General features: G+C 38.2%; 1 protein-coding gene and 1 pseudogene across 1 annotated transcript; one reads left to right on the forward strand and one right to left on the reverse strand.

Annotated features, from left to right (window-relative positions):
• Positions 1-3,409: 3,409 nt before the first annotated feature.
• Positions 3,410-52,776, reverse strand: MUC13 (mucin 13, cell surface associated). The gene is made up of 13 exons (XM_074211433.1): positions 52,640-52,776; positions 50,544-50,578; positions 27,131-28,939; positions 24,693-24,815; positions 22,859-22,965; positions 19,320-19,378; positions 18,144-18,298; positions 14,574-14,681; positions 12,289-12,406; positions 11,816-11,853; positions 9,746-9,830; positions 6,887-7,109; positions 3,410-3,622 (listed from the first exon to the last, which is right to left on the reverse strand). The coding sequence occupies exons 1-12, from the start codon at positions 52,774-52,776 to the stop codon at positions 6,887-6,889; spliced, it is 2,997 nt and encodes a 998-aa protein (XP_074067534.1). The 3' UTR covers positions 3,410-3,622.
• LOC141508005 (post-GPI attachment to proteins factor 4-like) lies at positions 35,078-38,740 on the forward strand (annotated as a pseudogene).
• Positions 52,777-62,113: the final 9,337 nt, after the last annotated feature.

Here is a 62,113-nt window from a genome sequence, read left to right on the forward strand (position 1 = left end):
GCATGGAAGGGGCTAAAGGACAACTGGAGCAGTTTAAGGTTGGAGCACTCCCTGGTGGCTATTTCAGAGATTGCATATTGAGTAACCCTCTGAGTCTCACCACACTCAATTTATGCCTCAACAAGTATGTATTAAGCATTTACTATATGCCTGGCAATGTGCTAGGGACTGGAAACACAAACACAAGCCAAAAAAAATAAACTTTTGACATCAAGGTTCTTAGGGTCCAATGGGAAAGACAACATATGATAGAGAGCTGAAAAGACATTGGGGGTAGGGTGGGACTATCCAGAGAATCAGAGTAGAGCTGAGGAGGAAGCAGATTAACCTGACACTTTTGAAGGCAGGGGTATGCAGGGGAGGAAGCATCTTCCATGGTAAGAAGGCTGCTGGATAATAGTGAAGGAGTTTAAAGAGTGCCCATTATAAAAGCACTAGTCAGAGACAATTCAGTGGTTCTGGCCTTTTCCTACCTGGCATGTTCAAATGAAAGTCAAAGACTGTGATGAGTACAGGGCTCTGCTGTTGTTTCTGTCAATGTTGGGTTTTAGTCTATATCATTGAGGAGATTGCAGATGGCTCTGATACTGTGAGCTTTGAAAAGTCAGTAAAGTGAGACACCAGAAATCTTGGCATCAGTCCAAGTTGAGATTTGCCAAAAGCAAAGCCTTGATTGACCTTTCCTGTTCAGTCCAGTAGCAGCAAAACTGAATCTGCAAAGATGCAGATTCAGCTTTGCTGTATTTGGAAGTGAACTTGGTGGGGCAAATGTTGTAGGAGCTGCATCAAGTCTGAGCCCCCAAGGGTTCAGGGCAGAGAGAGTATAGGAAAAAAACATGCTCTCAAGTATTAGGGGGTGGGAGGTAGGGAAAGTATTTGTATTTCTTATTTTTGTGTCTGCGTAAAGGCTAATTGTGGGTTAAATGGAACTAGGGCCTAATCACACTAGAACAGGGTGTGAGCCAATATCAGAGAAATATTTCCCCACTATTTTAGTAATACTCTTAGAACCTTGAGTAATAATCATGGTCACTCTGGAAGAGTGATCCCAGGGTATCACAGGGTAGTTTTGTGGCCATTTTGTATATTGTTTTCCTGGTTCTGCTTACTTTTGTATATTTTTATATAGGTCTTTTCCTGTTCATATTTTTTATACTCATTTCTTACAGTGTAGTAATAATGTTATATTCATGTACCACGATGTGTGTATCCATTGCCCAGCAATGAACAATTTATTTCCAGTTCTACCATCAAAAAAATTGCTATTTGATATATATGCAATCTTCCTTTCTTTTTCAATTGATATACTTTGAGTATATGCCTAGCAGAAATAACTCTGGGTTAAAGGGTATATATATTTAATCATGGCCTTAGTGTAACTCTTTCTAGAATGTTTGGATCAATTATTCACAGCTTCTTCACAGTGTATTCATTTGCCTGTCTTTCCATAACCCATCCATCATTGACTATTACCTTCTTTTCTCATCTTGGCTAATTTGTAGGGTGTGAGGTGACACTTATACCACTTAAAGTCTTATAGTCTGTAATAATGGAGTTTTCATCTTGGAGTTAGGAAATGCTTCCTTAGAGTCTTACATCTGACATTAGAACCATAGGCAACTAAGGTCAGTAGATGAAATTCTAGTTATCTAGTTAGCCAGGGCCTAGTGAATTCCCCTGCTCTCTTGTGATAGAACACAAGAAAACCAGAGAGAGCCCTTCCTCCATTCATTCAAGATGTTTTCATTCATTTAGAAACGGTTTTGTTCTATACCCTAGACAGGCTCTTCCCACTTTATCCAGAGGATTTACTTACCTGAAACATTGTTTGTTGATGTTGTTGTACTTATGCAAGACTAACCTGCTACTTAAAATTGTCAAATTTAAATTCCACTTGCCTCAAACATCAGTTTTGGCTGTACTAGGGGAAGCTTGATGGTTAAAGAAGGGTACAGTATCTCATGGGTACTTGATAAATATTTATGAAATTGAAATTACCCCATCCCCAAAACAGGGAATAATAGTGTAGTTTTCTGTAAATGTGTAACTTTTTCTGCTTAAAATGAGGCAACATGTGCAACACCAAAGTTCAGACATGAAACCTGTATTAGCATCCTGTATTAGAAACATTTTGATACACACATAATTGTTCCATTCATAGTTTAGAAAAAAGTTCTTTACTTCCAGAAGGAAGGTAATGAATAGACTTCAGAGAAGTAACTAGGGTAAGCAATCACAGCTTTTTCCCAGTATGTGCACTACTTCAGCAGCTAGAAACACTTCAAATGGCTCCAAGTAGCATGCATACTTAATTAAATAGTTAGCCTGTTTTCTTCCCAATATTTATACTCAGGAGAGGTGGTTTTCCTGATCCTTCTTAATTCTAGTCACTTCCTCTATTATTTCCAATTTATCATATGTATTGTTTGCATGTTCTGAGAAGGTAAGTGCTTCATAAATGTTTATTGACTAACCAGTCTTGCTCTGTCTCCTCCTCAGCAGCAGACTCAGATGTCTGAGGGTTGCAACTTATGGTACTCAGTGTCCTGGACTCCTTTTCTCCCAATCCTACTAACTCTCCCCATGGGGTCATGTCCCAGTTCCACATGTCAATTGAATTTGTTTCACTGTTCACCCTGAGTGGATGGATTTGGTGGTAGTTTATCCAGGCAAAAATGTAGTATAAAATGCCAAAGCAGTAGGAATCAATGTTCTGTAGCAAAGACATTTTATTAAGTTCCGGGGCACAGAAAACAGCCTAAAAAAGGAGTTGTCACCTTATTTTTCATCACCAGACTAATTGATTTTCAGGAAGACTTCCTGGATCTTCTTTTCAATATGAAAGGAAATAAAATCTAAAGCTTACCATGCATGTGTATATAAGAGAAATCTTCCCAGACTACCTATTCAATATGAAAGGAAATAAATTCTAGAATTTACCAATCAGATGTAGACAAATAGATCAAATTCTGTAAGATCATAATCAGTCACACTCCCTGTACTCTATTTGGCAAGTTTATCTTCCCTGGACCATGCGTCCACTAGTCTGGGAGCCCTTAATGTAGAAGTCTTGTCTACATAATATGCCTTGTCTGACATAATACGAAACAAAAGTCAGATACTAAATTTGTATCATCTGGCTTTTCAGCATGTTTTCTCCTCATGGCTTCCCATGCCCCTGAAATTCCCCTGTGATAGCCTAAAGATTTTGTCACTATCAAGTCAAAGACCCCCAAAAGCATCCCTCTCATGAAAGAGAATAGAGTCAAGTGTGACTAAGTGAGATAGGAATGATGGTATGCAAAGGACTCTTACTTCTAAAGTGCCCACATAAGGGGTACCTTAGTAGGCTCTGACTGTACCCCTACTTTGTATTGGTTTCAAAAATACAAATAATAGCCTTACAACATTTAATAGTTTTTGCATATTTAGTGAATAAACAATTGCCATTTCAACCAGCTGCAGCTTAAATAGTAGATGTTGTGGGGAAAGATAAGCTCTACATCCAGTTTTTTCTTGTACCATCTCTTCCTCTATTAGATGTTAATTGGATTATCCTGGAATTCAAAAATCTAGGTCACAGTTCGTTGATGAATGGTGTGAGCTTCTGTTTTTTATGAGCCTGAATAAAATGGAGAGGAGAAAAGCAAATATAATTCAATCTGACATTGATTAAGTAGCTATCTTGTGTAGAATTCTATACCAGAATATAGGGGAACTAACTAGCTTCCATAACACAGGGCCTTTGTCTTTTGCAGCCTGATATATTCTTTTTGTTTTTAGGTTTTGTAAGGCAAATAGGGTCAAGTGGCTTGCCCAAGGTCACGCAGCTAGGTAATTATTAAGTGTATGAGGCCGAATTTGAACTTGGGTCCTCCTGACTCCAGAGCTGGTGTTGTATCTGCTTTGCCACCTAGCTGCCCCATGAAATATTCTTGAAGAAGCATGATGGAAGCATATATTTGCTGATTGACTAAAAGAATAAATGTCTGTTGATTGATGATCTAAAGTCTACATACAAAAAGGCCAGTGATAGTAAGGATGCCTGTATTCTCAGCAATTAGAAGAGCCAAGGTATTCTTTTTTTTGTATTTTAGGTTTTTTTCACAAGGCAAATGGGGTTAAGTGGCTTGCCCAAGGCCACACAGCTATGTCATTATTAAGTGTCTGAGACCAGATTTGAACCCAGTTACTCCTGACTCCAAGGCGGGTGCTTTATCCACTGCGCCACCTAGCCACCCCCCAAGGTTTTCTTTAGTTAATTTCATTCACCCCTGGATAAGACACAACTGCCCATGTTTTGATTTTTTTTCTCAAATTTATGTTTACCAGAGATTGGCTTCTCTTAGCTCTTACATTTCTCCCTGACTCCAAAGAAGTCACATACCTTCTATTACTAGTTCCTTTTGACCCCCAGCCTCCTCCTGGGGTTTAGTCTTGTACAAGACTGCCCTAGAAGATCCACAAGGGTATTGACAATATTTCTCCACTCAGCTTCCCTTTTGGTGAATCCCTTTGTCTCAGCAGGCCCCAGGTCATTCTTTATGTGGGATAGGGGTTCTAGGTGCTACCCACATATCCCAGTTATTTATGAGGTCTGACTTGGTGGGGAAGAATACCCTGAAATCAGAAGTATAGAAGTACTGCTGATTCAGAATCTGTGATATCTGCCTATTCTAGTATAAAAGGACTCTGAATAATATCTACTTCTATGAATCCTTCTTTTAATATTCAATAAATAAGCATTTTCTAGTGCTTTCTATGGGCCAAGCTTTAGAGAGACAAATTCATTAGTCAGACAGTTTCTGTCCTCGAGGAGTTTACATTCTATTAGGATGATACAATTTCTTCATGGTCAGATCAATAAAGGATACACACATGTATGTCTGTATGAATATATATATATGCATGTATACATATCTAAATATGTGTATATATACACACGTATATTAATATATCTCATGACAATATCTGGAGAAGGCACTAACTGGAGAAATCAAGAGAGCCCTTGAAATTACCTAGCTGTTTGGGGCAGCTATGTGGCACAGTAGATAGAACACCAGCCCTGGAGTCAGGAGTACCTGAGTTCAAATCTGGCCTCAGACACTTAATAATTACCTAGCTGTGTGACCTTGGGCAAGCCAGTTAACCCCATTGTCTTGCAAAAAAAAAAAAAAAACTTAAAAAAAAGAAAAAGAGATAGAGCCCTTGAAGGAAGTGGCTTTTGAGTTAAGCCTTAAAGGAAACTAGTATTCTAAGTGAAAATGAGGAGAGAGTATGTTACAGGGAGAATGGCTTACCTATGCAGTCACAGTAAGAAGACAGAATGTTGAAGATAGATTTGGCTGGAGCAAAGAGTGTGTGAGGGGAAGAAAAGAAAGGAATTTGTATTTTACCCTAAGGTAAATTTGCGTTTTATGTTAAGATCAATATTGAGGATACACAAAGATCATTAGTTAAAGGGGTAACATTAGTTATTGGTCCCTGTGATGTAAGAATATCAGTTGTGTGAATGATGGAATGGAGAAGGGAAGAATGGATGCAGTGAACTTAGTTAAGAGTTACTGTGATTTTTCAAGCAAGAGGTGATGCCAGCCTGGATGAAGATGGTTGAAGTGTGAGCAGAGAGAGGAGGATGGATTAGAGAAATGTTGAGGAGATGGAAACTACAAGATTTGACACCTGGTTGAAAAATGGAAACAATGAACATGAACTTGCATTAGAAATTAGCAGAGAATAGAAGAGTCTGTTGTGGTATGACCTATGGGGAGTCCATGACTGAATGAACAACAATGACACAAAAGTGGGACACACAAATAGAGATATCAAGGAGGTGGTTGGAGACATGACACTAGAAATCAATAGAGAGAATAGGGTTAGATAAATGTATTTGGAAGTCATCTGCATAGAAATGATCATGAAGTCAATGAAAGTCACGAAATCACCAAGAGAGAGCCCTTGGGGTAAAACCTCATATAGAAAATGGCAACATGAAAGAAGTGACTGAAAAGGAGATCAAGAAGTATTGTCTTCATAGTATCCTCATAGGAAGGACAAGAACTATAATAAATCAGTGTCACAGAAAATACAGAGGGAAGGAGGAATGTGTTTAACACTACCAAATACTGCAATTGAGAAGAGAAAAAAGGCTACTAAATCTTAATAAGAAAGAGATCAGGTGACCTGGAAGAGAGCAACTTCAGTTCTGTGGTAAGGGTGGAGACTAGACTTCAAGAGAAGCAGGCAGAAAGTGAGAAGATGGGATCAATGAATTAAACAGGTCAGATTTATTTTATTTGGTTCTATCCCATTTGGATTTTGTCAAGGAAAGGGAGAGATTTAAGATGAGAGTTTGGGAGCATGGTGCAACCAATGTGAAGGATTGAAAAGATCTGGCCCTGTTTATTGGTCATGAATAAGAAAAAGTTGAAAGTTAAAGAGATAAAAGAGATGCTCAAATGCAGTAAACTACCCAAGCTAATAGGAGGGGATAGAATTAAGAGTGTAAATAGAGGGGCTGGTGTAGGTAAGGAGGATCTTCTTATCCTCTCAGACTGAAGCAAAGGAGGGAAGTCTGGATGGAGGCCATGTTTGATGCTGAGATATATCTATCTCTCTATCTATCTACATATCTATCTATCTATCTAGATATACTCTAGAGATAATTTCCCAAAACTTTTAACTAGAACCTGAGTATTAATTAGTTTGTGCAGTACACTAAAATACTCAGTAAAGAGCAGGCTGTAACAAGAGGAAGTCACCCAATTAAATACATTAACTGGGGTCCTATTTCTCTTATTCCCTATCTTATTCCCCACCCACCTTCTTCCCCATCCCTTCCACATAAATTACTCTGAAAAATCAAACAGGAATGCCAAATGCTTACCTAGTAATCTCGTACAGGCATGGACCTTTGAAGATATGGATCATCATAGAAATTGCTTTTCATATTGCTTCGGTTCCTGGGAAACTGAGTAGCTGTGACCTTTGGGAAGAGACTCCCAGTGGAGGAGGCTGGGTTAATGAACCCTGTTGTCTCCATTCTCAAATTAGAAAAGTCCTTATTAATCATACGCTCCTGTTCTCCATCCTTCTTCCCTTTTTTTGATCTGTAATGAGAAAGCTACCATTTGAGATCTTGGAAAGTATGGTGTAAAAATAGTATAAAGCAGGATAAAAAATAACTTTGAAAGACTACAGAGGTCTATGTAACTAAGGCATCAAAGTGAATAATATGTTGGATTTCAGATCAGGGAGACTTGAGTTGAAATCTTTCTTCAGATATTTAATATCTATGTTGGCCATGGGACAGGGAGGTGATGGAGTAGATGGAGTGCTGGGCATGGAGGCAGGAAAGTCAGGTTTCTTGTGTCCCAGACTAATGGTCTTTCCACTATTCTGTGGTGCTTTTTAAATGTTATTTTAATGGATTCAGTTTAAAAAAAAAAAGACTTCATTCCAGGCCATCAATTATTATTGGAACTCATGGAAATTGATTATTTGTCTGAGAATCTTGTTTTTCAGAACACCTGTGTGATCTTGGGTGGATTGCTTATCTCCACTGGGACTCAGTTTCTTTATCTTTCAAATGAGAGAATTAGATTAGATGATAAGGAAGGAAGGAAGGAGGGAAGGAAGAGGAGAAAGGGGAGGAAGGAAGGGAAGAAGGAAGAAGGGGAGGGAGAAAGGAAGGAAAGATTGAAGGAGGGAAGGAAGAGAGGTAGGAAAGGAGACAGAAAGGAAGAAAGGAAGGATGGAAAGAAGGAAGGAAGGAAGGAAGGAAGGAAGCAAGGAAGGAAGGAAGGAAGGAAGGAAGGAAGGAAGGAAGGAAGGAAGGAAGGAAGGAAGGAAGGAAGAAAGAGATAAAGGGAGGGAGGGAGGGAGGAAAGAAGAAGAAAAAAGGAAGGCAGGAAGGAATGATAGATGGAAGGGAGGAAAGAAGGAAGTCAATGGAAAAATATGATTTGAGATAACTTCCATTTTTTCAGAATGTATTAAAATGTGTTCAAGGTACACATAAAGATAGTATAAAGAAGTAGTTTCCTGGACTCCTGCCATCCTAGTATCATGGATCTTGAATTAGAAAGGACATGGGAAATTGTTTGGTTCACCTGTTCCCCTCCTTCATTTTATACACAAGGAAACCAAGTATCAGTACTTGCCTCCCCCTCCCCTTACCAAGGACAAGGACCCCAATCCTTGCCCTCTTCAGGGCAAATGCTATGGAGCACACTAGCAGGAGGCTCCTGGGAGGAGTAAGGAGGAACAGCAGCAGCTGGGGGAGGAAGTGCTCGCCCTATTCCACCATAATTATTTAGATTAATTATTATTGTAACTAGTCAGATAAAGCATTTGCTCCAGGCATTATGCCACTATTATTTTCTACTCTGATGTAGATGACTGGTACTGTCATGACTCTCTAAATTCAATAATCTGGCCCAAACCCCCAGTTGTCCTGCCTTCCTCCACTTTAGCAGCAGGCATTAGAAATGGGCAAGTTGTCTTTTCAAATTCGTGGATCAGGCCATGCCTGGTATGTTCTAATAATGCTGGGGTAAAGGAAGCAGCACCTACTTTGTTACCAGGAGACATTATGGATTAATAATCAAATGCAAGGCACAAATATGCATGGCTGACCTGCCTGTATACACAGGTTGGCCCTTAGCTGTGCCTTTTACAAAAAAAAAAAAAAAAAAAAAGGATAAACAATTGTGATTCTTAGTATTTAAGAAAACTGGGAGAACATCTAAGAATCATGCAACAGTGACTGGCCAGCTCAGGAGGAAAAATCTGACAATAAGAGGCATAAGAACTCAGTGATCAAGATTGTAAAGCCTTGACCTGGCCTCTTGAAGAGGAAACCCCCAAAATTTCTATTGTTCCCTTGGGATGAGAATAGAAGTAAGAATATTCTTCCTCACTCCAAAAGGAACAAAGGTCCCCACCAATACACATAATTTTCAAAACTACATTTAGACATTTATTAAATTAAGAATGAATGAATATTTTTCCATCTTCCCTAAAGTATGGGACATGTATGTTTAAAATCAGGGAAGTGAAAGTGTCAAAACCTTTATATTTAAAGATAATTCTGTAAGAAAATATGCTCTGCATGTTTCTGTTCCCTTAGAATACACACAGAAGGCTAAGAAAGTAAGAAAGGGACTTTATTTGGCCGAGACAAGATTGTTTGCCATGGGAAGGCAGAGTTCTTGAGTGAGGGGAAAGAAAAATGGAGTTAGAACTGCCACTAGGGGATATATAAACACATTCTCCTCTCTTTGAACCCAGGATAGACTTTCTTAGTGAATTAAATGGAAGTGCCAAGAAATATTGCAACATTTTAGTGTAGTGGGGAGGAATATAAGGCTTATCAAATCAAGATTTCCAACTCTGGCTCTGATATCTTGTGGTTCGCTTGAACCCATCTGAAAAAAAAGGATGATAGTAATTACACTACCTGCTTCACTCAGTAGGTATGAGGAAAGTTCTGGACCCAAAGGAAAGAGCAAAGTCTGAGGACTAGTGCTTGAATCACACTTTTTATGTTTATCATGTGACTGTGAGCAAATGACTTAACCTTTCTGCACCTGGGTATGGGGGTTAATGGTAAAACAAGGGACATAAGCTAAGTGACTTCTGAGGTCCCTTTCTGGCTTGATGATTTGAAAGCAAAACATCAACCCAAGGCATTATTTGTTACAGAGTTAGAAAGGAAAAGTTCTATAAAGGAATGGTTCTGTACCTGGCTAAGACAATCAATCCAATTATTGTGCCCAGGAGGATGGCCCCACCAATGACACACACCACAGTTAACACCAGCACAGAATCTGACAGAGAAAAAGGCAACAACATTAGTATATTATTTCTCTTCAACTTGCCCCTCTACTCCACATTGGAACATCTATCTACCTCTTCCACAGCCTAGGAAAGCCAAACAAATCTTTCTAACCATAGAGCAGTATCATTTCTAACACCTAATGTCACAGGATGAAATGATTCCCAAGTAATTTAGCAGAATCTGAATCTTGGGATGAGAGATTTTGAACAAGAAGAGCATGTAGAGATATTCTAATCCACCTCCCCTGTTTAACAGAGGACAATATTGAGACTTGGAAGTTTATGTGACTATCCTGGGTTACATAGTAGGGAAGGAGAAAGTCTAGTTCTCTTTCCAATACACCATACTGCTTCTCTTGGTTTAATCATTATTTATGTTTCTAATAGAGTCCTAGGAAATAATGATGAGAGGAGACTGCTCAGTGGGGAAGATTTCTTCTGTCCCCAAGGGAAAAGCCACCCTGACAATGAAATCTTGGTTCCACTATAAGATGCTCAGGACAATTTGTTCTGGAGACATTTTTAGTTGTAAACAACTCTTTGGGGATTGGGGGGGGGTTGATAAAAATACTGGAGTGGTTTGCCATTTCTTTCTCCAGCTTATTTTACAGATGAGAAAACTGAGGCAAAAATGGTTAAGTGACTTGCCCAGGGTCACACAACTACTCAGTGTCTGAGACCCAATTTGAACTCAGAAAGATAAGTCTCCCTGATTCTAATTCCACCACTTTAAACTCTATGTCACCACCTAGTTGTGAGATTCTGTCTTTTTCATGGAATTAGTCTTTCTCAAGTACTTCCTCAAGTACAGTATGATCACCTTTCTCCTCCCATTTAAAAATCTTTTTTTATCTCTTCATTTTCAAAATTAGCCCCAACCTGCTTTCTTGTTTTATCTTCCATGAGCCCCTTACATAAAAACTTCACTGAATAGACTCTGATTCTGGTAATTCTACTCATGTTGGCCTTAGAATGAAAGACCACCATGTCTACTTCCCCATCATGTCTACTCCACATTCCAATCATCTTCCTTTAATGAATCTAATTCCCCTAAATGGATAGGTATCTCCCTCTTCAGAACCCTCGCTTTCTGTTTATGCTTCTAATAATATTCTGCATTATCTTCATCATAACTATTTGTATTTGACTATAAGTTCCTTAGGGATAGTTAGTTGGCACAAGGATAGAGTTCTGGGTCTCAAGTCAGGAAGACTTGAATTCAAATCGACCTTAGACATGTACTAGCTGTTGAGACCATTTGTCTCAGTTTCCTTATGTGTAAAGTTTGATGGAGAAGGAAATGACAAACCACCCAAGTATCTTCACCAAGAAAACCCCAAATGGGGTCACCAAGAGTCAGACAAGACTGAAACGAATGAACAACAGCAACAAAATAAGCTCCTTGAAGGCAGGCAATGTATATTGTATATTATTCAATTAATCAATCAGCTACCATTATTAAGTCACTACTAGGTGATAGGCACTGTGCTAAGTGCTAGGGATACAAAGAATTTTTTTAAAGTCACTGCTTTCAGGCTAATAGGGGAGACAATATGCAAACAACTATGTACAACCAAAATAAATCCAGATTAAAATGGGGTAGTCATAAGTGGCTTTTCCAGAAGATGGGCAGTATGATTATTATTCCTTATATCCCCTGCTCTTCATTGTGCTCATTTTGCTGAATTGTGCTTAATTAATAAGCACTTGTGGAAGACTGTAGAGGCCAAGAGGGTACATTATTCATATTCACTTCTTTCTTTCTTTGTTTCTTTCCTTCTTTCTTTTTTTCAGACAATCAAGGTTAAGTGACTTGCCAGGGTCTCACAGCTACTAAGTGAAAAGTGTCTGAGGCTGGATTGGAACTCAGGTCCTCATGACTCCAGGGCTCAGGGACAGTATTCTATCCATAGGGTCACCTAGCTGCCCCTGTAATCAACATCATTTCTCACATGGTAAATACTAGAATACTCACTGTCATTGCAGTCTACTCCATTATATCCAAAGCCACACCTAAACAGGAATAAATAATAGGAAAACAAGTTGAAGGGCTTCTGGAGTTAGTGATGTCAAATTTCTCCTCCATCTCTCCCTCTTTCCCTCTAAGGTGCCTACCTGCCCTTTACACCCTCGACTAAAGAGCTAGTCACCCTGATGTCCTCCAAACTCCCATGGAAGGAATTCCTCAGCTTTAGAGCATAATTCCTAGAACCACATAATGCCAGAGCTTGCAGGGACCTTTTGCCATCAGAGGAAATGATTTGTGAACCACAGTCACACAATAGAATTGGGCCTGGAATCCAGTTCTCCTGAGTCTCAGACTCATGGCTTCACATGACCCTAGGTTAGCTTCACTCCATGATCTGTTGTGTCTATCAACCAGTGTCAACACCACTCATCCCTCTATTGTCCATTTCTGGCACAATAACCAAAGGTTATTCTACTTACTGGTGACAGTCTGTTCCCTTTTTGAAGTAGCCACTCATGCAGTCACACTTTGGAATCAGAGAGTCACTGTTCATGATGCATTGTTTTTTGTGTTTTTCATTACAGTTAGAAGAACAAACTGCAGAGAGTTTTGAAAAAAAAAAACCAAGATGTCAAAGATAACATTTGTCTTAAAAGTTCTTGTTCCTGGATGGTTTGGGTTGTTTGTTTATGGTTTTTGATGACTTCAGGCAACTTCCCCTATCAATGCAGAACTGGTGATCTAACTTCAAGGGTGCTCTTAGAATAAGTGTTCCAACCCAACGGTCTCTCATTGAGATACTCCAGAAACCCTGAATCCAATTCTAGTCAGGAATGTTACAAAAATTTTTGGTGTATCCTTGGCAAAGAAAAGTTCATTAATCTCTTTATTATAATTCTTATGTGCATATATATTTATTTTCTTTCATATTAAGGATGAAGAAAGAGAAAGTATACTAACAGTGTACTTATAACCAAAATAAGAAAAATTTGGGAACTCTTGTGTTAGAAAATTTCTTAATTTTTTTCCAATTAATAAACAATTTTTCTCTTCTTCCCTTTCTGTTGGGAGCCAGGGTCTGTAAGCTGCTTGACACAGTTGCAGCGAGAAGACTCAAGGCGGTCACATTGCCTGATGGAACAATATTTCCTTCTTCAACATATATATAGAGATTCCATGCATACCAATATTTATAGATCTATTATTGATTGCAATACTTACTCATCCTAATAGTGGAATGACTATAAAGGAAGGATTTCAGAGAAATTCCTTGAATAAAACAGATTGTGAACTCTGTCCAAATTTAACAGGATTGCCTCTCCCTGAGACATACAAAAGGCTTCAACATTATGAAATCTTTGGAAGATACAGCACTGGGAGTTCCAGGGAGATGTCAGAATATATACAGGGAAACCAGATACAAGATGGGTCAGACAGAACTCCAGGGAAATTAACAGTTTTGCCCCCCTTACCATACACAGGAATATATGAAAAAGATGGTGAGAAAATAGTACATGTGACTGATATGTGCACTCCAGCAGCCTTAGTTTCGTGGGAAAGAATAAAAAAGTCACAGTAACCATGGTTTCTACCAACAAGGCCTGAAAGGAAAATTGGTTATTGTAAGAGTTAACGGATGGGTGGACAAGCATAACAACCCTCACTATAGATTGTTAAGGGAGTGTATCGAAGAACATTAGTTATACAGAAAATATAAAAAACTTTCCATTAAATGAACTGCATAATTAATACCTTTAAATGAATTAATAATTTTACAATGCAGCAACAAACTAGGTAGTAGACAGGTTGAGGTCATCATGGCCTGAGCAGGAATAAAAATTAACTACATGATCAAATTTGTAACCATATGAACTATATGATTGATAATGAAAATTGTACACTTTTGTAACCAAGGAAATGATCTCAGCTTGCTTGCTTGATGCATACATGATTCTGAGACTATAAAAATAAATCCAAGCAGCTGACAGTCAACCTGCTCCTGCCTTTAACCCCTGTGTTGACTCAACTCATTTCACCGACTCTATCCCTCCTGTCAGGTTCCAAGGACCCCATGGAGGCTGGACCCCCTGCACCTTTCCCTCATAATAAAAACAAAGCAAAGATCTTCATAATGAATATGCATATTAATTTGTTGTTTGGTCTTTTTTCTTGTAGAGCTTCCTGGATCAGAGGACTTGCTTAAAGGTCACATAGTCAGTAGGTATAAAGAAGCAAACCTTGAACCCAGGTTTACCTGAGTCTGAGGCTAGTCTATACACTATGAGAAGTCAATTTTGTATGGTAAAGACAGCACTGAACTCAGAGTGAGAATGACCTGAGTTTAAATCTCCACTTCAGACTAGATGTGTTTTTTTTTCAACCTCAGTTTCCTCTTCTAGAAAATGGGGATAAAAGTTGTATACCTATATTACAGGGGAGCATATGAGATCAAAAGTACTTTGCAAACCTGAATTATATGCATTCATGAGAGATCAGACATGTAACATACTTTGCAATCCTTAATGCAATTCTGTGTTAACCATTATGATGCAGATGCTCAGCTTCCTCCTATTCCAAAAAGGCAACTCAGGCAAAGGGAGTTTGTATGTATCTGAGGCAGGATTTGAACTCAGGTCTCACTCTGTGTCCTATTCATTACTTCCTGATTTCAACATCTAAATCTAAAACTAAAATTAGACAGGACAGATAGCAGTGCAAACTTGAAAGGAGAAGATCAGAAATAGAAAAATAACCATTACTTTACCTGAGCAAAAAGATGAAGAAATGGGTCTTTCTAAGCCTTCTCTGCATTTACATTGAATTCCATCAGAACAATTCTCACTACAACCAGTCAATTTACATGGATCCTCTCCTGAATGAGAAAAGGTAACAAAGTAATACTTATTCAGGAAACTAATGCAATTCATCTCTTGGCATAGACCTCTCTTTCATGTCAAAAGAAACCCTTTGTGGGGCATAGGCAAATTGTGATAATAACACATAGCTGATTAGATCAATATATACCATGGAAACAATATAAAGACTAACAGACTGGGGAAGCTAGATGGATAGAGCACTGGCCCTGGAGTCAGGAGTAACCTGAATTCCAATCTGGCCTTAGACACTTAATAATTACCTAGCTGTGTGACCCTGGACAAGTCACTTAACCCCATTGTCTTAAATAAAAACAAAATAAAAAAAAAGACTAAGACTGCTTTCTGTGAGGGTGGGGGGAGGGAAGGGAGATTAGGGGGGAAATTGTAAAATCCAAAATAAGTAAATAAATTTAATTTAAAAAAATACATGGTTGTACTTTTTATAGTAGGAATGAAGTGGAAAGTGAAAAATGAGTCCATCCATTGAAGAATGGATAAACAAGTGAATGCATGTGAATGTATACACTATTACCCTGTGGTAAGAAATTGAATAAATTGAGTCTGGGTAGCTAATAATAAATTTATTTATTTATAGGCTAGCAAATAATCAATAAGTTTATGGTTCTCTCTCCATAACAAAGACAAAACCCTGCGGGTCCCAGAGTGCTTAAATGCCTTTGGAAAAGGAGACTTCCTGACAGGCACAGATCAACTCTGAGTAATGAACAACAAATGAGGGGGATGGAGGAGGTGGGCTAAAGCCTTCAGTTCCACCTGTTGTAGGATTGATCGTGAGACTCACTTGCCTCCAGATCTCTAGGCAAAGACATGCATCTCTAGCCAGATTGCTCTAGTTGAACAATATTGGGGAAGAGAGGTTTCAAGGGCATGAATTTAGTGTTTTTAGGATTGTAATTTACTAGATTTGATTCTGTTTGCACTTTAATCAGAAATAAACTCTCCTAGTTGGGTGGGGTTCTACCCAAGATTGCCAACATGCCCAGGGGATTAGACCAGTCTCATCATCAGCTCTGTCCTTCAGAAACTGATTGACCAGGACTGGTCTCTGATTGAGAAAATAGGGAAAAAAACCCACCTCGATCCAAATTTAATAATTATCAATAGAAAAATAACAATTTCTCTCAAAATGATTAATATGATGTTAAAAAAGAGAAGCATGGGAAGACTAGAGGAATTTGTTACAGAAGGAAGAAAGCTGAATCAAGAAAACAATACATATAATCATGATAGGAATGTTCTTGATCACCATTCTCTTCTCTTGGATTTTTGTGACATTGCTCTCTCCTGGTTCTCCTCACTCATTATCCAAGTCACTTTAACCCTGATTGCCTCACATCCAGGGACATCTCCAGTTGTCCTGACCATGGAACCCAGATGGCTCTGGAGGAGAACATTAGACTGGGGACTCAGCACAGCATCACCATCCCCCCACTCAAATCCAACTCATGTGCTTATCATGGCATCACCTCCCTGATGATGAGAATGAAAAACAAACATCACTAAATGAGTGGTCCATACATCTCTGCATCTAACCTTCCAATTTTCTCTCTTGGTGATCTTAGCACTCTCATGGATGCACTTACCAACCTATGTCAATGCTTCCCACTCTCTTTCCTTGAAAACCACTTTCACACCATCAAAACTATTGAACATTTTGAACTGTATATCTTGTAGGCATCTCAAACTGGATTAAGTTCATTAATGTTGCTCTAAATCCCTGCTTTTGGTTAACTTGTCACTTGCTCCTGAGACACAATCATCTTTCCAGTTTTCCAGGTATGTAACCTTGATATTATTCTCAACTTCTCATTTTCATTTATCCTATATATCCCATTGGTTGCCAATTTTATTTGATCTCCCTGTCTCAGATCTCTACCTTCTCCATTCCATTCTCACAACTGCCAAAGTGTTCTTTTCCTAAAACATTTATCTATCTGTGTTGCCCCAACTACCTACCCCCCATTTCAATAAAGTCCAGTGGTTTTTTCTTACCTCAGGATCAAAGAGAAATTCCTTTAGTTGACAATGAAATCCTTTCACAATGTTTTTTCCAAAACTTAGCTCAATCATTATCTGATTTTCTGAACTATAAATGTCCTCTCCTCCTTAAATGCATTATATTTGTTTTGTATATATAATTATATATATGTATATGTTGTCTTCCTCTATTAGAATATAAACTCCTTGAGTACAGAGATTGGTTCACTTTTCTCTTTGTGTCATCATGACTTAATACAACACATACTAATAGTTGGTGCCTAATAAATTAATTGATTGTTGGAAAAAACCAACCATAATATCAAAATAGAAAATGAATGCTAGGAAACTATAATGACCACAGTTGACCCTAGAGAAGAAATATGAGAAGGCATTTCATCTTTCATCATCTTCTATGGAGAACTGAGCTACTAAGAGTATGGACAACTCCATACTGCAATGTCAAATTTAGTCATTATATTGGCTAGTTTTGCTGAAATGGTTTCATTTTCTCCTTTTTTTGGTTCTTTGTAAGGGATGGCTTTCTGAGAGAAGAAGAAGAAAAGGTACACAAGAAAATTTGTGGGTTATGTACAAACAAAAGATAACATTAAAAATTCATTTAAAAATATACCTAAGGGATTCTTCCCTGTCCACCATTGCATTGAGAGTGACTTTTTGGAAACAGATTAGGCAGCACAGTGGAAAGAACTCTGGGCTAAAATCAGGAAGATGTCAGTTTAAATCTGACTTCAGACACTTCCTAGTTGTGTTTCCCTGGTCAAGTCACTTTACCTTGTTTGCCCCAGTTTCCTCATCCGTTAAAAAAAAAAATGAGCTGGAGAAGGAAATGGCAAATCAATCTAGTATCTTTGCCAAGAAAACCCCAAAATGGGGTCACAGAGTCTGACATAACTAAACAATAAAAATTAACATTATTATTATTGTTCAAAGTGGATCTTTAAAATTTCTATCAGTAAAAAAAAAATTTCTATCAGTGTTATTTTTCACAGGCTTTGTCAATGACAATAGAAATGTATTATAGTTGTGCTATGTGCCTAAGATCAGGATAGAAAGGAACCCAAGTAGGCAAAAATCTCAATATGCTTTTTTTGCTTCTTTAGAAAGCTATATATCTGTCTGGGAGTGACTATCTCATTTCTTCTTTTCCCTATCCCTTTGCCACTCTCATTCTCATTCTCTCAATGGGGACATGGATAATAAAAAGCAAAGAAGAAAATTCAGCTTGTCATTTTGATTCTTTCTGGGCAACTGGAAGAATTCAAAGAATAGAAGAAAAAGGGGTGACTGCCTAAAATAAAACATGAATATTCTTTGTGGATTCAATGTTTAGGGTTTTCTTTGAAAAGCTTATCTCTACATAAAAACATGGTTCTCCATTGAACTTGCAAATTGGCAATTGGTTTGGTGAATCTTATATGAAATTATGTCAATCTTACTGTTGTAAGAAAAAGTTTCATTTATCTTTTCTTGAATCCTAACAGCTTGGTTGACTTCATCCTCTGTTATGTCTGAGAATTTGTCAAATATGTTTGTGACCATTACTTCAACTGCACCCTTGCTGTGCATTACAGATCTGCCTATCACAATTGATCTGCAAAGAAATAAGAAGGATAAATCATGAGTTTATCATAGATCATGCTTGAGGACCTATGAAAAGTTTCTTACAGCTCCCAACCCCAAAATCCAATTCATTTTCTATTCAATCAAACCTAAACCCCATATTTTAACCAGTCATGGAATTACCTAACTCACATTGGAGGGGATTTGTCTGCTTTCCTAATGAAATCAGAGTTAGCCAATGATCACCTGGGTGGCAGTTTGGAATCACAGTGGATAAAGCACTGGATCTAGAATCAGGGAGACTTGAGTTCAAATCCAACCTCAGATATAATTAGCTGGGTGACCATTTGTCTTAGTTTCCTCATCTGTAAAATGAAGAAAATAATAGCACCTACTACCTCCCAGGATTGTTAAAAGGACAAATGAGAATATATTTGTAAAGTGCTATGCAAATCTCAAAGTACTATAAAAAATGATAAAAAAAAAAAAAAAGAAACAAGGAAAGATGACTTCTTTCTGGGCTTTCAGTACCAGCAAATGTGGGCCATCACCCCTAGGCCTGCAGTGTCCCAGAGGACAGAGGACCAGGACTGAAGTCAGGCTAGAAAAACTCAGCCCTCTGAGTTCAAACCTGGTTGCAGATACTATGTGACCCTGGGCAAGTCACTTAACCCTGTTTTCCTCAATTTCCTCATCTGCAAAATGAGCTGGAGAAGGAAATGCTAAACCACTCCAGTATTCCTGCTAAGAAAACCCCAAATAAGGTCACAAAGAGTTGAAAACAACTAAAACAACTGAATAAAAAGGCTTATTTTTTTAAAGAAAGAAGTAGGTAGGAGAAGCACTAATTTAAAATTCATTTTTGTTTGGTCAGGAAAACCTGCAGAAAATCTGTTCCATACAGTGTGCAAAACAAATCCTTGCTCCTTTAGATAAAGAATTTTGAAACCAAGCTGCTCTTCCCACTTCCAGGTAGGGATCAAGGGAAGACAGAGAAATGAGATAGCATAGATCTCTGGGGAAAATTAGGACAGAAGCAACCCCCAACTTACTGTAGTTTGAGAATTACTGTTTGTCCAAATGTAGTGATATTCATAAATGCAGCTTTAAACTACAAAAGAGAAGAATAATTTTGGTCATGACTATGGTCATATAAGTGAAATAAATTCAGATTATCAACACAATAGTATACATTTGTCAATTATATCTATGTGTAATAATTCTTTTTATTGGGTGACTTTTACTGAATTAATTCAGTAAATAAGTATTTATTGAGTGTCTTTTGTATTCACAGATTTGGAATAGGTGCTGTACAGGTTGGATAAAATGAATCAGAGGAAGATCCTGGCTCCAGAGAGGTTATAAGAAGGTAAGGTATTTGTAGCTGTAGACGGATCATTATAATTCCAGTTAGAATACTTTTAGTATTTTAGAAGAGAGGGAATCCTCCACTCCCTGAATTAAGCTATGTCTTCAGATAAAGCAAAGATCACTTCTAGTTGAAGGGAAGTGGGAAAAATTTCATAGGGGAGTTTGCATTTAAGTTGAGATTTAAAGGATGAATATGATTTGGATTGAAATGAGGGAAGTGTATACAAATTATATATGTGTGGATGTGTGTGTGAGATACTTGCAAATGTAGATTTGTGCACATGCACAGAGGGTGTATCCCAGGTAGAGGAAATAGTGTGAACAAAGATGTGGAAGAGGGAAAAACACAGGGTATGACTAAGAAATGGTCAATATTATTATCCATTTTGCTGGAGAGTACTTGGAAGGGAGATGTGAGAGAAAAGATGGGATTATAATATGTTTGGCTGCTCTGCCATGGCCCCTGACCATCAGGTCTGATTTATAATTTAAAGTTCCAATTTCTTTTATTTTCACAATAACCAAAATGAAACCCTGGTCTTTACTTCTGTGTTTTTAAGTCTTTGTGTTGTTCTTACCACTGAAAATATCCCCTTTCTACTCATCTGTTTTCCAAGTGTATTTCTTGAAGAAGTCTTCCTTTGACTAATTTCATGCTGCTTTTCTTATACTCAAATGTCCTGCATCAGTGTAAATGTCACACACACACACACACACACACACACACACACACACACACACACACACACACAAACTGACAAACTTACTAATGTGTTTCCTTATCCTTATAAATGTTTCTTGGATACATATTGGTTTCTTCATGAGTAGAAGTTTGTTTTCCATTTCTTCAATTGACAAGCATTCATTAAGTGCTATATAAAAATATTTTTTTTTGTTTTTGCAAGGCAATGGGTTTAAGTGACTTGCCCAAGCTAGGTAATTATTAAGAGTCTGAAACTAGATTTTGAACCCAGGTCTTCCAGACTTCAGGGCTGGTGGGCTATCCACTGTGTCAGCCAACTGACTCATTTTGAGGGATTTTTTAAAAAATGAAATGTTCTCTTTGTCTGTATGTCTGTGTGTGTCTCTCTCTGTATATATGTATATTTGCATGTATACACACATGTACATGCACACGTTGTCTCTGTTAACCTCCTTGAGAATAGGGACCATTTCCCTTTTGTGTATCTGAATGTATACACACACACAAACACACAAGACATACACAGACACACAGACACACACACATTATATATATATACAATGTAAACAAAATTAATTCATGATGATTTTTTGAGGGAGAAGATATTAACAGATATATGTATTTGGTCAGGGATTAGGAAAAATCTCAGATGCAAAAAACATGGAGGTGTTGTATTTCCTATGATGGATGGGAGATGGAGGAGCCTAAGGAAATTTTTCCTTGAAACTGGAACAGAATATAGATATTAGGTTGTTAGAGTTGGAAATAAATTTAGAGGCTATTGAATTCAGTCAGATGAGGCAGCTGTAAAAAGAGGCCAATTTGGTTGAATATTCTTTAGTATTTTAAGGGAAATGATGTGTACTAATGCTGGAAAAATAGGTTGCTAGATGCAGGGGGATTTTAAATGCCAAACAAAGGAGTTTCTATCTGATCCTAAAGGTAATAAAGAGTATCTGGAATTTATTAAATGGGGGAATGATTTGGTCTAAACTGCATTTTACCAAACCACTTTTACAGTTACGTGGTAGCTAGATTGGAATTGGGGTTGGGGGGTAGACAAGGCAGGGAGGGAGATCAATTAGGAGAGACTATAGTACAAATGAGAGGTGACAAAGTCCTGAAAGAGAGAAGTGAAAGAGCTGAATTAAAAGTCATATATAAAAGATATTGCAGAGGTGGAAATGATAAGATCTGGCAACCTATTAGCTGTGTGGTATAAAGAGAGAGAGATGTATTGGAGCCAACTCAAACAGATTCAAGAGTGCTGTTCGGTGTCTGTATTTATAGCTCAGAAATCAGTAAAAACTACAGATCAGGTCTTGATTTATTTTCTTGTTGATTTTTTCGACTTAAGGATAGAGAAAATGTGTCCCAGAGTCGAAATTAAACATTTTCCAACATCCTCCTGGGTAAGGGAGAATGAAAAATCAAGGATAGCATCCTCATTATGAACCTTGTTCCTAGAAAGATAATTCCCTCAACAGAAAAGTGAAACACACAGTTTTATCATAGCACACACCAGTTGGTACTCAACAGATGCTTATTAAATGAATTAATTAAACGTAATTGTTTAGTGGCCTTATTCGTAGTATTGTGGCATGTTTTAAGAAAACATAACCCTTTAAAATTCTAATTTAAGAGGATACTCTTGCAATTCAAAGTCACCATTTAGTAAATTTCTGAATTGGGGGACCCTAGATCCTTAATGAGAATTGTTAATGAAGAGCACAGAGGATAAAGCACCAGCCCCAGAGAGAAGAAGACCTTGCTAGTTGTGTGATCTTGGGAAAATCACCTTTAACCCCAATTGCTTCAACAACAACAAAAAGAATACATTGTATCAATTAGCAGTAAGGGATTACCTAGAAGGTCTTAATTCCAGGTCAAACATTCTTTCCACTACTAACAGTGCTTCTTCTCACCTTGGCTACTCATCATTATTAAAAAAACAAAACAAAACAAAACAAAACAAACAATTGGGGGGGGGATTACCCCTTGTAATTAAATTAGTAGAGATTAATTCAAATTCTATGTCTATTCAAGATGAAGACAAAAATGGAAAATGACAACTTTTAGAACTTAAAAAGTTGTGATATAATTTTTGTGGCTTTTTAAAATCTCTTTTGAAAATCAAGTTATTTAATTTTTAAAACATCTAATAGGTCCTCTATCCATTTTAAAATGATTTTCTCAACTGGATTTTGTTTCCCACAAGGCAGCAGAGTACAGTGATTCAAGTGTTGGACTTGAGTCAGAAGAATCCATAGTTCAATCAGAGCTATTTAATAGCTATGTGACTTTCAAAGACACAATCTCTGGACCTCAGGATCTGCACTTCAATAACAGCACCTACCCCAAAGGACTACTGTGAGGATTAAATGAGATCATGCATATTAGTTTGCTTTGGAATCCTTAAAAGATCAGATAAAATTATGAACTATTATTATTACCATTGTAAGAGCAAAATTCACATAATAACCTCTAAATATTTCTGAAGATTAGAAAAGAACTTACGAAACTTTCTATTTGAAAATGTAATTCCTGATAGTTTTCAGAGTTGCTGTCATTCAGGTATGATACATCATCCAATGATAATTTGATTGTCCCAGGGAACAGTTTTCCTTAAAATAAAACAATGTGGATGTCTTATTACACAGATAAAGCATTTTTACTCTTTTACAAAGGAGTGTCTAACTTAGAGAAGACTCTTCAAGTCTTTGAAAAGCCCTCAGGTAAAAGAGGAATAATTCTTTCAATAGCTCCCTAACTAGTTTTTTGGGGTCCAGTCTATACCCTCCAAACCATCCTGTATGCTACCACCTGAATCACTTTCCTAAAGCAATGGTCATACCAAAAAAGTACCCAGAAATTTTCAGAGGCACTTCCATTTCCTATGGAATAAAGTATGAACTCCATATTATGACATATGAAGATCTCCACAATCTAATTCCTGACTTTTTTTTCCTGACTCATTTCCTTTCACATACTCTGTTATAGGCACTTGTCCTTCCTACTAGCTTTCCCACCTACTATTCTCATTTTTTTGCTCCTCTGCCAGAAAGGACTTCTCAAAGCCTCTAACTTTTTTTAAGCTCCATTTTCAGGGTCACCTCTCATGAAGCTTTCTCTGATTTTTCACACTCCACTCCCTCCACCCTTCTATCAACCCCCTAAAAGGAAAGTGATTTCTCCTTCCTCAAAGTTCTCTTGGATTCTTTGAACTTGTCCCATTTTATCTTATAGGACAGCTAAGTGGTTGCCATGGTGCCCAAGAGTGCCTGAAGTCAAAAAGCCTCGGGCCCCCTATGGTCAACTCTAGCCTCAGATGATTACCAGCTGTGTGACCCTAGGCAAGTCACTTAACTGTTTGCTTTAGTTTCCTTATCTGTAAAATGAGTTGGAGAAGGAATCGACAAGCCCCTCAGGTGTCTTTGTCAAGAAAACCCAAAATGGGGTCATGAAGAGTCAGGCAAGGACAAGGACAATAGTGTAAAGCACACTGAAAGGAAATCCAAACTCTAGTTCAGCACAACATTGTTGACTCGGCCAAGGGAGAGTTGATTACGGTATATTTGAGAATCTCTTCATTTGAGTTCGAAACTAGCACTGTCTCTAATTAGCCATGCAGCCTTGGACAAGGCTTCTCTTCAGACTTCAGCTGCCTCATCTGACTGAATTCAATAGTCTCTAAATTTATTTCCAACTCTAACAACCTAATATCCATATTCTGTTCCAGTTTCAAGGGAAAATTTCCTTAGGTTCCCATTTTTAAAAGTAAGTTTAAAAAGAGAGAAAGAGAGAAGAAGAAGAAGCTTGTTAAGGCAAATTAATATGATATAAATTTTCAGCCATTTTAACTTAGTGGCAGATTTTATATACATAATCTCTAAAGTTAAAAAAAATCATTATTTTGTCCTGGTCCTTGATCTGGCTGTTTAGTCAGACATCCTTTTTACCCTTCTTTGATAACTTTGTTCTCAGAGGTGCTACTTATACTTTACTGTAATTGCTTTCATCAATTATTTTTTGCCACAATGGCTGAGGGACAAGGAAGCAACAGCATGGATATGGGAGAAAGTGAAACCCTCTCTTAAGAGGGGAAGACCGGGTTTAATCTTGCCTCCTACACACACTTGCTGTGTGACTATGGATAAAAGTCACAGAACTTCTCCAGGCCCTGGAAACTTTCTCAGAGCATATGTAAGCCATAGATGAATTGAAAAAATCTCTATCGATGGAGTTCATTACACTAGTTTAAATCTCTCTCTGTGGGGGAAGGGGGTGTGCTCGTATAAGCTTTTTAACAAGATTTGGTTTTTCAGTACTGTTAGGATGGGATACAACATACCTTCGTAACAATTGGAATTATTATAGTAGAACCCTTCTGCACATAGACAAAAGGCCTCAGAATTCAGGTTTACACACTTGGAAGAACCGCTGCATGTCTTCTGTGCACAAGGCAGTTTGGAAACTAGAAGAGAAAATGGAAGAGCTGAAGGATTCACTGTGAATTCACCCAATGAGGGCAAGATTCAGATATTGCAGTAACATTGCACCCCCACATCTCCATCAGTGTCTAGGCCCTATGTCCTGCCCCAGCATCTTAGCTCTCAGAAGGGAAGGCAACATTTGCAGGGCCAAGCTGACTTTCTGATCCACTCACTTTGCTTTTCCTCATTACCAGGTAAATTTCAGTAATGTTTAGACAGGACCTAGATGTAATGGAGAATAAAAAAATTTCTGCTTCTGGTCCCTGCCAAGAATGTTTGGATGGGAAGAATTTTCTTGCTTTTCCCTCTACTATTACACAAATTTCATTTAAACCATTGGGCAAAGCCTTATCCAATGCAGTTGTAGCTTGTTCTCTTTGAAAGAATAGAAATAGTTGTATCCTTTTCTCTCTGTCTGTCTCTTTCTCTTTGAATGTCTGGTTATATACAGAAAAATAACACTTATTATGAAAAGGCCAAAAGATAGGCTAACTGATAGGCATCCTGATTACCAAAGTCCAATGGGATTATCAGTGACTTTTCTTTTCTCTTGACACTGGCTAAATAAAGAAGTAGGGAGAGAGTGTGAACTACAAGGGCCAAGAAGTAGAATAAGGATGAGGTGGTATTCCAAGGTTCTGTAGAAAAAGGTCTAGATTTGAAACAGCAATATAGATGTGTGACCCAGGTCAAGTCACAACTCCTTAGCCCTCAGTTTCTTCAACTGTACAATAAGGAGATTGTATTAGAATCTAATCACTAGATGACTTTGAGATTCCTTCCAACTCTAAATCCATTGAGTCAGTAACTCTGTCCTCTGGACCCTGAAAAAAATACAAGTATAATCACTTCAGGGTATGGAGGCAGTCAGGTGGCCCAGTTGATATGCCTGGAAGTCAGAATGCTTCAGTTTGAATTACATCTCGGATACTTAGTGGCTGTGGGACCCTGGACAAGTCTTCAAGCTTCTTATAGATTCAGATTCCTTAACTGTAAAATGAGAGGTTTGGATTTAATGGCATCTAAATTCTTTCTGGTTCTAAATCTATTGGAGAGAGAGTAGATGGTACTCCTCCTCCAAAATAATCCCAAAACAATTCATCAGAATAAAGTGAAGGAGACCTGAGTTCTAGTCTCTAGTCAATGAGGTGAGGTCTTGGACAAGTTACTTGACTTCTCCAGGCTTCAGATTCTCTTCTGGAAAATAAATTGATTGAATGAGATGTCACTTTTAATTCCCTGCTTCTAATTATATCTCTTCTACCCTAGCTCTCCAAACAAGCCCCACCAGACCTTCAGATGGTTGGCTCAAAGACATTAGGTGACATGATCAAGGTCACACAGCAAATTAGCTACTGGGTCAGAATAAGAACTCTAACCTCTGAACTTCAGGGCAGTTAGGTATCTAGTGGATAGATAACTAAACCTGGAGGCAGAAAGACTTGAGTTCAAATCTACCCTCAGGCACTTCCTACTTGTATGACCCTAGACAAGTCTCTTTAATCCTGTTGACCTCAGTTTCATCATCTGTAAAATAAACTGGAAGAGGAAATGGCTAACCACTGCAGTATCTTTGCCAAGAAAATTACAATTAGGTTCAATAAGAATCAGACATGACTAAAAAAAAAGATAGAAAAACAACTAGAGTTGGAAAGGCACTTTAAATAGTATTGTCTCCAAAGCATCTGGGCTAGAAACAATGCTTCTGTCCCCTGGTATTCCTGGGGATTGAAGTTCTCCCCTCAAATAGAAATCACAAGACACAGTCTGTGACCTGCCAAGGATGAGCTGAAAGTGGCAGGCCGGGTGGGAGGCTTGGCAGGACTATGACCAGTTTACCTGCTGGGTCTGTTCAGGCCTTCTGCAAACTGACATAGTTGTCCAAAAGACTCCTTGTGGGAAGAAAAGCCTGGGAAAAAGAGGCAAGGGTAGAGAAGCATCTTCCTTTCCCCTCATTCTAACCTATTCAGTTTAATTTCTAATCCAGCCTCAGATACTCTTAGCTGTGGGACCCATAAAAGCAAGTTGGCAGAGCTAGAAGCAGAAGCAGAACTCCACAGGACGTGAGGGAACAAGAAAACTATAAAGAGGAATTCAGTGGATGGATAAATGGCAGTATCCTCTGGGGACTTTTCCATTTACTGTTTGTCTCTGCTATTTTAGTCTTTTAGAGAAAATTTATTAGTCAGGCACCCAGAGTTCTTTTGAATGCTCCCTCCAAACTCAGCAGGACTTTTGGTGGGAGCTCAGAGACTATTCTTTGATGTTAACAGGACGAGGAGGGTCATGTTCTTACCTGTCGTGGTAGAATTACTAGAAGGTGATGGTGAGGTTTCACTGGCATCTTGCGAGGGTTTTGATACTGTAGTGATGATTGTAGACTGGGAGGGCACAGTTGTGTAGTCCCCTGGCTGGACTCCACCCGAGGAAGTTGTAGATGTGGGGTTCCCCGTCTGGGTCCCACCCGAGGAAGTTGTAGATGTGGGGTTCCCCGTCTGGGTCCCACCCGAGGAAGTTGTAGATGTGGGGTTCCCCGTCTGGGCCCCACTCGAGGAAGTTGTAGTGGTGGGCTTCCCCGAATGGACCCCACTGTCGGTAGTAGTTGTGGTCCCCAGCTGGCTTGGTGTAGGTGTAGGTGGGGTACTTCCTGACATGTCCCCGCTCGGGCTCGTTGTCGTCGTGGGGTGCGGCGACAGGTCCCCGCCTGGGGGTGGTGCCGTCGTGGTGTCCCCACTCGGTATCGATTTCGTCGTGGAGCCCACGGATTGACTACCACCCGGTGTCGGTGTCGTCGTGGGGTGTGATGACAGGGCCCCACTCTGTGTCGGTGTCGTCGTGGGGTCCGACAAGTCCCCACTCTGTGTCGATGTCGTCGTGGGGTCCGACGACAAGTCCCCACTCTGTGTCGATGTCGTCGTGGTAGTCCCGGACAGGCCATTGTTCTGGGTGGGCTTCTCCCCAGGGTCAGTGGACTGACTAGGGCTCTGGGTGGACTTCGTCGAAGGGTCACTGGGCTGGCCATTGCTCTGGGTGGGCGTTGTAGTGGTGGGCACGGGCTGGACACCTCCCTGGGTGGACGTTGTCGTGGGGTCCCCGGGCTGGACACCTCCCTGGGTGGTGGGGTCGGGCTGGACACTTCCCTGGGTGGACGTTGTCGTGGGGTCCGCGGGCTGAGCACCTCCCTGGGTGGTGGGGTCGGGCTGGACACCTCCCTGCGTGGACGTTGTTGTGGGGTCCGCGGGCTGGACACCTCCCTGGGTGGTGGGGTCGGGCTGGACACCTCCCTGGGTGGACGTTGTCGTGGGGTCCGCGGGCTGGGCACCTCCCTGGGTGGACGTTGTCGTGGGGTCCGCGGGCTGGACACCTCCCTGGGTGGTGGGGTCGGGCTGGACACCTCCCTGCGTGGACGTTGTCGTGGGGTCCGCGGGCTGGGCACCGCCCTGGGTGGACGTTGTCGTGGGGTCCGCGGGCTGGGCACCTCCCTGGGTGGTGGGGTCGGGCTGGACACCTCCCTGCGTGGACGTTGTTGTGGGGTCCGCGGGCTGGACACCTCCCTGGGTGGTGGGGTCGGGCTGGACACCTCCCTGCGTGGACGTTGTCGTGGGGTCCGCGGGCTGGGCACCTCCCTGGGTGGACGTTGTCGTGGGGTCCCCGGGCTGGACACCTCCCTGGGTGGTGGGGTCGGGCTGGACACCTCCCTGCGTGGACGTTGTCGTGGGGTCCGCGGGCTGGACACCACCCTGGTTGGACGTTGTCGTGGGGTCCCCGGGCTGGGCACCTCCCTGGGTGGTTGTCGTGGGGTCCCCGGGCTGGACACCTCCCTGGGTGGTTGTCGTGGGGTCCGCGGGCTGGACACCGCCCTGGGTGGACGTTGTCGTGGGGTCCCCGGGCTGGGCACCGCCCTGGGTGGTTGTCGTGGGGTCCCCGGGCTGGGCACCTCCCTGGGTGGTTGTCGTGGGGTCCCCGGGCTGGGCACTGCCCTGGGTGGACGTTGTCGTGGGGTCCCCGGGCTGGGCCCCGCCCTGGTCTGATGTCCTCGCGGAGTCCGCGGGCTGGGCCCCGCCCTGGACCAGTATTTGCTGGTCATTCTTGGGCTGATCTGCCCCTGGTGGGAGGGAAATGGCAAATTTGAATTCAAAAGCTAGATATGGGAGGAGTAATTAATTGGGTGATATGCATTGTTCGACTCTACTGGAACTTAATTTATCTCTCAGGAAGCACAGTGTACGTGTGTGTGTATGTGTGTGTGTGTGTGTGTGTGTGTGTGTGTGTGTGTGTGTGTAGGTGGTGGGGTAGATTCCTACTTAGTTTGACTTGTATTTAGTTATATTACTGGCAAGAAGATAGCAGCGTCTGATTGGACAATCTCTTATCCTCTATTTCCTTTTGTAAAAATACATTTCACTGATAACTTTTGTCTTTACATCATAGTAATGTTTGTCCTTCATTTTTGAAAAAGACTGTGACATCAGGGAGGTGATACCATGACAGGCACATGAACTGGATTTGAGTGGGGGGTGGAGAGGGGAGGGCTGTGCTAAGTCACCAGCCACACATTGTCCTCCAGAGCCATCTGGATACAGTGGCCAGAACCCACCTGCAACCTGAACTTTCTCCCTTGAAAAAGAAAAAACAACAACTGGGCAAAACAATATGCAATGCAGTAATGATATCTGTCTCTCTTCTAATGCCCAAGTAGTCTCTTCTTTATCTGATATCATGGGAGTGTATAAAGCAGTTTTCATTATTTGCTCTCCAGTATGTTTATCAGGTGTTCAGTTACTCAGAATCTAACTTTCTTTTAGTGATCTCTTTTTTTACATTGATTTAATCATTATAGATATTTTCTTAGTTCTTCTTATTTGCCATGCATCAGTTCATTGCAATCTCCCTAGATTTCTTCACATTCCTCACATTCTTCATTGCTTACCACACAACAATATTCCATTATTTTTATTTACCGATCCCTCATTCAACGGATATCCACTTTGTTTCCAGTTCTTTGCTATCATAAAAAAAAAAATGAACGCAGGACCTTTGTTTCTATCTTTGATATTACTGAGTCAAAGGGGATGGATAATTTAGTTGCTTTTATTTTGCATAACTTCACTTCTTTTTCCTAGTTTAATCTCCTAAGGGACAGAACTAATAGTAGTAATCTCCTAACAGACCCATTTACCCCTTCCCAGTTACCACAGCCCTTAACCTCCTTTTAAGAAATAATGATATTTATTAGTTTCATTTCAGTAGCATCACACCCATTCTGAGGAGAGCCTCTGATGACTCTAATTTGCTCTTAATTCTCTTGCAACTTTTAATCATGCCACCTTCCATTCCCACTTCCAGATGCTCTCTTTTCTCCTGACTCTGTTCATATTTTCCTTTCCAATTGAGGAAATGCCCTTCAATTGGGAAATGACTGAACAAATTGTGATATTTGAATGAGATGGAGTAAGAAATAATGAGCAGGTGAACTTCAGAAAAACCTGAAAGATTTGCATGAACAGAGGTTGAGTGAAGTGAACAGAACCAGGTGTTCTAGATACCAACATAGTGTGATGAACAACTATGATAGACTAAGCTCTTCTCAGCAGCACAATGATCAATGACAATTCTAAAGGATTTGTGTTGCAAAATGCCATCCACATCCAGAGAAAGAACTATGGAGTCTGAATGCAGAATAAAGCCTGTTATTTTCCATTTTAAAAATTTGTTTTATGCTTCGTGTTTTTTCCTCTCAAAGTTTTTTCCCCCTTTTTTTCTGATTCTTCTTTTACAACATGACCAATATGGAAATATGTTTAACATAAGCATACATGTATATAACCTATATTAGATTTCTTACTTGGAATGAAAGGAGGGAAGGAGGAAAATGTGGAACTCAAAATATTACCAGAAATGTATGTTGAAAACTACATTTGTATGTAATTGGAAATTAAATAATTGTTTAAAAAGCCAACATATTTCCAAAAGGCCCTACTTATGGTTCCTCTTCAGGATTGTCTGGATTTGCTCAATTCAGAATTCGATTAAATGAATAGGGGGATGATATTGTGGATATTATGCAGAGAACACAACAAAGGTGGGTTTTACACAAACTAGGACTTGGGTGAGGTGTTGTTGAATATTTCAACCCATAGATTTGGAAAATGTGATCCCTCAAGTAAGTCATCCTTTCAGAATAATGACATTCAGCTTCTGCAAAGAATAAGAGGTGACACCATATAAGTCTAGAGTTGTGAAAATATAACATGGAACAAGAGGGCATCCAGTGATGACAGTATACTAAAAAGCTTCAAGATGGAAAGTAGAAAATTTTTTATCTTCATGAAATAAGATGTGACACTGCACCTCATTGAAAAAGGTTAGGATTTTTCTATGTTATTAACAAAAAGAAAAATTTTAAAAATACCCCTCACTTGTAAACTTTAGGTAGGAAACTCTCGGAGGAAAGGAATGGTTTTCTATTTCTTTTTATATTCCCAACAACTAGCACAGTGCCTCAAACAGGTAATTTAAAAAAAATCCATGGAATAGAACATACTTTTTCTAAAATATTTTGTCAATATTTATCCATTTTAAAATCCATTCAAAAAATTTAAAAAAACAGAATCTAAATGGATACTGTTTTTTTTTTAATTCTTTCATGTTTTTCCTTACTATCTCATGGTTTTCTTTCTTTTCCTTCAGTTCTAACTCTTCATACACAAAATAACTAATATGTAAATATGTTAAACACAAATGTACATGTACAACTTTTACCAGACTAACACTGAGGGGGGTGGGAAGGGAGGGTGATAGAAAAACATGTGTAACTTATAAATATGTAAGTGGGTGAATGTTGAAAAACTTTCATATCATGTAATTGGAAAAGTAAAATAAAATATCAATGAAAACAAATAAAATGAAATCTATTTAAATTTTTTAAAATAGAATAGAGTCATCCAATTAAATCTTTGCCAATAAGAATTAGGTCAAGCATTAATATTGAGTGAAATGGTCCCTACTCCAACCTATACTCCCTAGTTCTCTAGGGGAAGCTGGATTTGGAAAAATTCCATTTCAGGTATGGACTTGCCTAGATGGTGTCAGGTTTCCTTCTGATTGAAATGCTATAATCCTTCCTTTGTTAGATCGTCCACACCTTACTCATAAGTTCAAAGGTGACCACATGTTCCCGGATGTCCAGTTCAGCCAAGTTCAATCTTCAAGGCACTCTCAGACCACCAGCTCCTCTAAACTTTTAGAGATCCCCTTGCAGCTCTTTAGTTTTCAAGATTTTTCTATGTTCATTCCTTGCAGTCATGTATCCTGCTCTAATGTCTAGTTTCTCTAAAACAGGCACAAGTTTTTTTTCACATCTTCTCAAACATCTTGTTTCCTTAAAACAATTGTTATACCTTCCTGAATCAATCATAGGATTTAAGTCTGAATAGCAAAGCCAAAATTCAAACCCAGAGCCTCTTAGTCCAAATTTCACCCTCTTTCTGGGATACCAGCTGCCCCCTAGGGTCACACACACACAGACTTTCTACTTAAGTTAGCTTAATAAAACACTGCCATGTCTAATTTACATTACAATTATGTCTATCTCATTCAGCAAGAAGATAAGTAAGCGCGTACTCTTTATAATATGATATTTCTGCTTTGTCATTAATGTATTATCAAACTTTCCTGTAAATCTGCAAAATCTTAACTGTTACCGCTATCAGTACATTCCTCTCCTTTATCATATCATTCTTACGCAATGATATGGCTCTGATAACATCAATTAACCTAAAGCTCCCTTTTTTAAAAGTCATTAATAGATTGACTATACCTGACCTGTCAAATCCCGGCATAATTTAGGGAGGGGAGATTTTACCCATTATAATGAGGGATCACTCTGATTTTTATTAGGGCAGAAATTTCAGTTGTTCTCTGACATCCAGTACCTGGATATTAGATGGTTTGGCGGACAGAGAAGTGGATTTGAAGCCAGAAAAATCTGAATTCAAATCCTATCTCAGACACTTATAAACCATGTGATCATGGACAAATTGCTTAATTTTTATAAAATGGAAGATAATAACAGTGTCTTATCTCACTGTGTAGCTGTGCAGATCAAATGAGATAACATATAAAGTACTTTGAAGAAACTTAACAGGTTATATATATTAACTCTCATCATCATCATTATTTGGCCATGGGAGAGTCACAACCTCTCTGATTTTTGGTTTACTTATTTGTAAAATAGGAGAACAATCTTTATTTTATGTACTTCATAGGATTTTTGTAAGAAAAGCATTTTATAACCTTAAAATACTAGATTAACCTGAGCTCTTTGGTTATCATTCAAGGAACTGTCCTGGTATCTGGTATGGAAACATTAGTTAACAACCTGGAAGCATAGAAGGGTCAATTGTTTGTTTTGGACAGTCTCCGTGACAAATCTTAGTATGCTGAATTCCATAATTCTAGATTAAAAATAAACTAGTTCTGCCACCATCTAAAATTACTGTCTCAGTTACAGATCAAAATAGGCTCCAGGTTGGCAAACATTGTAGTTCTTCTCTAGATCTCAGTTTCTATCTGACTGCCGTGGTAGGCCACTCTCAGTTACTCTGGACACACCAATGCCAAACAAAGCTATTTAGTCCATTTCCAAAAGTGTATAAAAGTTCTTAAAAAATGAAGTTTCTTACCAGAAGCCATGAAAAGGAGCAGGCACGAGAGTAAAAAGAAGACTTTCATTTTGGATGCTTTGGATGCAGTGCTGGGAGGAAATGATGCTTCCCTCAAACTTTCTTTGCTTTTACATGACTATATAGGTCCAAAGTCTGATAGTTAACTGACGTCAAACTTGAAAAGGGCATTTTATGATTAGTGTTTAGCCACTGAGCACAGAATTGCCCTGGAATTGAAAGATAAAAGAGAAGTACTTGAGTTTACACCAGTCCTATTCAGAGTTCAAAGGACCAATTACATCAGCCTCAAGAAGTTGGAGTTGCAGATATCATTATGTTCTCCTTTTTTAAAATAAGAAATCATGATCAAGATAAATCAAGTGAATTTTATACATTCTATAACAAGAAGTACATATAAACTATATGCAATAAAAATATAGTTAATAAATACACATGCATAAATATATCTTTGTATTCATGTGTGCACTCTAAGTAGTGCAATAAAGTAGCAGTCAAATATTACTATTAACATTTTTATAAATGATTATCATTTTACTACGTTAGCAAGCATTTATTGAATACCTATTATGTGACAAGTGAAGTGGGGCTACCAAGAATAAAATAATAATATAATAACAGTAAGTAAAACAGTAACAGTAATAACAACAATCCCTCAAGACCCAACTCCTCAGTCATATAATGGGAATGGGGCCAGGTAATAGCAAAGTCAGACAGTGATTTACAGTAGGGACCATGTGCTCTGAGACTATTAAAGTTATTAAGAGTTTATTAAGTACCTGTTATATGTCAGGTATATAAAGTTCTATTCACAATGAACTTACATTCTATAATAAGAAGTTCAGATAAAAATAAATACATTATAAATATCAAGTTAATAAAGAGTCATATATCTTTATATAATCTTGGTATACAAGTATACAGACCAAGTAGTGACATACAAGATACTATGGGGGGGGACTACTGAATTGCCTGCCTCTTAAAGGAATGAGGTGGCGGTAAGGAGGGAGTCAATGTCACAAATGGGAGAAAGACCCTGCAAAAACACAAGGACAGGAGATGGAATATCACGAATCTGGAAAAGATCAATTTGGTTAGATCACAACATATAGACTGGTGACAAAAGGAAAGTAATGTTCAAAGAGACTATAAAGCTATTTTGTATATGTATTAAAATCTAAACAGAGCATTTTATAACTTGGGAAGCCACTGATTGAGGGGGGTAAGGTTTTTGTTTTTTAGGTTTTTGCAAGGCAAATGGGGTTAAGTGGCTTGCCCAAGGCCACACAGCCTTGTTAATTATTAAGTGTCTGAGACCAGATTTGAACCCAGGTACTCCTGACTCCAGGGCTGGTGCTTTATCCACCACACCACCTAGCTGCCCCCTGTTTTGTTTTGTTTTTTAAGGAAAATTACTTTGACAATAATGTGTAGGATAGACTGGGATGACTGGAGTCTTGAGGCAGGGAGACCATTTAGAAGGCTCTTGCAATAATCTAGCGAGAAGAAATGAGGATTTGAAGTGAAATGGTAGTTTTGTGAATGGGGAGAAGTTGGACATGAGGGATATTGTGAAGGTAGAAGTAGTAATATTGGACAGCTGGTTATATAGAGTGGGAGTGAAGAGTTCCGGGTGAGTGGAGCTAAGATAGTGGAGTAAAGGCAGGGACTTGTCTGTCTCCCAAATTTTCTTCCAAACAACTTTAAAATCATGCCTCAAAGTGAATTCTGGAGTGACAGAAACAAAAGATGAGATGAAACAATTGTTTAGCCCAAAAAAATACAGAAAATCATAAGGGGGCAAGAGTGGAACATAGTCCAGTGCAGAAAACTAACAGCCATTATTGGGGGGCAACTAAATGGGCAGCTTCCAGAGCCTTCAGTCCACAGAAGATAGTCAGACAATTGTTCAGAAGGAAATTATGGGGGATCCTTTGCTGGTTAGGAGTGCATGACTCTGTTGCTTTGCTCACACATAGTTTTATCTCACAGTCCCAGGACAAGGAGGATCATTAACAGGAGCAGAGTTCCTGGTCACAGTTCCATGGTAGAAAAGAGTGCTTATGTCATTCATTGGCCATAGTACAATCAAGGAAAGCAGTGACCACAGCTCTCCTTAGATCAGATCACCTTGTAAAAACTGAAAAGAGATTTCTAGAACTAACTCTGAAAATTGCAGCATGAAAATGTCTGAGGCTTGGAATAGTGGTCCCTCCATTCTAGGAGCAAAGCCCAACTTAGCCCTTTCCTGTTGACTGGCAGGCTGAGGAAGAAGATGAAAGCCAAAGTTAGAGAATCACTGGAGTCAGCCACATTTGTGACATGACCCCCTGAGTGGGACAGGATGGCCTCTGGAGTAGAATGAACATCTTCAGAGTGTCCCAGCTCTTGCTGTTCCTGCTGAGTAATTATATAAGTGATTATCTAGGGATCATCTGGGGCCACCTTCAGTTGTACTGATTCATATCTGGCCACTGGACCCACTTGGCTTTGGAGGCAAAAGTGAGGTTGGTGACTTAGTGCAGCATCCCCTCACTCAAATCCAATTCACCTTGGCATCACCTCCTTGATATCATGGTCTTCTTCAATAATGAAATATAAACATCATTACTGTCATAAATGGGAGAATGGCTGAATCATATGATAATTGGAAATGTTGGGGGTGGGAGGGGGGAAGCAACAAAAATACCTTGGTTCTCGTCCTTCATTATCAAAGAAGACCAAAATGATATCATTTGGTTTGAGACAAATTACAGTGTGTTTGATTGCAGTTGATCAGACCAATATGAGCTTGGAATGCTGTACCACAGTTTGGGCACAAATAGTCCCTGTGAATACCTGGGGTGGGTACTCTAGATTTATGGATGTCACATTTTCTTTGAGCTGCTTCAATTCTGCCTTCCTCATAGAGTGCAGCACCCTCACTGATGAGGGCACACCATGCCGGGCAGTCCTATGCCCGTGTCTCCCATGATATACAATCAATTCTAAAGTTCTTCAATGAGACCTTTAGGGTATCCCAGTAACACTTCTGACTCCCTTGTGAGCGCTTGCCCTGTGTAAGTTCTCTATAAAATAGCTTTTTGGGCAAGCATATGTCTAGCATTCTAACAATGTGTACAGCCCTTTGTAGTTGTGCTCTCTGTGGTAATGTTGGAGTACCTGGCAATTGAGAAAGGACCTCAGTGTCTGGTATCTTCTCTTGCCAGAATCTTCCTTCCTAAGACAATTTAAATGGAAGTGATTCAGTTTCCTGACATGGCACTGGTAGATTGTTCAGGTTTCACAGGTGTGTAACAAGGGCTCTGTAGACCTTCAGTTTGGTAATCAGTCTAATACCTCTTCTCTCCCATACTTTCTTTCAGTCTCCTAAATACCGAATTAAAGTATAGGAATAAAGGAAGAGAAAATAATACATTTCAGTCTGTGTTCCAAGTCTACCACTTCTCTTTATGGAGTTAGCGTTTTTCAATATGAGTCCTGTGGAACTGTCTTGATCACAATAAGTCTTTCACAGTTGATCATTGTTACCAGTGTTACGTTTACTGTGTACAATGCTCTCCTGGTTTGGCTCATCTGTCTTTGCATCAACAAATCTTCCCAGGTTTTTCTGAAACCACTACCCTTGCCATTTCTTATAGCACACCTGGTATTCCATCACCATTATATATCACTTGTTCAGCCATTCCCCAACTGATAGGCATCCCCTCAATTTCCAATTTTTTGGCTCTACAAAAGAGCTGGTATATATATTTTTGTACTCATGGGAAAAAAGAAAAAGAAATGTTATTTGGTATTCAAAACAGTTTATGGTAGAGTCTTCTGATATTGTTCATAACAAGATCTATTGAATAACATGGCAGAAATGGGATATACATTTTACAGAGGAAGAATAATTCTCATCTGAATTGATAAGGAACTTTAGCAAAGTCATAAGTCTAGTTATAAGTCATCAGTCTAGTAGAGACATAAGATTCATGTCATCAATATGCTGGGACCAAGAGATTTAATCAGATGAGAGACTTATTGATGATAACCTCTTTTGCATGTTCAGAATGCTTTTGGGACCAAAAGAAGCAGAAATATAACTAAACCAGAAGAGCCACTCCTTCCACCATGATGCTTTCCCATTAAACTGTGGTTGTTCTCCTGACCCAGCTCTGCTCTCCATTTCTTCTTCTTGATGATAGTAACATTTGACATTTTGGCTCCTCGGACATGCCACTACCTCCTCTCTTCTTACTTCTTTGCACACCACTGACATCTGAACCAGATGAACAGGGGGTTTTCTGGAGCAGAGCTTGAAGGAGACCAAGGCTGCACCCCACTACTTTGAGACACTCTAGACCCTCAATGGCATCTTGCCCAAAGGTGGCACCTTGGTTCCATTGCCTCCTTCAGCACTGTGCCTGAGTCACCAGGTCTTCTTATGTGATATAGATTGAAGTTCCAATGCCAATTTTATCCCTGTGACCAACCAATTGTAGAAACCAAGAAGGTGAAAATTAGCAGTGGTGTCTTCAGGAATACATTTGAGAAAAAAGAATCAGGACCATGCCTATTGCTTGGAGAAATCTCTAACAGAACCACAACCCATAATATAAAAGATAATGATGATGGAAGATAATACCATTCCTGAAGAACAGATCTTTAATTTCTCACAGTGTCTTATCTCCTGGAAACTAGATTCTCTGAAATGCCCTTTACCTGAAGTTTTATCCTCTCAAGGGGCTCCAGTATTACTTCAACCCAGAGCCCATGAGGATTCTGGAGTGGTTTGACATGGGGATGTTCATGGGGCCCTTGCTTAGTTGGACATATGAACTGAGCTACTTCATTGTTCTTTTCTTCTCTTTGTACAGCATGGGACTGACAGAATTTGGTGGACCAGCAATGCTGGAGCTTTGGCGACTGGTCCCTACCCTCTACAAAATGGTCTTCACTTCATCCTGCACTCCTGCCATGTGTTTCCCTCCGTCTTCAGCCAATGGTCAGTAATCTATCTAACTAAGATATCATGTCCTAATAGCTTTGCCAAAGATATGGCTCTCTCTCTCTCTCTCTCTCTCTCTCTCTCTCTCTCTCTCTCTCTCTCACACACACACACACACACACACACACACACACACACACACACACACATATTCACTCATTTGCAGAACAAAAATGAGAGAGTACCTAAGCTGGTTATGTACCTAGAAGTGCACAAGGCTCTTCTCTAGCCTCTGGTCTAGCTATAAACCCAAATTGAAATAAAATCCTGAGAAAAGCCTTACCGTATATTTTTCAGAGCAACTTCTTAGGGATGGATACAATTGGTCATGTATTTTAGTTTCACTTACTTCCCCTTTTGTTTGTTTAACAATTGAGTTTAAAAGTGTTCACTGGGAGAGGGAAGACTTAAAGGTGAACTACCTTAGAAATTCTTAACCTGCAGACTAGGGGCTGGCAAGTTACCATTAGAATAGCAAGATTCTTACATATTATCCACCAGAACCAGATACATGTTTTATTCATAAATTTCTTGTGAATTCTAGATATTTGGTTATTAGAACTTCTTGACAGATCAGATCTGGTAAATCTCTGTCTCTGTCTTTCTGTCTCTGTTTCTGTCTGTCTGTCTGTCTGTCTGTCTCTCACACACACAACACACACACACACACACACACACACACACACATTCACTCATTTAGCCACTTTCTACCCAAAAGAGGGAACACCTAAGATTAGAATAGGTGTACCTTTGGGAAATTTTTCAGTGAAGCCACAATAAGATCCTGATAAAACATAAAGAGAGAATGCATACAGAAAGGAAAAAAAAATAGGTTATACTTGTGGGAGTTTGGGGGACATTGGCCAAGAGTTTAAAATCTTTGATGTTTAAGATCCATTCCCCACCCTCCACAAACAAGTCTGAAGATATAATCCATCTAAATTCTCCAATTGTAAATGTCTTTCTCTTTTTTCTAGCCTAGAGTACCAGAATTGGGTGCTAATGTTTGCCTTGCTAACAGTGATGGAGGTTTCTAGTCTTGTTATGTACTGCTTATTTGCTTTCTCCTTTTGTTTGCCTAAATGTTTTCCACCTCCATGAGAGGTTATAGAATTGAAGACAACTATTTTATACATACATATATATATATATGTATATATACATATATATATATATATATATATATATATCATACACATTTGTTCATTCAATAGGCACTGATACCACTGTGTGCAATACACTGAGGGGAATGCAAAGAGAAGTCATAGATCACAAAATCTCAGCCTTAGAAGGAGCCTCAGATCCCATCTATTCTGATCCAATTCTTAACAACAATCTCTACTGTCATTTACCTGACAGCAGATCATCTTACCTTTATCTGAAAACTGCAATGGAAGAAAACCTACAAATTCCCAAGACAACTCAATCGACCTTTTGATGGTTTTGAATGTCAGGAAGTTTTTCCTTACAATTATCTTGAATTTGTCTCTCCGTAACTTCTGTGCACCATTTTTATTTCAACTTTTTAAACCAGAACTCCAAAAAGTCTGATCTCTTTTTTGTTGACAGCTCTTTAATATTTTTGTAGGCAGATATCATGCTGTTCTCTTTTTTTGGCAAGGCAATGGGGTTGAGTAACTTGCCCAAGGTCACACAGGTAATTATTGATCCTCCAAACATAGGTCTTCCTGACTCCAGGGCTGATGCTCTAACCACTGTGCAACCTAGCTGCCCCTCATTTTTGTTCTTTAAGATAAACATTTCTAATTCTTTCAAAGAATCCTCACATGACATGATCCTTTGTCCTTTGTCATCCTAGTTACTCTACTCTGAATGCTATCCAGCTTATGAATTGTGTGTCCTAAAATGTAGTACCCATACTGGTACAAAACATTCCAGTTGGGGTCCAAATGGAGCAAAGCACCACAGAGTTATCACATTCCTCAACATGGATAGTATTAAGTGAAGTCCAAGATCACATTAGCTTTCTGTCCTAAGGCCTTCATGGAGCCTAATGTTTTAGTAGAGAAGAGAAGACACATACAGTAGTGAAGACTATATAACCATGGAAAAATAAAAATCAATTCAGGCTGACTTAAATCTTTTGATTTTGGAGGTTTTTAAAATAACATTCAGTCATCTAATTGTTTAACTGGGATTAGGCAACACAAATTGTCATTAACTACATTGGATACACAGACACACAGACACACACACACACACACACACACACACACACACACACACACACTTTCAAACATCAGATCTGGCTGAGATCCATTTCAAGCTGAAGATTCCCTACCCTTTATATCTAATAACAAACAAATTTCATTCCAAATAAAAGAAGGAATTCTGCCACAAAAAATTCCAGTGTTCAACCTGCCACATGGCTCTGACCAGAAAATGGTAAGTGAACATAAAAAGGACATGAATATTTTCATTATGTGTCATAACTTTATCAGAACAAAAAATTGGAAACAGATCTTGCCAGTTATAGACAAGGGCTTAATATTACATTTTTTTTTCGGTTTCTAGCCTCATAACAATGCCTTATTGACCATACCTGCAACATTCTCCCTCCTCATTTCCACTTACTGGTTTCTCTGTTTTCTTTCAAGATCCAACTAAAATTCAATCTTCTACCAGAAACCTTTCTCAGCCCCTCTTAAATTTAGCATTTTTCCTCTATGAATTATTTTTGCTATTTTATTTTTAAAAATTATATATTATAATAATATATTTAATAATATATTAAAATATATACTAAATTATATATTTAAAATATATATAAATATATTTTATTTTAAAAACAGTAATTTTTTGATATTTTATTTTTCCAATTACATATTATAAAAGTTTTTCAACATTCATTTCCCTGCATATTTATAAGTTACACATTTTTCTACCACCCTGCCTTCCCACCTCCCTCCCATTGGTGGGGAATAGTCTGATAAGAGTTGTGCATGTAACATTTGTGTTTACATATAAGTCATTTTGTATATGAGAAGTTAGACCTAAGCAAAATGAAAAAAAAGCCATGAGATAGGAAGGGGAAACATAAGAGAAATTTTTAGAAAGTAAACATAGTATCCATTCAGATTCTGTAGTTTTTTGGTTTTTGTTTTTTTCCTCTAGATGTGGATGGTATTGTCCATAACAGGTTTCCTAGGTTTGTCCTAGATCTCTGAACTTCTGAGAGGAGCTGCATCCATCATAGCTGATCAATTCAAAATGTTGCTGTTAATGTATACAGTGTTCCCTTGGTTCTGCTTCCTTCACTCAGCCTCAGATCCCATAAGTCATTCTATGCTTCTCTAGTGTCCAACCATTCATGATTTCTTATAAAACAATAAGGATCTATATTCATTTATTCTTGTTCAGTCATTCCACATGATGGGCATCCCCTCAATTTCCAATTCTTTTCCACTATAAAAAAGCTGCTATAAATATTTTTGAACATGTGGTATTTTACCCATTTTTATGATTTATTTTATATATAAGCCTAGTATTGGTATTGTTGGACCAAAGGGTATGATCAGTTTTATTGTTCTTTGGGCATAGTTCCAAATTGCTCTCCAAAATGGTTAGATCAGTTCCCAACTCCACCAACAACACATTAATGTCCCAGTCTTCTCACAGCCTCTCCAATAGTGATCATTTTTCCTTTTAGTCATTTTAGCCAGTCTGACAGGTGTGAGATAGTACCTGTTTTTATTTGCATTTCTCTAATCAATACTAATTTGGATTTTTTTCATATTTTTCAATATTTTTCATATGTTTAAATATAACTTTAATTTCTTCATTTGAAAATTGCCTGTTCATATCCTTTGACTATATCCTTTGAATGATTTATAACTTTAAACATTTGATTCGATTCTCTATATATTTTAGAAATGAGACCTTTATCAGAACCCTAGCTGTGAAAATTATTTTCCACCTTTTTGCATTGGTTTTATTATTGTAAAAACTTTTAAATTTAATATAGTCAAAATCATTCATTTTGCAACTTATAATGTACTTTCTAGTTTCTCCCCTTTCCATAAATCTGACAGAGTATTTTTTTGTCCTCTTAATTGGTCTATAGTATTGCCCTTTCTGTATAAATGACCTTATTTTAATATAGGGTATGAGATGTGGGTCTATGTCTAGTTTGCCATACTATTTTCCAGTATTCCAGTAATTTTTGTCATATAGTAAGTTCTTATCCCAGAAGCCAATGTCTTTCGAACAATAGATTTCTATAGTCATTAACTGCGGCTTCTTTTGTCCCTATCCTAATCTACTGGTCCATTACTCTATTTCTTAACCAGTACCAGGCAGTTTTGATGACTTCCACTTTATAGTATAGCAAAATAATAATTTTAAAAGCTAGTATTTGCCATATCCATTTGCTCCGTGATGCTATTCACAAAACAATAATAGATAAGATTTTTTTAAAATATGTTTATTTATTTATTTTTTTTAGGTTTTTGCAAGGCAAATGGGGTTAAGTGGCTTGCCCAAGGCCACATGGCTAGGTAATTATTAAGTGTCTGAGACCAGATTTGAACCCAGGTACTCCTGACTCCAAGGCTGGTGCTTTATCCACTATGCCACCTAGCTGCCCCAAAATGTGTGTATTTTTGCTTCTGACACTAGATTTCCCTATCTTGCCCAGGTTGAAAGTGCAGTCCGTGCCCATTCCACTACTTAACAGTATGGAAGGTTTAACTTGCTACATTTTTCTGAATTGGGCTGGTTTCCACTTCCTTTGGCTTGGTAACTCTCTGATCCCAGAGAGATTCACATGTGGGTGTTAGGTTTAAAGCAGACACTTTAAGTGATCCACTAGCTTCTTCCTTCCCTAATAAAAGGAATTGCAAGTATATGTCACCACCCTTCGTTAGATAACAAGTTTTGATGTTTTTTTAATTTAAATATTTTATTCATTTATTTTTCCAATTACATGCAGTGGTAGTTTTCAACAATCACTTTTTGGCAAGATTTTGAGTTTTATATTTTTCTTACTCTCTCCCTTCCCTCCCTCCCTTCCCCTGACAGAAAGCAATCTTATATAGACTCTACTATATATAATCATCCTAAACATAGATCCACATTAATATTGTGAAAGAAGAATCAAATCCAAATAGAAAGAAAAAATTAGAGAGAAAAAATGACATAATACATAAGACAATTTTTAAAAACTCTGGTCTGCATTTAAATTCCACAGTTCTTCTCTGGATGTGGATGGTATTTTCCACTATGTCTTTAGAATTGTCTTTAATTATTGTAGTGCTAAATTGATCATCACCTAATGTTGTTGTTAGTGTATATAATGTTCTTCTGATTCTGCTCACTTCACTCAGCATCCATCAGTTCATGCAAGCCATTCAGGACTATTCTGAAGTCCCATCCCTGATATTTTCATAGAACAACAGTACTTCATTACATCCAAATGACATAACTTGTTCAGTCATTCCCCAACTAATGGGCATCCCTTCAATTTTCAACTCTTTGCCATTACAAAGAAAGCAGCTATGAATATTTTTGTATATGGGTTTTTTAAATTTTTTTATGATCTTTTCGGTATATAGACCTCATAGTGGTATTTCTGGATCAAAGAGTATGCACAGTTTGATTGCTCTTTGGACACAATTCCAATAAATACCATGTTTAAAAATTTCAGTACCTTCTCATGGCAGTGTATGAAGCAAAAGAAACTCCTAAAGGATAGGAGCCTGCTCTGAGAGAGGCAATGAAGGTCTCCATAAGGGAACTAGAATATTATATCAATATCTGGCTGAAAGAAAATAGAAAACCTGAACACCATATTGTCCAATTATTTATAGACAATAAAAATAAAGATGAGTTAAAGAATTTTAGGGGGAAAGCCACATCAAAAGACCAGACTCCCTTAATAAGCAATTTAAAGGAAAAATCAAAAAGTTAAGATCATATGAGGAGTCACAACAGCCCAAAGAACAAAGTAAGCAATTCAGCATCACTCAAAAGTTTTACTCCAGGGACTTGAAAAGTAAGAAAAGATAGAGACTGAAAGTTTTATGAATAAATCACATTGAACCAATGGATGAAGAAAAAGAAATGACTTGTCTTATATCTTTACCACATTAAGCATAAAGATATAAAAGAAAAGGCTTTTGCTGAATATGTTAAAAGACTTAATAACTAGTCAAAACAAGTCAAAGTTGGTTTTGAGTATATTAGAAGGTACAGCAAGTTGAAGTTGGGGGCTATTTTTGCCCCCTTTTTTGTATCCTCATCATTCAATATAGAATCTGACACATAGTTAATCCATGTTAATGTTTGTTAATGGAAATAAAAGTGAAAAAAAATTGCATGAATACAATTAACACAATTTGGATAAGAATGGAAGTGGTCCATTGAGAAGAAACACTGGGTCAAACATTTAAAATAAGTACCCCAAAATTAAGTTGTACAAGGTGACACAGTGGATAGAACACCAAGTCTCAATTCAGGAAGACTCATCTTCTAGTTATGTGACTTAACCTTGTTTGCCTCAGTTTCTTCATCTGTAAATGAGCTAGAGAAGAAAATGGTAGTCCACTCCAGTACCTTTGCCAAAAAAATTCCAACTGAGGTCATGAAGAGCTGGATACAACTAAAATGACTGAACAACATATAGACAAAAATAGGTAAGACCAAAAGTCATTCTTCACTAATGTGGTCAAAGGATATGAATGAAGACTTCTCAAAAGAAGATTTACAAACCATTTACAATCCCAATCACCACCAATAAGAGAAATATAAAGTAAAACAACCATTAGATTGTATCCTGACGGGAAAATCCAAGAAAGAGTCATATAGATTTATTTTTCCAGCCCTGGTTGGCAGAAGGAGACACTGTGGTCAATGAAGATGGAACCAGGATCATGGTGTATGGAACAATCAAACACAGAGAAAGACTGTGCACTAGAATACATGGAGATGCCAGGTCCATGCTGAGGTGCAAAGATGGGAGCATTTGCCAGCTGGCAGTTACCCACTATGCAATGTCAAGTCATAGATCTAAGGCAGACTGGGAGGGTACTTGTGCCTATGGGTAGTATCTGGGGATAAGGAGCATTAGTTAACCCTAGGCTTAGAAAGAAGCAAATTTGGAAGTACATGGCAATTTTAAGCTTCAATTCTCAACAGCAGAGCGGAGTCTCATTTCATTTTCCTCTCAGTCAGAAATCTGTAGAGGAATAATCAAGGTACAGATTCCTGACCAAAGGGGATCCTAAAATTCTATTGCTCTGAACCAATAGAGTTTCCCAGCAGATAAGATAGAAACTTATCCCAGCAGTAGTCTGCTGGTATTCAGACAAAAATTAGCAGAGCTCAAACTATGGGAAAGATGGTCAGACTTTGCCCAGGATTGGACTAATTTGGCAGCATTGAAAAGTTTGCAGATCCTCAGTCTGAGTTCTTCTTGAAAATCTGGCATAACACAATACTCAATACCCCAAGAGAACAGAACCATGCTCCCTTCCAAGGAGTCCAGTTTTAATTACAAGTCCAAAGTCAGGATACAGACTGGAAAAAAGAACAAACAGAAAACAAGCCCCACTAATAAAAGCTATTATGGTGGCAGAGATGCTCAAGAAATAAAACTAGACCAAGAGAAGCAAAGCCTCAAAGGAAAACACAGCTTGGGCACAAATTCAATTAAAATTCTTAAAGCAAGAGTTAAAAGAAAAGAGTTGATTTTTTTTAACAAATGAAATGAATCTTGAATATTTGAATATCTAAGAACAATATCCTTATCAAATCTATAGCACCTTTGCAAAGGTAAATGGCCAAGGTGAACCCCAGGTATAAATTTTGAAATCTTCAGACTTTGGGGAGTTTTAACTTCTGTGACTCCTGATCTTACAGGAGCAGCTTGGGTGGAACCTACAAAATATCTGTCTTTTAGACCTTTTATTTCCTCAAGATGAGAGCCTTCTGTCCCCACAGGGAAGAAAGGAAGGAAGGAAGGAAGGAAGGAAGGAAGGAAGGAAGGAAGGAAGGAAGGAAGGAAGGAAGGAAGGAAGGAAGGAAGGAAGGAGGGAAAGGAGAAGGAAAGAAGATGCATCTTTATTTTTAAATGTATATAAGAGAACAGAAGGAAGACCCAAAAGAATCACAGTCAATGATGGAAGCTTTGAAAATTACACACTGAATTTATTATATATTATATAATTTAAAAAGAAAAGCAACCTATGTGTGTGTACATAAATACATGTGTATGTATTTACCAATCTATCTTAATCTATCTATAATCCACAGGTTAATGCAGATTTTTTCAGTTCTGTTTCATATTAGATATAAAGATAGAGATATAGATGATATAGATGATATAGATATAGATATAGATATAGATATAGATATAGATATAGATGTAGATGTAGATGTAGATGTAGATGTAGATGTAGATGTAGATATAGATATGATATAGATATACACATATATATCCATTTTATTTGGTGTTTAAGTTCAAATAAAAATAAATACACTGAAAAATATGAAATAGGATCAAATATACAAGGAAGTGAAAAATGGCAGTTCTTGAGTGACTAGAGGTGGGTGTGGAGACTAACTAGTGAAGGATCTTGTTCCTTAACAACAGAGTAAGTTATGATTAGGTTACTAAATTTGGAATATATGGAAATCCACAGTTATATAAGAATTATAGAATATTAAAATAAGAAAGGATCACTGAGGTCATCTAATGTGACATAACGCTGAACTTTCCCTTTCATTTTATAGAGGAAGAAAGTGGCATCAAATGCATCATGTCCCCATCTCCACATCCTCTCTACCTTCAATCCAGTTTTAGAGATCAAGGTGGTCTCTTCTTGCCCCCTGTATACTTATGCCCTTGGTGATAGGATCCTCTTGCCTCTTCCTTTTTATCCCCAATTTGGTCAATTCTGTTTTTGTTTGTTTGTTTTAATTTATTTATTTTCATCCATATGCACATGTATATTTTTAAGTTATAAAATTTCCTTCCACTTTCCCTCAGTGGCAAACAGTCAGGTTAGCATTGTACATGCATATTTTGCTAAACATTTTTACAAATTAGTAATTTTCCACATGAGGAATTAGGATTAAGGGAAAGAGATACATAAAGAGCTAATTTTTATAAAGGGTTCATCAGATTCAGTGTTGTGTGTGTGTGTGTGTGTGTGTGTGTGTGTGTGTGTGTCCATTTTATTTTTTTTTCTTTCTCTGGATAGGGATAATATGATCCATAGCCAGTCTAATACAGCTGTCCTATCCTCTGGACTGCCTAGAGGAGCTGTTCCATCAAGGTTGTTCATCTCATAATGTTGTTGATATGTAAATTGTTCTCTTGGTTCTACTTCCCTTGCTCAGCATCAGATCCTGTAAGTCATTCCATGCTTCTCTAGAGTCTGAAATTTGTGGTTTCTTATAGCACAATAGTATTCCATAGTATTCATGTACCATAATTTGTTTAGACATTCCTCAATTGATGGGCATCTCCTTAATTTCCAATTTTTTACCACTACAAAAAGAGTTGCTATGAATATTTTGGAACATGTAGGACTTTTCCTTTATAATTTCTTCTGGATATAAACCTAGAAATTGGAATCACCAGGTTAAAGGGTATGAACAGATTTATTGCTCTTTGGGCATAGTTCCATATTGCCCTCCACAAAGACTGGATCTGTTCACAACTCCACCATCAAGGTACCAATCCTCCAACATTCTCTCTTACATTGATCTTCTTCCCTTTTTCTCATCTTGGCCAATCTAATAGGCGTGAGATGATATCTCATTGTTGTTTTAATTTGCATTTCTCTAATCAATAATGATTTGGAGCATTTTTTCATATGATTATATATAGCTTTAATTTCTTCATTTGAAAACTGTCTGTTCATATCCTTTGACCATTTATAAATTGAGGAATGACTTGTGACCCTACAAATTTGATGCAATTCTCTATATGTGTTAGAAATGAGACCTTCATCAGAACTCCTAGATGTGAACATTGTTTCCTAGCTTTCTGCTTTCCTTTGAATCTTGACTATTGGTTTTATTAGCGCAAAAACTTTTTAATATAATCAAAATCATTCATTTTACAGTTTATAATGTGCTCTAATTCTTGTTTGATCATAAATTTATCCCCTTTCAATAGATTTGATAAAGTATTTCTTAGTCTATTAATTTATCTTTGGTATCACTCTTTAGGTCTAAATCCTGTACCCATTTTGACCTTATTTTGGTATAGGGTGTGAGATGTGGATCTATGCGTAGGTTTTGCCATACTATTTTCCAGTTTTCCCAATAATTTTTGTCAAATAGTGAGTTCTAATTCCAGAAATTGATGTCTTTGAGTTTGTCAAATAGTAGATTGCTGTAGGCATTTACTGCAACTTCTTTTGAACCTATCGGAATCCACTAATCCATTACTCTGTTTCTTAACTAGTACCAGACAATTTTGATGACTGTTGCTTTATAGTATAGTTTTATATCTGGTAGAGCTAGGACACCTTCCTTTACATTTTTTTTTTCATGAGTTCCCTTGCTATTCTTGCCCTTTTGTTGTTCCAGATGAATTTTGTTACTATTTTTTCTAGCTCAATAAAGTAGTTATTTGGTAGTTTGATTGGTGTGTCACTGAATAAGTAATTTAATTTGGGTAGAATTCTCATTTTTATTATATTAGCTTGACCTAATCATGAGCATTTGGCATTTTTCCAATTATTTAGATTCTGACTTTATTTGGGTGAGAAGTGCTTTATAATTGTGTTCATATAGTTTCTGGGTTCATCTTGGGAGATAGATTCCCATGCATTTAATGTTATCTATAGTTATTTTAAATGGAATTTCTCTTTCTATCTCTTGTTCTTAGATTTGTTGTTCAAATATAGAAATGTTGATGATTTATGTGGGTGTATTTTATATCCTGCTACTTTGCTGAATTTATTATTTCAAGGAGTTGGGGTTTTTTTTGCTTTTTTTTTTTTTAGGTTTTTGCAAGGCAAATGGGGTTAAGTGGCTTGCCCAAGGCCACACAGCTAGGTAATTATTAAGTGTCTGAGACCAGATTTGAACCCAGGTACTCCTGACTCCAAGGCCAGTGCTTTATACACTATGCCACCTAGCTGCCCCTTTAAGGAGTTTTTAAGCTGATTTTCTCAGGTTCCTAGAGATGGTACATCTAGAATATACCATCATATCATCTGCAAAGAGTGAAAGTTTTGCTTCCTCATTATCAATTCTGGTTCCTTCAATTTCTTTTTCTTCTCTTATTGCTGCTGCTAGCATTTCTAGTACTATATTGAATAGTAATTGTGATAATGGGCATCCTTGTTTCACCCCTGATTTTAATGAAAATACTGCAAGTTTATTATCATTACATATAACATTTGTTGATGATTTTTAGATAGATACTATTTATTACTTTAAGGAAAACTCCATTTATTACTGTATTTTCTAGTGTTTTTTTAAGTATGAATGGATGTTGCATTTTGTCAAAGACTGTTTCAGCATCTATTGAGATAATCATATGATTTCTGTTGGTTTTGCTATTGATATATTTAATTATGTTGAATGTTTTCCTGATGTTGAACCATTCCTGCCTACCTGGTATAAATCCAACCTGATCATGGTGTATTATTCTAGTAATAACTTGCTGTAGTCTCATTGCTAAAATTTTATTTAAGATTTTTGCATCAATATTCATTAGGGAGATTGGTCTATAATTTTCTTTGTCTGCTTTGGTTCTTCCTGGTTTAGGTATTAGCACCATGTTGTTGTCATAAAAGGAGTTTGGCAGAACTCCTTCCTATACTATTTTTTTAATAGTTTGTGTAGAATAGGAATTAATTGTTCCTTAAATGTTTGGTAGAATTCACTTGCAAATCCATCCTGACCTGGAGACTTTTCCTTAGGGAATTTATTGATGGTTTCTTCAGTTTCTTTTTTTTCTGAAATGGTCTTATTTAAGTAATTTATTTCCTCTTCTATTAATCTAGGAAGTTTGTATTTTTATTAATATTCATCCATTTCTTTCAACTTACCCAATTTATTGGCATATCGTTCAGCAAAAGTAGCTCTGAATTAACTCTTTAATTTCCTCCTCATTGGCAGTTAGTTCACCCACTGGTAATCTGGTTATCTTCTTTCTTTTTTAAAAATCAGATTAAGCAAAGGTTTGTCTATTTTATTGGCTTTTTCATAAAACCAGCTCTTGGCTTTCTCGATTTTAATTTTATTAATTTCTCCATTTTCAGAGTTTCTAATTTAGTATTTTATTGGGGATCTTTAATTTGTTCTTTTTCTAGCTTTTTTATTTGCATACTCAATTCATTGATCTCCTCTTTATTTTATTCATAAAGATATTTAGAGATACAAAGTTTCCCCTCAAAACTGCCTTGGCTGCATCCCAATAATGATGTCTCATTGTCATTTTTTGGATAAAATTATTGATTATTTCTATTATTTGCTGTTTGATCCACCTATTATTTAAGATAAAGTTATTTAATTTCCAATTTGTTCTTGGTTTATCTTTCCATGACCCTTTATTACATGTAATTTTTATTGCATCATGGTCTGAGAAGTGTGTATTTATTATTCTTGCCTTTCTGCATTTGATTACAAGGTTTTTGTGCCCTAGTTCATGGTCAGTTTTGGTATAGATGCCATGTACTACCATCTCTCACCTCTTCCAAGACCTAGTTTCAACAAGGCATGGCTCTAGTTTTCAATATCTCCTTCTTTACTATTTCCTCTCCTGCCTCTAAAAATGTTTTGTCCTTACGTATAATAAAAATAAAAAATAAAAAATAACCAAACAAAACCCAAACAAATTCCATTATGAATTCAAAAGCTTAGGTCATCTTTTGCATTCCTTTTACTACTAAACTTTTAGAAAAGTAGCCTACCTTTGTTATCTCACTCTCCTCTCCACCATTCACTTCTTAGATACTTGTGGTCTTGCTTTAATGCCACAAATGACCTCATCCAATAGAATGACCTCTTCTCTGCAAAGCATTTTGTACTATTGACCACTCTCCCTTTCTCAGTATTCTCTCTTCCATACAAGCATGAATTTAGCATGAGAAGGAACCCTAGACACCATCTACTCTAATTCTCTCATTTTACAGAAGAGGAACTGAGATATGAAGAAGTTAAAGTGACTTAACCAAAATCACATAGCCAGTGTGTGTCAAAGACTGAACTCAAACTCGGGTCTTTCTGATCCTGAAGGCCCCTCCCCCGACCTCTCTGTCAACTGCCTCATGCCAGAATTCTATAAATCATGACAAACATTTACTAAGCATACATTATGAACCAGGCCCTATATAGGCACTGATAATACAAAGACAAAAAGGAAACAATCCCACCCTCAAGGAGCTTATGTCCCATTGGTGTAGACCAGTGGTGTCATCCTCAAATAGAAACAGAGGCCATGAATTCATATATAAGGATTTCTTCAGGCCATCTATGTTTTATTGGAGTTTTATTTATTTTATTAAACACTTCCTAATTACATTTTATTCAGATTCAGGTTGTATTAAGGAATGTTACAAACTACATGATTCATCTTTGGATCTTTGGTACAGACATGTACACATATTAACACTGACAAAATATTTGTGGAATACAAATAAAACAATTTTGAGAGAGATAATAGCTCCTTATGGGATGAAGGGAAGCTTCTCCGAGAAGGTGGAATTTGAATCGAGCTTTGAAAGAACCTAGAGCTTCCAAGATGGTGGATTAAGAAGGTAGGGTTTTCCAGAGAAGAGCTGTACAAACGGGCATGGAGTGGGGAGGCTTAATATCATGTGTGAGACTCTACAAAGGTCAGTTTAACTGGATCAAAGAGTATATAAAGGGGAATAATGTATAATAAATCTGAAAAGGTAGGTAGGGAGAGGTGAAAGGCTTTAAATATCACTTAGAAGATTTTATATTTGGTCCTAGAAGCAATAGTCAATGGAGTTTATTGAGCAGAAGAGGGACATGATCAAACTTCAGGAACATAACTATCAGCTGCATGGATGAGATGTGGGGTGCCCTACGACCAGAGCCTATACCTCAAGAATCTGAACCAGCAATAATTATATATTTATAATACTTCAGGCAACACAAAGTTGTACATCCTGTATACCCTGAGTCCTCAGAGCAGTAGCCACCATTGAGTTTTGAACTATGGACAAAAAGAGCGAGGGTCACTGTGTCATTGTTTGCCTTGGACTCACAGAGTCCCATGTCCAATAGTATGGTACCATGGAAAAGGTCCCGCATTTGAAGTGAGAAGATCCAGGTTCCAACCCTAACTATCACTGATTACCTTGAGGAAATAGCTTCATCTCTCTGGAAGATGGTTCTCTCATGTGTAAATTGAAGGGGTGTCAGTTGACTTTCTTTTCATTCTAAAGTTTTGTTTCTATGATGGAAACAAATCTAAGAAGAAAATGACATGAGGAAGCATGGAACAGTTAGCAAGATATGAGCAGTATCCTGGGAATTTATGTAACTGGATAAATTCTGCCCTTTGGTCTTGTCTTATTGTTGACCTATCATATCACAAATGAAACTTAATAGAAACTCAGCTTCTTGGTGTTACTCTTACTCCATCACTCCCAGGACCCTTGCCCCAGTTCAGACCCTCATAAACCCTTATCTAGCTTATTGCAATTGCCTCCTTTTTATCTCTCTGTCTTATACCTCACTCCATTTCAGTCAAAACCACAGGTTTGGGCATATTAGTCCCCTGCTCTATAAACTGTAATATCTCTCTATTACTCCTAGAATAAAATACTAATTCTTCTGTTTGGAATTTAAAGTTCTTCACAAGCTGGCTTCAAACTATTTCCAGGTTTATTATATATTTTCCTACCCTTTGTGCATTCTTCTGTCCATTCTAGCTGGCTTTCTTTGCTGTTCCTCACGCATGACCTTCCAGCACACACTTTTTCTTTTTTAATTTATTTTTTATTCTCATTTTGTACAAATGTTTTTTACATTAATAAAATATTCTTGTTTACAAGTAAACAAAATACCCCTTCTTCCCCCATGAATACAGATAGACTTGCTTGGGCGAAAAAAGTAAAGAGGAGAGAAAAAAAAATTAAAATAAAAAAATAATAGTAATAATTGTAGGTATGGCCAGGTGACACAATGGACGAAGCACCAGCCCTGGAGCCATGAGCACCCAAGCCCATATCCAGCCTCGTAAACCCAACAATCACCCAGCTATGTGACATGCAAGCTCCCCGATCCCCACTGCCCTGCAAAAACCAAAAAGAAGAAAAAAAAAGACCCAAAATAAAATAAAATAGTAATACTATTAGGGGTGGCTGGGTGGCAGACAGAGCATTGGCCCTTGAGCCAGGAGCACCTGGGTCCAAATCCAGCCCCAGACACCCAAAGATCACCCTGCTATGTGGCCCCAGGCAGGCCACCCAGCCCCACTTGCCCTGCACGGTCCCCCAAATAATAATAACAAAAAAATGTGCTTGAGTCTTTGTTCCAACACCAACAACTCTGTCATGGGTGGATCTCATTATTTATGATAAGTCCATCACAAAAGTTACTTCCATATTTTTCCAACGTTGCCATTGCTGATCGCAACTCCCTCCTTTTTTATTTCTCCACTACCATGTACTCTATTTTCTCTCTCCTTTCACTCTGACTCTGCTGTAGGGTCGTTGACTGGCTCAGCAGACAGATCCCTGGTCCTGGGGCCAAGAAGCCCTAAGGCCCCATACCACCCCTTAGGCCCAGAATCTACCTGGCCCCATGGTCCCAGACAGGCCATCCAATCCCAGCCACTTGCAAGAAGTAAAAAAGAAAATGTGTTATATCTGACTGCTCTCCCCCCATGGTCCATCCTTTCCTTCATCACTCACATCCCCACCCCTTCCCCCTGCTCCCCCCTCCTTCTTACTCCAGATGTCTATACCCCATTGAGTATATATGCTGTTTCCTCTCCTAGCCACCTCTGAAGAGAGCAAAGATTCCCTCATTCCCCCTTGCCTCTCCCCTTCCATATCATTGCAATAGCTCATTGTAATAAAAAAAATTTTATGTGAAATATCTTGGACTATTCCCCCTCTCCTTTTTCTTTCTCCCATTCCATTTCCCCTTTTTTCTATTGAATCCATTTTTACACCATATTTTATCTTCGAATTCAGCTTTCTCCTGTGCTTCAAATATAAAAGCTCTCTCTACCTGCTCTATTAACTGAGAAGGTTCATATGAGTATTATCAGTGTCATTTTTCTATGCAGGAATACATGCAGTTCATCATCATTAAGTCCCTCATATTTTCCCCTTCTCCTCCACTCTCTATGCTTCACCTGAGTCCTGTATCTGAAGATCAAACCTTCTGTTCAGCTCTGGCCATTCTAAAAGGAACTTCTGAAATTTCCCTGGCTCATTGAAAGTCCATCTTTTTTCCTGGAAGAGGACATTCAGCCTTGCTGGGTAGTTCATTCTTGGCTGCATTCTAAGCTCTTTTGCCTTCTGGTTTATTATATTCCAAGCCCTACGAGCTTCCAATGTAGTTGCTGCTAAGTCCTGTGTGATCCTGACTGCAGCTCCACGATATTTGAACTGTGTCCTTCTGGCTGCTTGTAATATTTTCTCTTTGACTTGGGAGTTCTGGAACTTGGCTATAATATTCCTAGGGATTGGTTTTTTGGGATCTCTTTCTCGGGGGGATCATTGGATTCTCTCCATTTCTATTTTGCCCTCTGCTTCTAGAATATCAGGGCAATTTTCCTGTAGTAATTCTTTGAAAATGATGTCAAGGCTCTTTTCCTGATCATGACTTTCAGGTATTCCAATTATTTTTAAATTATCTTTCCTAAGTCTGTTTTCCATATCAGTTGTTTTTTCAATGAGATAGTTCACATTTTCTTCTAATTTTTCATTATTTTGGTTTTGACGTATTGATTCCTGATTTCTGTTAAATTCATCAATCTCCCTGAATTCTATTCTTTGTCTGAAGGATTTGTTTTCCTCAGAGAGTTTTCTTATCTCTTTTTCCATCTGGCCAATTTTGCTTTTTAAGGCATTCTTCTCCTCAATCACTTTTTGAACTGTTTTATCCATTTGACCTAAGCTGGTTTTTAGCATGCTATTTTCTTCAGCATTTTTTTGGATTTCCTTGACTAAGCTGCTGACTTCATTTTCATGTTTTTCCTGCATCTCTCTCCTTTCTTTTCCCAGTTTTTCTTCCAGCTCCCTCATTTGATTTTCAAAGCCTTTTTTGAGCTCTATCATAGCCTGAGCCCAATTTCTGTTTTTCTTGGAGGTTTTAGATGCAGGAACTTGTGCTTCCTCATCTTCAGACTGAGTATTTTGATCCTTCTTGGGCTCATTTGCAAAATATTTCTCAATAGTCTTCCTTTTGTTTCTCTGCTTGCTCATTTTCCCAGCCTGGGCCTGGTTTGGGGTGCTTCCTGAGCTTTTGGGACACTCCCACAAGGGTCTCAGTGTGTGGGGCTCTGTCCTCCCTCCTGGTCTGTGAATGACCATAAGCACTTCCCTCTGCCACAGGGCTGAGGTGGGGGGGGGGTCCTGCTGTTCTATGGGGGGGCCTAGACTGGGATCAGGATCTGAATGTGGTCAGAGCCCCAGAGTCCTGTTCCTGGGGCTGAGGACAGAGCTGGGCAGTCTCTCTTCACTCCCCTCCCTCAGCTCAATGGGCTCATGCCCTGGGGGCTCCTGCTTACTGGCTCCGCCTGCTTCTGTTTCCAGGTCTGGGCAAAAGACCAAGCTTCTTGCTGTGTGCCCCGAGGGCTGGGCTCCATGTGCTCGCTCTGGCAGAGGTCCCCCACTGTTCCCCCACTTTGTGCCCGGTGCTCCTTGGGATGCAGCTCAGGACACTCCCCCACTGCTGTGAGCCACGGCTCCCAGCGCCCTGGGGCTGAAGTTCTTTCGCTCTGGCGGGCCACCCCTCTGGCGGGCCACCCCTCTGGCAGGCCGCCTCTCCAATCCCGGGGAGCAGAGCCTTTCTGCTACTGGGTCCCTTTGTGGGTTCTGTCTCTTGAAAGTTTAGTTAAGAGTCCTTAGCTGATGAGTTTTATCAGAGAGCTCCTAGACTGGATATCTTCTTGTGGCCATCTTGGCTCCGCCCCAGCACACACTTTTATGCCTTTGTTTAGTTATTCTCCATGTCTGGAATGCACTCTCCTCATTTTGAACTTTTAGAATTTCTGGTTGCCTTCAAAGCCCAGTCATTTGTTCTCATGTGGAGCCATGCTAGATTACCAGGTTAGAAAAAAATATTTTACCTGCAGATTTTTGAATTTCACTTTGGATAATACTTTCTACACTTGGATGAAACACCCTCAAATGTATAGATGGCATTTTTAAGTAAGTGTAACATATTGTACAGTTAGAATCCTGTTTTAAAAATTTTCATTGTGACATCCAGTCTAATGCAAAAAGACTAATTTTCCAGTCCTGATTACTGTTCAGCATAACTCTTCGGTTGAGTTAGACATAACACATTCTGTTGTCAACTTCCTTAAAGCCTAATGTTTCTATAAGTACCTGTTCACTTAGCAATCAACCTATTTAATGATGATTTTGTGCTTTCAGTGATGAATTAATGTAATTATTTTAAATACAGCATACATATTGAATATATGTGCTCAATGTTTTTTTTAAATAAAGTTTGATTAAAAAAACTAACAATCCTGTCTGAGAGCTGCCTCCTACATGAGGCCTTTCTTGATGCCACCAGATGCTAATGTCTTTCCTCAGAAATCAGGTTGCATTTATTCTATAACTACTTTACTACTGAACTTTTTAGAAAAGTAACCTATCTTTGTTATCTCACCTTCCTCTCCACCACTCACTTCTTAAACATTTGTAGTCTTGCTTTAAATTCTGCAAGTCTTTGAAACAAGTTTCTTTGATGCCACAAATGACCTCATCCAATAGAATGACCTCTTCTCTGCAAAGCATTTTGCAGTTGACCACCTTCTCTTTCACAGTATCTTCTCTTCCATAAAATCATGAATTTAGCATGAGAAGGAACCCTAGAGACCATCTAGATCTTGCTCTACTGTATACATAGTCTTTTCCCAAGGACTATAAACTCCAGGATGGCAGGGACTGTTTCATTTTTGTCTTTTTATTACAGCCCAGGGCCTGGACTATACTAGGTGCTTAATAAATGTTTGTTGATGGATTGAGTTTGAGTCCTGTTCAAGGGACTTGATGAGCTTTAAGGTTAAACTGTGGGGTCTTGGCCTTGCTGAGTCTCATTCTCTTCCTTTGTTAAGATTGACTATATAGCTCAGTGTGAAAGTACTTTAGACCTGGAGTCAGGAAGACTGAAGTTCAAATCTGACCTCAGAGAAGGACTGGTTGCCAAAGGACTAGCAAGTCCCCTCACTTATAAAATGGGGATGTTAATAATTGTCTCCCAGAGTTTTTTTTGAAGATTAAGTGAAATAATTTTTCAAAGTGCTACATAAATGCTCTGATGATAACAGCTATCTTCAGAGTGCTTTATAAGTTGTAAAGTTCTATATTAATATATAAAATTACTGAGTCTTGTAAACTAGGAGCTGATCTAGCTAATGAGCTGATGATAAATCTTGATGATTTCTGGTAACTCAGCTCCATATTGACAAGGTTTTTTATTTCCCTGCCTTGCCTTCCTTCTTCCCTCCCTCACCACAAAGATCATCCTGGTACCCTTCCTTGGCAAGTCCTAACCCTGTCCCCATCCCTGGAAGAGACCAAGTGGAAATGAACACTGTAGCAATCCCAGAGCTGTATACTATAACTATGAATTCATCAATTATGTGCTACCAAAGAGTGATGAATGGATGAAAGTATCAGAGTACTCTCTAAGAGAAGACTCTTTTGTAAAATGAGAGGAAAGACTCAAAAGTCTTTAAGGTTTTTCTTAGCTATAAACTTATACTCCTATCAACATTTTTTCTAGTTATGCATAGGCTAGATACTACAAGGACATATGCAGAGACACAAAGGAAGGCTTCTAGAATGATCTTCCATGGAAGATCTTTAATAAGTCATGGACTCATTAGCTAAATGTTAACTAAATTAAAATTAACTATATCAAAAAGTTGCCATCTGCATCCAGAGAAATGCTAAATAGAAATATGCATAGAATGATTTAACAAACATATGTATGAATGTATATTAATATAAATATTTTTGTGTCTGATGGTAGCCATCTCTAGGATGGTAATGAGAGAGGGAAGAAAAAAAGAAAAATAAGAAAAAAGAAATTTACATGACAACTTTATTATATATTTAAAAAGAATAGTGAGTTGTACATAATAGTCTTGCAGTTTCATGTGCAACAATCTTTTTTATTGTACTATGATATGGAAATGCTTGTTTTATTCCATAAATTAAAAATTAAATAAATAATGTTTTAAAAAAAAACCAAGGCTAGAAATCAAATCTATTAAGAAGGGAGGGAGGGACTGTGATCAGTAGAGGTAGTTTTGGACACTAGAAGAAGCAATGTATTTCAAGTCAGAGGACCTTAGTTTAAAAATCCTGCCTCTAGCCTTTACTCTCAGTATGATGACTCCTTGGGTCTGTTTCCTTCTCTGTGAAATAAGAGGCTTGCTTAGATGACCTTGAAAGTTCCTTATAGCTCTAAAGACTGCATGTCAATGGAGGGAATATCCCCATATAGATGAAATGACAGCTCTAGTACAACACACAATCCAACACAACACAACTACTATCCAACACCAAAGAGTTAACACTGAAAGTGATAGTTTTTTTTATTATATCATATTACTGACTAGAACGCCAGACATAGTGGATAGAAGTATAAAAATAACCCAATTCTTACAAATCACACTTTGCTGCTACAGTACTGAATTTTTAGTGGAGGTTGCAATTATAATACATTAAATAACAAATATCCTCAGGGAAGGATTTCAAAATGACAAACCAGGTGCTCAATGTTCATTGGTTTGCAAAGGGGAAGCAGGATGGTGGGGACCAACTTCCCAAAACACATCTTCTAATTGCAGGCTTAATTTATTTGAAAAGGTAATGAAACAAAAAAATTCACGTCAGCCCAGAGATTATCACATCATGTTCCTATTAAATGTGCAATCATGGAGGAGAGAAGCTCAGATTTGGAGAGGTGGAGTTGGGGGGGGGGGCAGGTGGAACAGGTGTACATGGAAGGGACAGAATAAGCATTTAACTAGTGACTTTGGCTATCAAGGTTGTTTTTGAAACCAAAGTCCCACAAACAGCTCTCCCATCTAAGTCATGCCTTGACTCACATTTATACTCTGGAGTGGAACACTTAACCCTGGAATTGTGACCCCATTGCAAGACAATGTTATTTTAATTAAACAAATTAATCAATATCTATGACTTTTATGGGTTATTATATCCTATTTCTTCGGGAGATCAGAAAGAAAAAATAAATGCATACATTTGCACAATTTTTATTAGGACACACAAAACCCAGAACATCTAATATGCATCTTTCTTTTTTTCTTTATCTCACTTTCTCCCTTCCTTTCTCTCTCTCTCTCTCCACATATGTGTGTATACATATACATATTTAACACACACCCTCATCTAATTGCTGTTTCCTCTTGGAGGAATGATTTATTAAGATGGATGAAAAAAGAAAATGTTCTTGTTATTTTTCCTCCTGAAAATTGTTGTAGTATGGGAAAGAAAGAATAATGTCTTTTATAGCAAATAAAACAAGCATTTGGCATTGGAATTCACATTCTTAAGAATTCAAATCTCAAAATCAACATACATACATGTACATATGTAAATTCATCACACAAAGAACAATTTTCCTGCTAACAGTTCATGTGTAAAAAACTAAATATGAGACCAATGGCTGAATCAGGTGGTCCTCAGATGTCCAAGGTCTTGCATATTTGGGAAGGGATAGGACATTTTGAGAAGAAAGCTCAGAGGAAAGTATCCACTGTCATCCTGTAAGTTTGAAGAGCACTGATCTATCCCCCAGAAGGGCCTAGAGCCTCAGCTCAACAAAGAAAAAGTATTGCTTGAATGATTGGAATCTAGCTTCCATTTTCTAATCTGAGCACTTCAATGAATCGTCCTCACCAAAATTTTAGGTGTTATTTTAATAATTTAGGACACTTTTTTAAGCTTTTTTAAATAATTTAAATAATGAACCAGTGTGTTGGGGTAAGATAAGCCAAGAGCACCTAAACTATACTATGTTGACTTCTTTTGGTTTTCTGAGCCAAGGTCCTAGAGTCCATATATACCAATGGACACAGTCACACAAGGAAAATGCCAAAGACGCGTAGGATAGGTTGTGGGGATAAAATAAAATATAAAATGATTTTTATTCTTAACATGGTCAGGGTTCTATGCCCAAATGAGTTGTGTCCCCTCCAAGGTAGTCACCCTGTGAGTGTACATTTATTTTAATGCTATTACCACTATACAAACTCATATTGAAACTGTACTTAGGTACAATTTTGAGAGTCAGCTCATGAGTCACCCCAGAAAACTCATCACACTATACTTTTTCAATGATGCTGGTACTACCCAGCTTGATCACCCATTTTATTCACCAGACTACAATTAACAAGACCTTTGGTTGTTTCTAAAAGTTAAACTCACTCTTGAAGAATGAATATTTGTCACTCGAGAGCAGTCAAAAAAATGTCTGAAGGCAATTTAGAAAGACATTCCTGGCAAAAACATTGGAATAAGTAACATGCCTTCCCACAGTGACTACTTTGAAGGGGACTCTACTCATTTGGTTGTAGAAGTTAATGTCTGTTAAAAAACAAAACAGCATAACACTATCTCCTGATAAATAAAGCTATGTGTCAATTTGTTCATTGGGTAGACATGGACTAAATTTCTGTTTTCATAATAATCTCAAATGATAAAAAAAAAAAAACAAGAAAAACCCTTCAAATTTTAAAACAAACACCTTATGGAAACTTTTCACAACATGACCACTTCTGAACTTGTATATTCCTAAAAACAATCATTTGGTTATTGCTGAGTTGAATATTGCTGGAAAGAATGCCAATAACACATTGCAATTGTTAAAAGTATTTCAAGATGCTAACAATTTTTTGGTCACAACTTCCTTTTACTTGAATGCCATAATTGCCCTCTTTAAAAATGAAATCAAGAAAAAGACAATCTGCCAAGAAACAAATTTAGCTGTCTGAGCCTCATCTCATCTGAGTAAACAATGCCTAGGGTCCAACACAATCAGATGGCAAATGTGGATAAAGCAAAGGGCCTGGAAGACCTGAGTTCAAATCCAGCTTAGACATTTAATAATTATCCAACTGTGTGAACTTGCAAAAGTCAAAAAAAATATCAGATGGCAAAAAGGAATCTGTCCTGTTGGTTAGTTACACCCTAAAGACCTATGATTCTATTTAATCCAGTCTTTGTTTTATAGATGGATCATAGGCCCAAATTTAGGGCTGCCATTAGGATGCCTTTCCTTCCTCATGTTGCTATTGATAACTTCTTCCTCTTATACCCTTCTTTACCCTTCTCCTAACATGAGTCATAGATTCCAGAATAAGGAAGTGACATTGAGGGCAATCTGGGTGGTGGAGGGAGAGTGACTGCATGCATCCTCAGAG

Source organism: Macrotis lagotis, chromosome 1, assembly GCF_037893015.1.
Source record: "Macrotis lagotis isolate mMagLag1 chromosome 1, bilby.v1.9.chrom.fasta, whole genome shotgun sequence".
NCBI lineage: Eukaryota > Metazoa > Chordata > Mammalia > Peramelemorphia > Peramelidae > Macrotis > Macrotis lagotis.

Excerpts from the sequence above, each read along its gene's own strand:
- MUC13 (XM_074211433.1), bottom strand. The coding sequence starts at position 52,776 with ATGCGGGACCTTTTCCATGGTACCATACTATTGGACATGGGACTCTGT. Across the intron at positions 19,379-22,858 it reads ATTTTCAAATAGAAAGTTTC|TTTAAAGCTGCATTTATGAA; the intron begins GTAAGTTCTTTT and ends TCTCTTTTGTAG. Across the intron at positions 7,110-9,745 it reads GGATTGATTGTCTTAGCCAG|ATCAAAAAAAGGGAAGAAGG; the intron begins GTACAGAACCAT and ends TTCTCATTACAG.